The sequence below is a fragment of the Macaca fascicularis genome, chromosome 18, assembly GCF_037993035.2.
Source record: "Macaca fascicularis isolate 582-1 chromosome 18, T2T-MFA8v1.1".
In the NCBI taxonomy this organism is placed as follows: Eukaryota; Metazoa; Chordata; class Mammalia; order Primates; family Cercopithecidae; genus Macaca; species Macaca fascicularis.
The window spans coordinates 13,159,754-13,231,842 of NC_088392.1; the positions used below are offsets into that span (position 1 = coordinate 13,159,754).

Here is a 72,089-nt window from a genome sequence, read left to right on the forward strand (position 1 = left end):
GAATGTGAAAAAAAAAAAAAGAAATGATTATTTGGATCTGTTTTCAAATTCCCCTAAGCATTTTTTAAGTTATATATTTGACACATTTTTAATTCATAATTTTAAATTACTTTCTAACACAGAAAGGACAGTTTAAAGGACGACGGATAAGACTAACAAATTTTACCTTCATTTTAAGAACTGCCTTTTTTTTTCGGTCAAGAGGCACAGGAAGTCTGTAATTAATAGTATAATTCACAAGAAATGGTCCTCTGTTAGTGTAAAGTTCTTGCCACTTGGTAAGTGTTCTTTACTTTTCCACAAAAAATAAGAGAGGTTTTGTAAGTTGCCAAAAAGAGAACAACAAAAAGAGATACATAAAAAATAATTTCAAAATGTAGAATTCACATGTGACCTTTTGTTTCCTCTTGTGGACCACATGATCCAGAATTTCTCATCAGCAAGCACTGGAAGCTACTATCAGCATTGCCTGGGCATAATGTGAACCCTTAAGTCCTGGCAATGGCGTTAATGATAATTCACTGCAGGGAAAGGCGACCTGGTGACTTCCTTTTCACATGTAAACTTTGGTGGTCTTTGTATCTTTTTGGTTAAAACTGATATTTCCATCCCTTTTGACGGTATATGCAAAATATTTAAATGACATTAAGAACAGTATTAAAATTGATTTTAAGGGAACAATAAAAGCTAATCTACATGAGTTTGAGATCCATTTTTTAAAAGCAACTTTTTTTACTAAAGAAAAGCAGTTATTAAACCTATGTATCTTTTTAAAAAAAGAGTTGAATTAAATTTTTGATGTTTCAAATCTAATGATTAATATGTGCCACACTTATTATCAAAGATTTCTTTTAAAATTAATACGTAATATTTTCTACATTTATGGGGTATTTATTACATGCATAAAATGTTTAATGATTAAATCAGGGTAGTTGGAGTATCCATTACCTGAAGTACATGTCATTTCTGTGAACTAAGAACATTTCAAGTCCTCTCTTCTAGCCACTTTGAAATATATAATACATCATTGCTAACTACAGTCACTGTACTCTGCTATGAACATTGGAACTTATGTCTTCTATCTAACTGTAGTTTTGTACGAATTAACCAACCTTTCTTCTTGCCCACTTCCCAACCACACACCCTCTGGTATCTATCATTCTATACCACACCACTATGAGATCAACTTTTTTAGCTCCCATGTGAATGAGAACATGTGATATATGTCTTTCTGTGCCTGGCTTATTTCACCGAACTCAATGACTTCCAATTCCATCTGCACTGCTGCAGATGACAGGATTTCATTCTTTTTTTATGTCTGAATACTATTCTCTTGTGTGTGTACATGTTTTCTTTATTCATTTGTCCAATGATAAACACTTAACTTGATTGTGAATTATGCTACAATAAACATGTCAATGAAGGTATGCCTTTGATATACTAAATTCTTTTCCTTTGTATAAATACTCAGTAGTGGTATTGCTAGATCATGTGGCAGTTCTATTTTAGGTTTTTTGAGAAGGCTCCATACTGTTTTCCATAGTGGTTGTACTAATTTACATCCACACCAATAGTGTATAAGAGTTTTCTTTACATCTTCACTAGTATCTGTGATGTGTTGTCTTATTAATAATAGTCATTCTAACTAGGATAAGATAATATCCATTGTCATTTGGTTTGCATTTCCTTGATGATTAGCAATGTGGAGCATTTTTCATAAACCTGTTGGACATTTTTATGTCTTTTTAAGTAAATGTCTTTCCATGTCCTTTTTGATGGAGTAATTTGATTTTTTACTGTTGAGTTGTTTGAGTTTCTTGTACATTCTAGATATTAGTCCCTTTTCAGATGAATAATTGGCAAATAGTTTCTCTCATTCAACAGGTTGTTTTCTCATTCTGTTGCTTGTTTCCTTTGCTGTGCAGAAGCTTCTTCATTTAACATACTCCCATTTGTCTATTTTTGTTTTTGAGCTCTTGGGGTATTACCTATTCAACTCTATCACATTCTATCCCTCATGGTTTTCATTAGGGACCTCACCATGATTCCTCCTTACGGGTGAAATACTCCCACCCAATTCCTGCACAGTTCTGTGTGGGTGAACCTTTCACAGCCTCTCAGCTCCTTGAACACCACATTCCAATGAATTTATCCTCTACTCCACCCCTGGTCATGCTCTGACCTTTTCATCATGCAAAATTACTAATTTCTACACCCTGCTCAGGTTTTCCTGATGCCACTCTTTTTTCACCATAGCTTATTCTTCACTTAGTTGTCAGAGAAATATTTTTGAAATAATTCGTATCTTGCTGGTCCTCTGCTCAAAGCACTCTGGTAACTTCCTAACACACTGAGGACACAATTTAGTATCCTTACCAAGGGATGCAGGCTATGCATTACCTGGTCCTTAGTTACTTCTCCAAATCCTCAACCCCACATCCTCCAAATGCTTTCCAGGTGCACTGGCTTTCTTGCTGTTCCCTCAGTCTCACCAAGCACTTCTCTCTCCAGGCCTGTGTCTCAGCTGATGTATCAATTGAAATTCTCTCGCCTTATTCTGACATTTCTTTTGGTCCTGGCTCAAATATCACCCCCCAAGAAGGATCTCTAAATTAGCATTTCAGTGTCTCTTTTGGTTCTTAATTTGCTTTATTATCTTTCTGTTATTTGTTGCTATAAAATCTTATACTTTTGTATGTGTAGGTATTGTATGTATTGTATGTAGGTATTAGCTGTGCATGAAGGTAAGCCTCCTGGGCATCAAGGGATTTAGTGCTCTGGTTCACTGGTCTATTTTTAGCACTGAGTCTGACTAGAAATATAAAAATGTGAATGCAAGAAAAATAAGAAACAGAAAGAATCGTGACGTGATTAGGCTTCGAGTCCCCACTCAGATCTCATATTGAATTTAACCCCCGTAATCCCCATAATCTCCATGTGTCAAGGGAGAGACCAGGTGGAGGTGACTGAATCATGGTGTGGTTTCTCCCATGCTGTTCTCATGACAGGTGAGTTCTCATGAGATCTGAAGAAGGTGCCTTGTTTCCTCTTGGCCTTCTTCCATAACTGTAAGTTTCCTGATGCCTCCCCAGCCATGCCGAACTGTGAGTCAATTAAATCTCTTTCCTTTATGAATTATTCAGTCTCGGGCCGTTCTTTATAGCAGTATAAAAATGGACTAATACACTTGTTTTCTCAAAACACCTCCTCTTTCTGCAGCTTACTTGTACAGCTCTTTCTCTAAGACCATTTGTCAGCCGCATCCGAAATTCATTACAAAAGCTTGCCATATCCATAGTTCCTTCTGAATACAGCTAGATTCGTGGAACATCATTTCAGTAGCACTGCTGCAAATACCACAGTCTCCTTGTACTGTGTCCAAGGTGAAACCTAATCCTCAATTGACTTTATAATCTGCTTTCTCCATGATTATACCCACACAATTCATTGCTACTGCAGAAAATCAGAGAGTACAGCAAATACCACTCTTTTAAATATTTAGAGAAGAGGACTAGCAGAACTTCATGAAAGATAAACTATGAGATACTGGAAGCATAAAAGATTCTGGCATTCTGGCTATGTGACTAGATGTATGTGACACTTCTCAAAATACAAGGGAATGGAAATGGATCAGGTTTAGAGTAGGAGGAATTAGCAAATTTGAGTTTGGCCATTTGAGTTTTGGGGTTGATTTTTGAGACATTCCATTGGTATTACTAAAAAGACATTTGATTACCTGGATTTCGAGATATAAATGTAAAAAATTTATCTATGGTTGGCTGTTAAAGACATGGTCATATATAAGATTGTACAGTGAGAAGACAGAGTGAGAAGGGAAGACGGTCCAGGAGCCTTGAGGCTCTTTGAGGCTCCAACAGGTAAGGACTGCAAAGGAGGTAGAGGTGAAAATTAGGAAAGTTACTTTTCAGAGGCCAATGTAAATAACAGTTTCAAAGATGTACAGTGAACAACAATATCATGTGCTGATGAGAGGTCGAGTAAGATGAGAATTGGAATAGCCCTATTGAATTCAATGACATAGATGTCATTGATGTCCTCAGAAGAAGTCCTTTCAGGAAATGGTGAGCAGAGACACCAGAATGCTTTGGGTTAAAAGGATAGTGAGAAGTGATAAAATCTGGGAATCGAGTGCTGTGCAGAGATGAGAAGATAATTTCTAGGATCCAAATCAGAGGTAGATTTATTGACTTTAGGTAAAAAGAGAGGTACCTCCCATATAGTAATCTGAGAAGAAAAGAAGCTTTGTGCAGATGTAGGTAGACTTGCAGGCTTGATAGCTGGACAATGAGGGAATTCCTGTCTATTGATTTTAGTTTTCAAGGAAAAAGAACAATTTCTCCTCTAGAGATTAAGTAGAAATATGTCTGGATGTGCAAGTGGGGTCCTAGCTTTTAAGAGAATGTAAAGGGCATTTACTAGTCATGGAGAGTGTAACATCAGTTTCGGAGAGGTTCATGGAAGGACTACAGTGCAGAGTTGACAGTCCATTTCTCCAGCTAGGTCTCATCCATCCATCTTCACTGCCATCAATCTGATTCAAGCACCATATCTTGCCAGAACTACAGCAATAGACTAGTCTCTTTAGAAGTGCCCTGGTAATTTATTCTACGTAGTATAGCCAGGGAGATATGTGCAAAACACAAATCTGATATTCATGTTAATTTATATTTAAAATCCTTATCAGCTTCTTACTGTTAAGACAAAGACCAAAATCTTTAACATATATAACATGATTATAAAATGTATCATCCCCACCAAGAAATGTTTGAGATTGGCAGGAAGCACTACCAATACTTAAGATGGGAAACTTAATGTAACCCCATACTACCCTGGGCAAAATGGGATTGATTATAAACCTATGTATTAGATCTTACTTGGTTGAATATCTTAAGTCTTCCATCATGTCACATTATCCTAAGCTGCTTCTATCTAGATACAATGAGAAAGCTAATATAACCCCATATTATATAAACCTATGTATTAGTTCTTACATGGTTGAACATCTTTAGTCTTCCATCACATCACATTATCCTAAGCTTCCTTCTATCTAGATAACCAATTATTTTTGTTTTTCTTCTGAGCCTGCCTCCCTCCCACTACAGGCATTTGCCCTTCCTATTCCATCCACATGAACTTATACTTCTCTCCACCTCTTGCTGGGAAAACACACCACAGGTTCAATTTTTAAAAACCAAAAGTGTCTCAAGTAGAATAGTTGCACACTAGGACTAGGAACCATTGGTGGTCAAGGTCTGGACCACCACACTAAGTATCCCAACCCACAGAAAGAGAAATTTCCATCAACATGTGAGTACAACCAGAACTCTCTCCCATATTTTCCTTGTGTCCAGTAGGGAAGGTGGCAACCCATGACTCTCAGGAGGCAATAGTGTCATTCCACAAACTCACTGAGGGTGGGAGAAATGGACCTTGTGATTATAAGCTAGTAAATGTCAAACTAATTATTTTATAGAACTTCTGATAACATATATTGAAAGAGGCCACAATATTTGTCCAGCAAAATATTCACATTTTTAAAAAAGGCTATTAATGAGACAGGGGATTAAAATATTAACAATATTTAAAAGGATAACATTATTTGCCTGAGGTAGCAAAACATTCAGAATCACTTTGTAAGTTAACATTGCTTAACTTTTAGAAAATATGATATAAAGTTCAATGGATTACGGAAGGTCTGAGTTTTTTCAACCCCTTCCCACAGTTTAGCTCAAGGACCAATTGCCACTTTCTCCAACAAGCCTTCTCTAACTATTCCTCCACATTTCCTGTCTACTATAAAGTAGTATAATTTTTTTTTCATTTTAACACAGCTTTTATTTATATATATATTAGTGTCAATATGTCAATGGAACTTTTTCCTGCACTACGCCATAAACTCAATGAGAGCTGCAACCCTGTTCTTCTTTTTACTATTGTATACCCATTGCTTACCACTGAGATTGCCACATACTAGGAACTGTAATAAAACCTGTTGAATAAATGAATGAATAAATATAAAAATATGTTTAACTACATAATTTTGCATATTGTTTTATTACATGGCTGATTAATTAATTTATTTATTTTCAGATGAAATCTCACTCCATCGCCCAGGCTGGAGTGCAGTGGCATGATCTCAGCTCACTGCAACCTCCGCTTCCCAGGTTTAAGTGATTCTCCTTCCTCAACCTCCCAAGTAGCTGGGATTACAGGCACATGCCACCACACCCAGGTAGTTTTTGTATTTTTAATAGAGACAGGGTTTTGCCACGTTGGTCAGGCAGGCCTCAAATGCCTTACCTCATATGATCTGCCTTTCTTGGCCTCCCAAAATGCGGTGATTACAGGTGTGAGCCACTACACCCAGCCCGGTTTTATATAGTGATAATTGATTATGTTATTCTAGAATTTACCTAATGATCACATAGGAAATTAATGAAAAGAAATGACCTTTGTTTTCTTCAACCATGACTTTTTAATATCAAAAAATAATGAAACTGTAATGACCAAAATAAATAAAAAATAAATTGAATATTTTTTTCTTCCCTCCAATCAGCATTATCTGAATCCTAATCTGGAAGAAAATATCTTCGCCAACTCTTTTTTGAGAGAATAGTGCCCATCATGCTGGGGTGGCTTAACATATGTGTGCTGGACTAAATGTCTTGCTTCTGAGGAACAGAGTAATGTGGAAGTAAAAGGTTGTGACTTCCGAGACAAGGCCAGCAAAGGAATATAGCTTTCTCCTTGCTTTCTCTTTCAAAAGGCTAATTCTGGAGGACTTCAGGGGTCATACCATGAGGACACTCAAGCCGCCTTAGGGGGTGGTCCACGTGAAGAAGAACAGAGGCTTCATGCCTCCAGCCACTGGTTGAACCCTATAGAAAGCAGTTGCTTCAACCCCACTCAAGACCTAAGAAAACTAGGCCTGGCAAGCTGTGATATAGTTTTTAAAATGCTATCTGAACCATTTTGAGACCCTAGCTAGTGTCCTGTCAGTTGTTCTTGAGAGAGTAAGTCCAAATCCCAAACAACTCCCTTCTTTGGCTCTCACAATCTGGGCCACTATACCCCAACCCTAATCACTCAAGGCCAAGTACCAGGAAACCACTATACCCCAACCCTAATCACTCAGGGTCAAGTACCAGGAAATCAGGGACAGTCCCTCTGACCAGAGCCCGCTGAACATACTCAAGCCGGCTGATCGCAAGCCTGCTTACCCTGCCTTGCCTGCTCCCTCCTGCAGAAAGAACAATAAGGACTTTTGCCCACCAATCCCCTTTCTCCCTCTGCCTCATGACCAATGCCCAGTGCTTTCCGTGAACCGTATTGCATGACCTACTATTTCTCCCCAGTGAGCTGTGAGTATAGCACAACTGTAGGACTCCTTCCAGTTTCTCCCTCTGTCTTTCTAAATTATTATTATTATTATTATTATTATCATCATTTTTAGAGATTGTCTCACTCTGTTGGCCAGGCTGGAGTGCATTGACCTGATCATAGCTAACTATAGCCTCAACTTCTGGGCTCAAGGGATCTCCCCACCTCAGCTTCCTCAGTAGCTGGCGCTACAGGTGCACACTACCATGACCAGATAATTTTTTAAAAATGTTTCTTATGGATGAGGTTTCACTACGTTGTACAGGCTGGTCTTGAACTCCTGGGCTCATACAATCCTCCCACCTCAGCCTCCCAAAGTGTTCACGCCTGATCCATCATGCTCAGCCATTTCTCTTTTTCGATCTACATCTGACCTTGCCATACCCCACACAAGGTAATACAGTTAAAATACAGACATCTTGGCTATAACCCTCTGAGCCACCCAGATCAGAACCATTCAGTTAATTAAGCTGCTTTTATTGTCAATGATCAGAAATTGTGTCAAAAAATAAACTTTTGTTTCTTTTCAGCTGGCAAGTTTGGTGATAATTTGCTATGCAGCAATAGATGACTAGTATCCAAGATAACATTCTTCAAAATTGGCCTGAAAGCTGATTTTCTCCTCTCTCTATCTCTCTTTGTCTTTTATGTATAATACATATGTGAAGCAGGTATCAAATTTCACAAGTATCATATATACATATATTTGCCAGGCAGACAGATATATCTGACAGGATAATTAGGCTTGTAATTCAAAGTAAATTATAAATATTATATCTTTGAAAATGATTCCTCTATACATGTGCTTCATAGATTTTTATATAATTAAAACATTTGACCTTAATTTGATTCCACCACTGTTCAATTCAATGAGTTAACTGAGTGGAAAGTATGTCCCTAAAATTCTGGCTGGAACTGATGGGAAGAAAAAAAGAAGGACAGTGCCCAATTTCTGTCTCCAAGGACAGAATGGTTTAATTAGTTCATTCTTAATCTTGTATTGGTAAACCTGATAAAAATGCAAATTTTCGTGCCCCGATCAAAACTCTATTTCAGAAAGGATCTGTAATGGATATATAGATACTTGGCCTTTAAAAATGCTGCCAGAAAAATTTGGGGCCCTAGAAAATTCTTTGAAAAACTGCTCTAATATAAGCTGCATATAGAATTGTTACTTTATGAGGTTTTTGTTTGTTTATTTGTTTGTATGTTTTTTGGAGACACAGTCTCCCTCAGTCGCCCAGGCTAGAGTGCAGTGGTGCGATCCCGGCTCACTGCAACCTCTGCCTCTCGGATTCATGCCATTCTCCTGCCTCAGCCTCCCGAGTAGCTGGGACTACAGGCGCCCGCCACCATGCCCGGCTAATTTTGTGTGTGTGTATTTTTAGTAGAGACGGGGTTTCACCATGTTAGCCAGGATGGTCTCTATCTCCTGACCTCGTGATCCACCCGTCTTGGCCTCCCAAAGTGCTGGGATTACAGGCGTGAGCCACCACGCCCAGCCACTTTATGAGGTTTTTTTTAAGATCTAAAGAAACAACTTAATATATCACTGAATATGCTTAAAAACAAATAGCATCATCTACAATGTAGTGGCATGGCCGCAGATGGGTAGTAAAGAAACCTGTGTTCTGGTCCAGCAGGCCTTTTGTCGCTCTCACACATCGAGCTCAGATTCTTCACCAGTAAAGTGAAGGAACTGCACTACATGTTTCCTTCAAATATTCTCAGTCTTTAAAATTAGACAAGTTCAGAAAGCAAGTTGGTAGACATTGGAATACTATTTTTGTCACACTGTCTTAAGTTATGGTATTTTCTATTCCAAATTTCTCTTTCTCAGTTCTTTGGTACACAAAATTGAGTTAATCACATATCATTCACATGATTGTTAAAAAGACTAAATGAAATAAAGTATGTAAAATTGTTTTTAAAGTGTAACAATCCTTAAAGCTCTGTACTGAGAAACGTACCTGCCTGTTCTCATTTAAGCTTCTCAACTACCCTATACAGTTAGTTATATTGTAAATCCATTTTACAGAGGAGGGCATCTATATTCAGAAAAGGTAAGTAACTGGCCCAATACCTCCCAGAAACTTACAACATAATCTCAGAGCTTGGATCCAACCTCAGGATCATCTCACCCCAAAATCCAGCCTGTAACCATAAACCTATGAGAATTGACCAGAAGTAAGCCCAGGACAACACACAGTAGGTAACTTAGAGTAATGCCATTACAGGGAGGGAATCATCCTTTATCCTTCAACTTCAGTATTTCCTAAGCTTCTCTGCTGATATTAACTACTCAATGTACCTGCTAAGAACATCAAATTCTAGACTTGATCCCAGGCCAAGCAGTCTGCATTTCCAGCTCAGGAATTACTAAGATTTTGTGATTTTTAGCATCAGGACTTTGGAAAACATGGTTCTGTTCACTTCTTTTCCATGTATTATTCTTAAAATGGTTATCAAAGAGAGATGACTTTCATCTTGCATTTTGAGTTTGATTGAATCCCATGACAAAAAGCTTTGGCCCACATTGACGCATATACCAATGGTATGCCCTGTTATTTCATACTGATCCTTTTCAGTGGCCGGCTTTGCAGCCAGCTGCAGGAAAATGGCTCAGTCTCATCCCCAAGGGCTCCTAGAGAAATAGCCAACCTACTACATTCTTTGTTTTTGAATTTCCTCATTGTCTATAGGAAGTCTCTGGCTAGCTGTGCTGGAAACTCTGGAAACAGGTCAGCAAGAGAGGTTCCAGCATTCCTTTCTGCAGCAGTCAGCCAGCTCGCTTTGTGCCTGGCTGGACTCCAGGTATTAGAACAGAAAGAGCGCACCTCTGACAAAATGCAAACATCCTAGTGATTTCTTACAACATTTGGGTTTTTACCTGTTTTCCCAGCTTCTGAGTCATTACCAATCTTCCATCCTCATCAAATCAGACGTGCTCTGGAAAATAATGGAATCAGTATATAGATGAACCTTCAAAGCCCTTTAAATATGATGAAGTAATGATTAAAATACAGAAAAAAATTAAGTAATCATTCATGCCTTTTGTGCCTTTTCTATCCAAAGATTGTAAGTTCCATTTGGCGAAGGATATTTTTTCCCCTTGAGGTTTTTCAGCGTCTGGCACAGTGCATTATTGAGCACTCAGTGAATATTTATTGAATTAAGGAAATAAAACTTAATACACAACTGCAGGAATAAGTAAGATTGCTTGAATACATCAGCAGTCTTTGACTGCTCCAGACTGAGAGGAGTTATAGTAGTAGATAACTTAAAAGAAAGGACAGGAATTTTTTTCCCAGCATTAAAATGGGAAGTTGAATTCCTGGGGTGTTGAACTAGCATAAGCAAAATCAGGAAATGTATTTTCATGCATCCAGCTCACAATCAGAAGTCAAAACTTTGCAGTTTATGATTTGAATCCATTTTATTTGGCATTCACAGAGTTTTCAAAATAAGTTAAGCCATTATAAAAATCAGATAATTTCCCATACAAGTTCAGATTTCTTACTTTCTTTGCAAGATCAGGTTATCTCATGACATGGTTCCTTACATTCCACATGACAACAAGCACCTGGCTGGCTTCACCCACATAAATTACCTAGCGGGAAAGTGTGTGCTACCTCCCACCTCTATCAAACTTTACTCTTTGAATCTGAAACAAAATTATGTTCTATTTTAAGTAGGTAGCCAATTATTATTATTGTTATTATTGTTATTTTAATTGACAGGTAAGGCCAGGCACACTGGTTCACACCTGTAATCCCAGAACTTTGGGAGGCCGAGGCAGGCAGATTACCTGAGGTCAGGAGTTTGAGACCAGCCTGGCCAACATGACAAAATCCTGTCTCTATTAAAAATACAAAACTTAGCCAAGTGTGGTGGCATGTACCTATAGTCCCAGCTACTGGGGAAGCTGAGGCAGAGAATCACTGGAACCTGGGAGGCAGAGGTTGCAGTGAGCCGAGATCACGCCATTGCTCTCCAGCCCAGGCAACAGTGTGAGACTCCGTCTCAAAAAAATAAATAAATAAAATAGAAAAATAAAATAAAATAAATTGACAGGTAAAATTGTAAGCATCATGTAAAATACCATGTTTTGAAGTATATGTAGATTACAGTTTGACTAAATCTAATTAACCTATGCATCACATATAGTTATTATTTTTCTGATGATATCATGTCAAAGAGACACTGATATATGTCTCTGCACTGCCATGTTCATTACAGCTCTATTCACAATAGCCAAGCTATGGACTCAACCTAAGTGTCCATCAGTAGATGAGTGGATAAAGAAAATGTGGTGCATATACACAGTGGAATATTATTTAGCCATTTGCAACAATATCTATGAATTTGGAGGACATTATGTTAAGTGAAATAAGCCAGGTACAGAAAGACAGATACTGCATGAACTCACTCACATGTGGATATTTTAAAAATTGATCTCATACAACTAGAATGTGGTGGTGATCAGGGGCTCGGGTGTTGGTGGGGGCAGCAGGTTTAGGGAGGGAAACGTTGGTAGCTGGTAATATTTTAAAAGGTTATCTAATGGTGATTTGTTAATTTTGCAGGACCCTCATGGAATTTTTAAAATACAGGCTTCTTATATTTCCTTCCTCACTCTACCTTCCAGTAGGGTTTTGGATCTCATATTTCGTACTTTTAACAAGTAATTCTAGGTGCTTCTTCTAATTAGGTAAATTTAATACATTCTACAAAAGGAATAATTTTCAGGGGATAAGAAAGAGGAGTCAGCCTGTTTACATCAAGTGCGGGCATTTTTGAACCTTTCCTTCCACCAAACCTTTCACTATCCCACCATACCTCAACCTCCAACACCTCAACTACTCACCACCAAATACACTGCTTTTATATGCTTCCCCGGGGGTGCACGGCTCTCTGGTTTGTGTCATTTTATAACAGATATAAGGTATAAGCCAGCTCTCTCTCCCTAAGATGATTGATATCCCGACCCCACGAATGTCAGCCCGTGTAGCAATATTTGAACTGTACGACCCTGAACTGCTTTCCATTGCTGCTGGAGTCACGATGAAACTCTCGACTCTGCTATGAAAACATCTTTTCTGAGAATTTGGATTTGAGGTTCAAAAAGGACAATTAATTTCTGCCTGATGGTAGAGTCAAAGCGATATAAACTTGTGCTGAAGGATAGCCACGTTGTATCACCAGGAAGGAGCAGGTGAAATTGATTCTCAGAAAAAGAGAAGGAAGCAAATGCTCAGGAGCAGACGGAGAAGTCTCCCTGCCTCGGATGGATGGATGGAAAGAGGAATCTTTTAGTGGATTTCCAGAAAGGAAGCCTACTCAGGAAATATGATACGGGCTAGATCTGAGTAAGATACGGGTGCTGATGGAGGGTTAGTGGTCAACACTCTACAGAGGAACCTGCCACTTCTGCTCTACAGCTAAAGTCTCACTGTTTTCTGGGCAATAATCTCCTCTGCTAACTGCCATTTAATCAACTAGCCCCCAAAAATGCAACTTTCACTGTTTCTAGGTTGTATTCATTTTTTTCTCTTTTCTGTTTTATACATCTTATTTGCCTTTATTGCTTGACTCTAATATCTCACTTCCTCACACGTTAATAAATAATTTAAACATAAGACTATTAAACTAGCTACAAAATAGCTACATACATGTTTCTGAGTTATTCTGCAACACCAGTTCCTAACCCTAGTCAGTCCTTACGCTTCTGCCAGCCTGAGAATGTTTCTGTTACGTAGCCAAACAAGCCCTCAGATACAGGTGTGTGTGGCAAGGAGAAAAGAATGAGAATTATGTTCGAACAGTGACTCTTAAAATGTGTTAGGCACTTGAGGAACATTTTAAGGTACAGAATACCAGGTTACACACTAAGATTCTTAATTCATAAGGCTGAGACAGATTTGATAATTGACATTTTTAACGGCACCATGAACTTTCTGATACTGGTAGTCTAAGAATTGTAATTTGAAAAACACTGTTCCAGTGGAAATAAATCAGATAGTAAAGGTAATTGGGGTGCATGATATGTACAGGGATTTGGGGTAAAGGGACATTCTCTTATTAACATCAACATCAGAAGGGCATTTCTGATAACCCAAAAAAACACATCATTCCAAATATTATTTGGTAGTAATTAGTTTACTGCCAATTATGCCTGTAGGCACAGCTCAAGTTTTTATAAGAGGTGAGACAGCTGGGTTTAGAAGTGTCTTAGGTCAAATGAAGAAAAATGGACCCAGTACCTGGTAAACAACAAAAAGTCATCTGTGAATAAATTAGTAAGAGCTAGTATCTTAGTCTGTCCTTGCTGCTATCACAAAATACCATAGATAAAGTAATTTATACAGAGCAGAAATGTATTTCTCAGAGTTCTCAAGGCAGGAAATTCCAGGATCAAGGTGCCAGCAGATGCTGTGTCTGGGGAGGGCTTACTCTCTGCTTCCAAGATGATATGTCTTGCTGCATCCTCACACAGTGGAAGAGGAAATAAAGAAATGAACACTGTGTCCTCATGTGGAGGAAGAGATGGAGGGTGCGGTGGTCTCAATGTGTTCCCCAAAGTCCAAGTGCTGGAAATGTATCCCCAATGCAACAGTGTTGGGAGGTGTGGCCAAATGACAAAGCTGTTTAGTTCACGAAGAATGGATTAATGCTCCGTAAAAAGGGCTTTTGAGAGTCGGTTTTCTGCCATGTGAAGATATAATGTCCTTCCTCTCTGGAGGCTGCCGCATTCAGGTGCCATCTTTGCAGCAGAGAGACTGGGCCCTAATCTGCCAGCACCTTGACCTTGGCCTTCCCAGCCTCCAAAACTTTGAGGAAATAAATTTCCATTCATTATAAATTACCCAGGGTCAGGTACTGTTACGGGAGCACAAAATGGACTGAGACCAAAAGGCCAAAAAGAGACCAAAGCACTATCTTCAACCTCTTTTATAAGGCACTAATGTCATTCATGAGAAAAGGACTTCCCAAATGGCTCCACCTCTTAATACTACCACATTGGTTCCAACATATAAATTTTGGAGGGACACGTACATTTCAGTCATAACGGCTGGCTCTAGAACAAACTGCAAATAGGTAATTGGCAAGTCAGGTGGACAATTTAGAAATTGATTTGAACTACCAACAATTTGCACATAATCAATTTTTAGAGCCAGTGGGATGGGTCAGAGTTTCTCATTCTCAGCAACTGACTTTCTGGGTTGGATAATTCTTTGTTTTGTGAGACAAGAGGGGAGGGGAAGTTGTCCTGTGCATTGCAGGATTGTAGCATCCTGATGTCTATTCACTAGATTCCAGCAGTCCCTCCCACTATCCAAGACCAATATTGAAATTTCTCCAGATATTGCCAAATGTCCTGTTGAGAAACACTGGAGTAAGGACATCAGGCCAGGAGAAACGGAGGGTGGAAGAGCCCTGGAGAAACCATCGTATGATCCCTTTGCAAGTTTTACTTTGTTTAAAATGTTCTTTCATATCAAAAGCTAAACTGTATGTAAGCAAATATGGTAGCAATAAAGCTTCTCATTTATGAATTCAAGACTTTAGTAGACTTATGGGGAAACTTTTTTCCCCCGAATCTGGCTTTGGTATTTTTAAGTTTTAATAAATCTAGTTACTGTCATACTGACTCTTGTGCAGCTGGATAAACAAACTCAAGAAACACTCTCAGCCACATCTTCATTAGCAACTCTGCAGGCAAAATCCCTGTCATTTTGAGATGTTTTGTATTCAAAGCAATTGCGGGGAAAAAAGAAAAAAAAAAAAAAAAAAAAAGCGTATTTCCAGACTCTACTGCCTGCTTTAAATTTGTGGTTTTGTCTTTATTATTGGTGTGGCCTATTACTGCTGGCCAATTGGGCAATAAAATTCGCAGCTTAACTTTGGTATCTGTTTCTAAACAGTCACAGCTGCTATATCCCTAACCTCTGGGGCAGACACTAGTTCTAATATTGCTAGTGGATCGATATAATATACATCTGGCCCTGGTAAGTGGTTCGAGAAATCTGCATCTGAGCTTTCACGGCCAAAGCCATAGCAAAGAAGGGTTATGCCATGAGAAGAATAACAAAGCCATCTCCATATTCAAATGGCTATACTGCGTGAAAGCCCAGGTATTGGAGACCTGCGCATATGAGTTGCTGAATGCACAGCAACTAGTTCTTGAATGTCTTGGCCCCATTTATTTAAAAACCACCAGAATAACAGATCATGGACAAATGTGATTTTAGATCAGGGACTTTATGTAGTGTCTAGGCTTGTTTTATGGCTTGTACTTTATCGTTCTCAGGCCCAGAGCTTGAATTTGCCTATCTTGACATACACAATTAATGCAGAAATTCTCTTGAAAATGTATGACTTTCCAGTTTCATGTTTCACTTGAACTAAGTCACCTCAAGGCATAGCTCCAATTATGGGTTGTGCGGTAAGAGGCTTCTCAGCACAGTCAGGAGAAAGAGTGTGTGACTCTGCTTAGAATGTAGTAACCTACTTTAGACCTTCTTCTGTCATAAAATGGGGACGATAATTCATGTTTAACATTCACCAAACATTTAATAAAAAGTGCCAGGCTCTGGGATAGATGTTGGATAAGTAAAATTTTAAAAAGAAGAATTAAAAAAAAAAAAAAAAGAGAGAGAGAGAAAGGAAGGAAGAAAGGAGGGGAAGGAGCACGAGAAAGGCTTCTATTCTGGAGAATCTGTTCTAGAAAGCACTGTTTCTGTGTAAGATAGGTGGTTGCGGGTAGGTTGAAAGATAGGCAAATAAAGAAAACAGATTCTCATAAGTACTTTGAAATCACGGAGTAAAACCTCATGTAGATTTAAGATCCTTTTATATAGAAAGAAATCCCCAGAGCAATAGACTGCACTGTTCTTCACTTACATTAAAATAAGATACTGCTCTAGGATTCTGAATTTAGCAGCTGTTGGTACGTGTGTCTCTTGCCACACTCATAAAGGTTTTTAATGTACAATAACATAGCATATAGCTCATCCCTTCTATGGTCGGATGCATTATTTATAATTAACTAACTTTGTACCATCTTCATGTGTGGAAGGAGCAATAATTGCAGCTATCCATTTTTAGTTCACAGGAAACAAGACTCTCTTCATTTTTAATAGTGCCATTTACCTACCACCCTTTCTGTCAATGATTTGAATTGTTCAGCTGTGGCTCTTGTTTTATTTTAATGCATTCATATTTTACCACTATGAAAAGATGTCTGTTCAAAATGAATTTGTCTGAAAGTTCATCTGAGAACGCTGGGAGGCTAGCTGCATCCCCACTGCTTCAGCACAGATGCATGGGGCAGAGCTGAAAGGCCACAATGTCTGTACCTGAATTCATTCTTCTGTAAAGTGAAAATGATCATATTGATATTTCAAAATCTGAAAACAATATTGGAAGAATATTTGCCTGGCAGATGTTCGTGCATTAATTCTCTCTGACTCACCTTGCCCTTGCATCATGATATACTTTGGATCCATAGAAATAACCCTACCCACACACTTTGTTCTGAGAAATGTTCTGTACATCTACTAGCTGTGTTTACTAACCGTAAATTCTACGGTCCCCTCTGCAAATAGATAGGAATCTCTGGAGTCAGCTCCCCCTCTCCCCCAACTCTACTCTCTCATAAATGAGGTTGGAGGCCATGGGTCCTCTTCCTCTATCAGGGATCACGTAGAGGCACAATCCAGATTTTACAGGAAGTTGTGTCTGAAGAGGATCCTTGTTTGGGAATGAACCTCAGTGGAGGAGACGAGGCTCTGTATCAGCCCAATTGTTAAAGGTTCAACTCATTTCAAAGGAGATATAGTACTTACAAAGGGGACTTGAGTGCTACTCATGACTCGAAGGAGTTTTGAATAGGGTACAGGAGTCAACCAGTTGAAACAGAAAGCATAAAATATACAACCTAAAGGGCTGAATATTGGTACAAATGATATAGTTCTGGAGCAATACATTCTGGCTAGGGAAACTCAGGAGTTATTTACAGAAGAATGTAAACATCTGAATTGAGGCCAGGATGATCAGATAATTTCAAGAGTCAGAAAAATTGTAAGTAGTAAGTGGGGTGGTTGGGTAAAGGACACTGTGAGGGAAGGAATGGAATAAGCATAGTTACTGAAGCGCCCAAGCAAAAGCAAGCGTGGCCATTCGGACTGGGTTAGGGTTACTACGGGCCAAAGTAGAAGAGTGATGAGGAGTTAGAGGCCACATTTCACCTCAAAGTTAAATGATTTGAAATTTATTCTGCTAACAGTCGTCTACTGTTTGATTTTCACCAGTAAAGGATCCAAGCAAGACATTTATTTTTAAAATGTTAAAATAGATCTATTAAATATTACCAAAATAGTATGGGAAATGAAGAGACTGAACGAGTTACTAATCCCCAACTGGGAATGAAATTGTTCATTTGTGAAGCTTGATATTTCCCTGTATTTTTATTACTACTAAGCTATTATTTTTGACATTTGAGGTCAGACCTTAGGTTGGTTTATGCCAAAGTGTCATCTCAGCTATCTGTGAGAAGTTCCATATGTGGAGTACAACAGGAGTCCCAGCCTGCTCTAGGATTTCCACGCCCTGGCACTGCACTCACATGTCGCAGTAACCGGGGCACACTGCCTTCTCCTGTCTGCATGTAGGTCTTTACCGAATACCAGGTCCCATTTTTAAAAGAGGCTCCTTCTACTTGTTTGTTCCATGCTTCCCTTATTTATACTGCCTGAGGAATTGTTTTCCATCAGTAAACCTGATTAGTCTTTTCTGTTTTCCCTTGATCTTTGTTAGCATCTGGGCTACAGAAGTTGTTCTCCCATATTAATCTGAGTATTTTGGTTTTGCTTTTCCAAAGGACAGCAAGCTCAGCCAAGCTGCCTCTCAGTTCCAAGGGACTGCTCGTTCCCTCCCTCCCCAGCCCTTGCTCTTTCCAAAAGGATAATTTCTGTCGTCCCAGGGCTTATCCCCTCCCACTCCAGCTCCTCCCATCATTTGAGTCAATCCCACAGCCCCCACTATGGCTCTATTATACAGCTGTCCTCTTCCGATAACCAAAAGGTTTTAACGCCAACCTGGCAGCGTCTTTAGACTCTCGCACTCCTAAACTGTCCCCTCCTCCAGTTCGACTCCTCAGGGAGCGCGCGGCCACCGCTGCAAGACCAGAACGCAAACGCCCAGAGATTCCTCCGCTTAGAAACCCGCGGCGCTTGGCCCCGCCTCACCTGCTGTGGGCCCCGCCCCGCCCCGCCCCGCCCGCCCGCCCGCCGCCGCCCGCCCGCCGCCGCCCGCCCGCCGCCGCCCGCCCGCCGCCGCCCGCCCGCCGCCGCCCTGCTCACGGCTCCTCCCGTCCTCCCTGAAGCCCCGCCTCTGACCCCGCCCCGTCTTGTCTCCGTCCCGCCCCCCGCCCGCCAGCCCGCGTCTGTGTCTCTCGCCTTCCCTGAGGCCCCGCCTTCAGCCCCGCCCCGTCCTGTCTCCGCCCCGCCCCCGCCTGCCGGCCCGCGTCGCCGTCTCTCGCCCTCCCCGGGCCGCGCGGCCGGAGCTGGCACAGAGCATCGGCTGCCGCGGCGACACCACCGCCTGGGGACGCGGGCGCTGCGCTGGATACGGCGCCACCGAGAGCGCCCGCCGCCCGCTGGTCTCTGTCCTGCAATCCGGGGTTGCCCCCACGAGCGTCCAGCGTTTCCTGAGGGCGGGAGTGTCCGGGCGGTGCGGGGCGCGGGGACCGAGCGCGGCTGAGGAGACCGAGCTGGGGCAGCGCCTGTCGGAGCCCGGGGGACGGCGCGGGGGTCTCGCGGAGCCCCGCGGGAGCCTGGCCCTCCGTGCAGAGCAGTTTTCTGGAACTCTCCGCCTCCGCCTCCCTTGGGGCCCAGTGCGGCGCTGAGCCCCCGTCCGGATCTGCCTGAGGTAAGCGGACTTGGTGGCTCATGGGTCTCAGGCCCTCCTGCCTCAGCCCCAGAGCGGGGAGCGGAGCATGGGGGCCGCGGGGTCGGAGGACGCCAGTGAAAAAATGCAACAGGCGGGGCGGATCAGGAAACTCCTAGCCTGAATGTTTCCTACAGAGGGGAGACTTGTCCAAGACTGAAACTTGCTTAGATTCTTCCAGCCGCGGACGGGCACGGAGAGGCGTCTTCCGACACCGGGGTCCGAGCTCCCTCTGGCGGCTCCGCCTGAGGACAGGGACGCGGCCACAGGTGAGCGCCAGGCACGGAGCTACCGCCCCTAGGCCTGGCGCCTGGTCACGATTCGCGGTTCCCCCACCGAGAAAAGTGACTGGTCCGAGTAGTACTCATTAGGAAGATACCTTATGATCCCATGAAAGCTAAACCTTCCCCCGGAATTTAAAATAAAGGTCTTTTCAACTTTTAGTTTTTTGTCCCTCGGTCCTTGGGAACAAGGAATAACAAGGATAGTAGGACTCATCTTTCTGTAAACTGCATTTGAATAGAAACATTTAAGTGACTAAAGACACTTTAGTGGCGTTAAACTATAGATATTGTCGGGAGAATTCAATCTTGTATATTTTGTATTATTAGTTGCTTGTCATGTGCTGATGGTCATTGGGTTCCAAATAAGTGCATTTAAATGGATAAGAAAAAAATCCCTTGCCCTAGCTTAGGTTGCAGATAATATGAGATTTCACTGTGATTCTAAAATTTCTATCAAGTGATTGCAGAATGTTTAAGCTATCAGTTTATGTTCACTCTCAGCATACCTGGAGCCTCAGAGAATTTTTGTTTTGTCCCCCACCCCCAGAAAAGAGTGTCATGAAAAAAGAACCGAAGAGAGACCTCACTGTTGCTGAAAGGGGAATTTTCTTTCCCAGTTGGCGGTTACTTCATGATTGGACGAGAAGTATCTAGGTGGCTGAAGAGATTGCATTTTTATGGTTATACACATGAAGCTGATAAAAGAAGATATGAACATGGTTTCTCTTTGTCATAATAGGCTGATGAGTAAGTAAGCCTGAAAAATATTTGAAATGAAGGCAGGAATTTTGAATTTTTTAAAACCAACTAAGACTTTGATCACTTGTTGAGGATGTTTCTTTCTCATAAATGGAAGAAAAACATTCACAAGACAAGAAGTATAAAACGTTGAGAGGAATGACAACTGAGTCCACTCACTCGAAGAATGTCAGTACTTTATCATCTTCTTTGGGCAAACATACACAAATGCATCATATATGTGTGGTGAACTTATCACCAGTGATGGTTTTCTATGTTAGAAATGACTCTTAATTTGAATTTTGGAGTGCTTTTTCTCTTTTTTTAACGATGTGTGTTCCAAGTCTTTGTGTTAAATAGATTTAAGTAAAGGAAGTAAATGCTAAATTCATAGTGTTTTTTAACTGTACCACTTCCCTGTGTATTATGGAAAAATTAGAAATTTTAACGTTCTTCGAAGTTTTACTGGAAGCAAAACTGTGCCAGGGACAGAGATACACAATTTAAGTTTTCTCTTTCTGGCAACTGCACTTGCTTAGAATGTACTGAATGTCAGCTGGATTTCACAGCATATCAGATTTACAGTCTTTGTTTTATCAAGGCCTTTACTGTATGTTTTATACTAACCAGATGGGAAACACATTCAGCATCATATCTGACATGTATGCCTAAGGGAGGAGCTCCCCCATGGATCATGGCGTTAATGTTTACAGGACATTTACTATTCTTAGTATTATTGATGTTTGCTTTATCTACTTTTGAGGAATCTGTGAGCAATTACTCTGAATGGGCAGTTTTCGCAGATGATATAGATCAGTTTAAAACACAGAAAGTGCAAGATTTCAGACCCAACCAAAAGCTGAAGAAAAGTATGCTTCATCCAAGTTTATATTTTGATGCTGGAGAAATCCAAGCAATGAGACAAAAGTCTCGCACAAGCCATTTGCATCTTTTTAGAGCTATCAGAAGTGCAGTGACAGTTATGCTGTCCAACCCAACGTACTACCTACCTCCACCAAAGCATGCTGATTTTGCTGCCAAGTGGAATGAAATTTATGGTAACAATCTTCCTCCTTTAGCATTGTACTGTTTGTTATGCCCAGAAGACAAAGTTGCCTTTGAATTTGTCTTAGAATATATGGACAGGATGGTTGGCTACAAAGACTGGCTAGTAGAGAATGCACCAGGAGATGAGGTTCCAATTGGCCATTCCTTAACAGGTTTTGCCACTGCCTTTGACTTTTTATGTAACTTATTAGATAATCATCGAAGACAAAAATACCTGGAAAAAATATGGGTTATTACTGAGGAAATGTATGAATATTCCAAGGTCCGCTCATGGGGCAAACAGCTTCTCCATAACCACCAAGCCACTAATATGATAGCATTACTCACAGGGGCCTTGGTAACTGGAGTAGATAAAGGATCTAAAGCAAATATATGGAAACAGGCTGTAGTGGATGTAATGGAAAAGACAATGTTTCTATTAAATCATATTGTTGATGGTTCTTTGGATGAAGGTGTGGCCTATGGAAGCTACACAGCTAAATCCATCACACAGTATGTTTTTCTGGCCCAGCGCCATTTTAATATCAACAACTTGGATAATAACTGGTTAAAGATGCACTTTTGGTTCTATTATGCCACCCTTTTACCTGGCTTCCAAAGAACTGTGGGTATAGCAGATTCCAATTATAATTGGTTTTATGGTCCAGAGAGCCAGCTAGTTTTCTTGGACAAGTTCATCTTAAAGAATGGAGCTGGAAATTGGTTAGCTCAGCAAATTAGAAAGCACCGACCTAAAGATGGACCGATGGTTCCTTCAACTGCCCAAAGGTGGAGTACTCTTCACACCGAATACATCTGGTATGATCCCCAGCTCACACCACAGCCGCCTGCTGAATATGGTACTGCAAAAATACACACATTTCCTAACTGGGGTGTGGTTACTTATGGGGCTGGGTTGCCAAACACACAGACCAATACCTTTGTGTCTTTTAAATCTGGGAAGTTGGGAGGACGAGCTGTGTATGACATAGTTCATTTTCAGCCATATTCCTGGATTGATGGGTGGAGAAGCTTTAACCCAGGACATGAGCATCCAGATCAGAACTCATTTACTTTTGCCCCCAATGGACAAGTATTTGTTTCTGAAGCTCTCTATGGACCCAAGTTGAGCCACCTTAACAATGTATTGGTGTTTGCTCCATCACCCTCAAGCCAGTGTAATAAGCCCTGGGAAGGTCAACTGGGAGAATGTGCACAGTGGCTTAAGTGGACTGGTGAGGAGGTTGGTGATGCAGCTGGGGAAATTATCACTGCCTCTCAACATGGGGAAATGATATTTGTGAGTGGGGAAGCCGTGTCTGCTTATTCTTCAGCGATGAGACTGAAAAGTGTATATCGTGCTTTGCTCCTCTTAAATTCCCAAACTCTGCTAGTTGTTGATCATATTGAGAGGCAAGAAGATTCCCCAATAAATTCTGTCAGTGCCTTCTTTCATAATTTGGATATTGATTTTAAATATATCCCATATAAGTTTATGAATAGGTATAATGGTGCCATGATGGATGTGTGGGATGCACACTACAAAATGTTTTGGTTTGATCATCATGGCAATAGTCCCATGGCCAGTATACAGGAAGCAGAGCAAGCCGCTGAATTTAAAAAACGGTGGACTCAATTTGTTAATGTTACTTTTCAGATGGAATCCACAATCACAAGAATTGCATATGTCTTTTATGGGCCATATATCAATGTTTCCAGCTGCAGATTTATTGAGAGTTCCGATTCTGGACTTCAGATTTCTCTCAATGTCAATAATACCGAACATGTTGTTTCTATTGTAACTGATTACCATAACCTGAAGACAAGATTCAATTATCTGGGATTCGGTGGCTTTGCCAGTGTGGCTGATCAAGGCCAAATAACCCGATTTGGTGTGGGCACTCAAGCAATAGTAAAGCCTGTAAGACATGATAGGATTATTTTCCCCTTTGGATTTAAATTTAATATAGCAGTTGGATTAATTTTGTGCATTAGCTTGGTGATTTTAACTTTCCAATGGCGTTTTTACCTTTCTTTTAGAAAACTAATGAGATGGATACTAATTCTGGTTATTGCCTTGTGGTTTATTGAGCTTCTGGATGTGTGGAGCACTTGTAGTCAGCCCATTTGTGCAAAATGGACAAGGACAGAGGCCGAGGGAAGCAAGAAGTCTTTGTCTTCTGAAGGGCACCACGTGGATCTTCCTGATGTTGTCATTACCTCACTTCCTGGTTCAGGAGCTGAAATTCTCAAACAGCTTTTTTTCAACAGTAGTGATTTTCTCTACATCAGGGTTCCTACGGCCTACATTGATATTCCTGAAACTGAGTTTGAAATCGACTCATTTGTAGATGCTTGTGAATGGAAGGTGTCAGATATCCGCAGTGGGCATTTTCGTTTACTCCGAGGCTGGTTGCAGTCTTTAGTCCAGGACACAAAATTACATTTGCAAAACATCCATCTGCATGAACCCAATAGGGGTAAACTGGCCCAATATATTGCAGTGAATAAGGACAAAAAAAGAAAATTTAAAAGGAGAGAGTCTTTGCCAGAACAAAGAAGTCAAATGAAAGGCGCCTTTGATAGAGATGCTGAATATATTAGGGCTTTGAGGAGACACCTGGTTTACTACCCAAGTGCACGTCCTGTGCTCAGTTTAAGCAGTGGGAGCTGGACGTTAAAGCTTCATTTTTTTCAAGAAGTTTTAGGAGCTTCGATGAGGGCATTGTACATAGTAAGAGACCCTCGGGCATGGATTTATTCAATGTTATACAATAGTAAACCAAGTCTTTATTCTTTGAAGAATGTACCAGAGCATTTAGCAAAATTGTTTAAAATAGAGGGAGGTAAAGGCAAATGTAACTTAAATTCGGGTTATGCTTTCGAGTATGAACCATTGAGGAAAGAATTATCAAAATCCAAATCAAATGCAGTGTCCCTGTTGTCTCACTTGTGGCTGGCAAATACAGCAGCAGCCTTGAGAATAAATACAGATTTGCTGCCTACTAGCTACCAGCTGGTCAAGTTTGAAGATATTGTGCATTTTCCTCAGAAAACTACTGAAAGGATTTTTGCCTTTCTTGGAATTCCTTTGTCTCCTGCTAGTTTAAACCAAATATTGTTTGCCACCTCTACAAACCTTTTTTACCTTCCCTATGAAGGGGAAATATCACCAACTAATACTAATGTTTGGAAACAGAACTTGCCTAGAGATGAAATTAAACTAATTGAAAACATCTGCTGGACACTAATGGATCGCCTAGGATATCCAAAGTTTATGGACTAAATGCTGCAGGTCAGCAGAAATTTGCACTAATAATACTTCCCAACCCACTTTGTGGATATGAATCAGAAGAGTTTGTTTATTCTTGTGTGTGTATGCGTGTGTGTGTGTTCAGTGTTATTTGCACAGAGAGATTGTTTTAAAAAATGGCACCATATTTGGCCTAGCAGGATTTATTTTTATGCCATCACCTCCCTTGCCTTTGTTTCTGAAAATTTTGTCTGCTAAAAAGTTTCTGCTACAGAGTGGTAGATGAAGTTATATCATGGGGATCAGGGGAGATGGGGAACATTTTAAAGGTTTTTGTCTAACTCTCCTTCATCTGTAACTGTGCTAATATATCTAGAGACCTCAACACTGCTAAAGGCCTTGCAATTGCTGCTTTACCACGCATCTCTTGCTTTCAAGATGGACTACAAAAGTTCCTTATCCTTTTGAAAAGGTCTTCTGACACACTTACCTTGCACAAAAAGAAAAGAATTTCTTTTACTGTGTATAATGTGCAGTGATATCACTGAGGAAATGGTGAAAGCTCCTATCAGAACTGTAGGATTTCTTCTGGGAAATACAGATGGAAATACAGAATGAATATGTTTTTCTGAGGTCAGAAACTGACTTTAAAAGCCTCCTTAAAGTTTTTTACTTAGAAATAATAAGGAAAAATCTGGGTGCCAAGGGCTGGTAGATCATTTTAGACATGGTTGTATGTTTAAAACTCTTCTTTCACTTTTTGTCCTCCCTGAAGCTACAGCTGTTCACCATCACATCTCTCCTACCCTATCCTTTCTGTCACTGTCAAGCAAAACAATCAGTAGTTACTAATTGCTAAACTCCCAATATTGTGGGGCATTTTCCTCCCAGATGATTAATTTTGCAGTAAAGACTGACACAGACTTAGAATCAAATTTATTTTTCTGGAATTAACACTCTGTGACTCAAAGTGTTGCCACCGCAGTGTCTTTTTAAACTGGAAACAGAATTGGAAAACTGCCTGACTTATCTTGCATCCCTTTGAATGAGTTTACAGACTGCCAGTGTCTGCAAAAGTTGAAAGCAAATGGGAGATGATGTCAGAGGCATCTGTTTCCTTTACCATCTGCATCTTATTATAAATGTAGTCGTCATAAAGTGTGGTTTATTTTATTTTGGTAGGATCTGAAATCAAAATGCTTTGCCATTATAAGCCAGTGGAGTAATTACAATGTATTGGATGAAAACGTAAGGCAGTGTCGAGACTTGATGAAAATCTCTGTACAGATTGCAGTCTTCTTCCTGATGTTTCAAACCGTAGTTCCCTCAAGCTCTCTAACACTTGGGAGTGTGTCATTCTGACCTAGATAAAAGTGGTTCTTCCTCAGTAGTTTGTTATTATGGCAAAATGTGCCTCCAGAGTGATAAAGCTGTGGATATGTTACATTCCAGCTAAACCTAACTGGGCTGTCATTTTTCTTCCATTATAGTGTGAATGGAGGCTGCCCCCCCTCCCCCACATCTTCCTTCCCATATCTCTCATGATCATCCCTCTGTAATGTCAAAATGAGTGAAATTCATGTGAATGTAGGTTGAGAGGGCACCGAAGACCTGAATCTACACTATTATTCTCAAGAAAGGTTGTTCTTTCTATCTGAGAGTTACCAGCAAGCATATAAAATGCTACTTGGATGATATCTACATGAATATTGCATGCTACATGGGTGATAACACTATTTTCATTATTGGTCAGAGTCTCAGTGTTTACATTCAATTCCTAGGATATGTGATCTTGAATCAGATCACATATAAAAAGTCTGGATTGTTAGCAGTATTAGATCTGATCAAGGTAGGAATTACAATTGTGTGCAGGTAGCAAACAAGAAAGCAGAAACTACTGCTTCCTTTATTTTAACATTGTACAGACAATACAAAAGTGTACCTGTAGGCAGGAGAAGGCCAAATGGAGTATGTAGAGTAATAGGGGAAGAAGAGTAACAAAAAATGAAAAAAAATGAGTTACATTGAGAATGAATATGGGAACATGCCATTGAGAGCAAAATAAAGGTACAGGCTTACCAAAACGATCTTTACAATGTATCCTAGCTTTCACTCCCACATGGCAATGCAGTTGTATTTGCCTGTTTCTGTATTCACCTACTCCCACCCCAAGGGAAAATTTTAGACATGAACCCTACTATTTAGTTAATTCTAAAATAGAAAGTTTGCTGGAGAAAGCGTCTACTCACAGATTGTCCTGTAAGGAATGTTATGTATGGGTGAGCGGGTGACACATCCATTGGATATGTATGCATGTGATGGTGCCTGAGATCCCTGCCTTAGAAACTGAATTCCCCAGGGGATTGACTCTCCCAGCACATTCCCAGGTCCTGCACTCTTAGGGTGATCTAGGAAAATTTTAAGTAGCTTCTACTCTTATTTTTGTTCTTATCTTTAAAGTAATTAAAAGAGGGATTATCACTATCTGACACTTCTGAAAGAAATAATTATAAAATTTCTCATCTGTAAAATCCATCTTTTTCTACATTAACTTCCCCATACATAGGCCTAATTGGGATAAATGCTTTTATTAAAATAATAGGATTGACATTTTAAAATTTTGAAAGGACTTAATAATTTTGCTGACAATAATAACAAATATAATGGTAATTGGCTTTTTAAATTTTCAGACAACATAGATTTACTCAGGATGAAATGAAAAGGCCATATTCAGAGTTTAATTTACTCTAATGAAAATTCAGAGGGAATAGGAAATAGGAAAATCTGCTCAGGAGAAAGCAGCTAAATCTGCATAAATTTAATTTGTAGAATTTAATTTAAAATTTAAATTTTAACAAAGAGATGATGCAAGAATATGTATGTTTAGGTGTAAACATAACTAATAAATGCCTGACAAGAATGGGACAATCCTTCCTTGTATCAGAATTCCCAGGTCTTGCTATATTGCCCTCTGCAAATGTATTCAAAGAAGAACCTCCTCCACCACTTAGTTTTGGTTGGCATCATTGTTCAGCAGTGATTTCTGTACATCACCAAATATCCTAGGCATTCTTGGTATACAAAGTATATCACAATTATAAGTGAGTAAATATTAATGATAATTTTTGAATTGCTTCATTTGGCTTGATTAACTTTGATCAGAAATAAAAAAAGTTTTCATGTATTAATTTAGGAAAAAACATAAACAGAAGGCAGTATAACACCACTTCCAAAGGTAAGGGCACCGAACTTTTTTTTTTTTTTTTTTGGGAGACGGAGTCTTACTCTGTCGCCCAGGCTGGAGTGCAGTGGTGCGATCTCGGCTCACTGCAACCTCTGCCTTCCGGGTTCAAGCGATTCTCCTACTTCAAACTCCTGAATAGCTGGGATTACAGGTGCACGCCACCATGCTTGGCTCATTTTTATATTTTCAGTAGAGACAGGGTTTCACCACATTGGTCAGGCTGGTCTCGAACTCCTGACCTCGTGATCTGCCTGCCGGGGCCTCCCAAAGTGCTGGGATTACAGGTGTGAGCCACCACACCTGGCAAGGGTACCTGACATTCTAAGATATCAAGACACTTAATATGTGGGCTATTAGCCGCTTATTTAAATGTCGACCAAATTGTCTAATATTTCTGATTAATCATGATTTCACTTCATTTTGGAAGAAAAATTATCCATGTAATTTTTAAAGATCCAGATGACTTTGGATTTTTGCATAGACAACGATAGACACTTTAAACAATAGATTCTAACATTCTCTGAAACACTTGAGATGTTTGAGCTACCATTTATATGGGTTATTTGTATGTAGTCCAAGTAACGCATACATGTTTAATTGATTCTGTTTTCATGGATAGATTCAGCTAAGTCTTCCAAGCAATTAGTTTTTTTGTTCGTCGTTGTTTTTCCTTCACACATTATCCAGTTATGCAGCACTGGAAACAGAGTGAAGATCGTAAACCGGTTTTATCAGACCTATGTATAATAAGACTCCTGTTAATACAAAAATAAAAAGCTAAAAGCAACTTGTCTATGATTGGGATAATTTTATCATAACCCTTTTCCTTAGGTCTTTGAGTAACGCTGTTAAGAGTTTGTATGGAGCTGAGGAACCAGCAGTTGGAAAATGCAGGGCAGACTGAATACTGATACCCAAATCCACAATTTTAGCAACTGAACTTGGTCCTTCTCCACCTCCCCAACCCCTGACTCTTGTGTCTCTGTTCCCCTAACTTAATTCCAGGCCCTGACTGCAACTTTCTAAATGGTAATGATATACCTGTATCAAGCATCTGTATTCTACATCTGCCCCTCCTGCCACTGGTAAGATCTTCATTCAGGCATGATATCACTAAAAGAAGAAACTTCTTGCAAGTTACTTGAGGTATACATCACTAAAGTGATGCACAAGGTTAGCACATTGAAGATGCCTTTTTTTTTTTTTTTTAAATAGAAGAGATTTAACACTACTTCCAGAGGTAAGGTTCCCTAACATTCTAAGATATCAAGACAGTTAACATGTGGACTGTTAACTGCCTGTTTAAATGTTGACTGAATTGTCAATAATTGGTTTACTCTGGATAAGGATCTATCATGAATTGATCACTTAATATGTGCTGCATATTGAATCATAAGGTTTTTGTGTATCATTACAATCCTCACAACAACTCTCTCAAGTAGTTGTTTTACATATATGTTTGAAACTCATGTCAAGTGATTTGTCCAAAGTAAATCAGCTGTTAAGTGGTTTGACCAAGATTTAGGCATATGTTTTTTCAATTCAAAAGTTTTTTGAAGGAATTTTGAATGGATTTATAATTCATTATTAATTTGACTGTTCACCATACTTTTGTTACTTTTGAATGAATGGATACTTTTGAATAAAAGGACCAATCAGTGTATCTACTGTCAAGGTACTGATTAGCATAAAGGAAGAACATAAAAGTCAATTGACTATGAATCTGCTCATTGAGGAACTGGCAGTCTCTCTAGAGACTTTGAAAGTCTTAGGAATTCATCAGAAAGAGAAGGAGCGAGAGGAGGGGTATGCAAGGTAGTGATTACCACCCAAGGAAAAACCCCAGGAAGTGGTACCTGTTCTATAATAGACATGGCTTATTTATTTCTGAAACAGCGTGGTTATAAGGAAAAAGAAGAAACTTCTTGCAAGTTGCTTGAGGTATACGTCACTAAAGTAATGCACAAGGTTAGCACGTTGAAGATTTTTTTTTTTTTTAATAGAAGGAAATATAACACTACTTCCAGAGGTAAGATTCCCTAACATTCTAAGATATCAATTAATTAGGGGGAATTATGATAAGTAAATTTGAGTAGAGATCACCACTAGGTTTTGAGTATATACTTCTCATGGCACATCCCATCAATCTTCTAAAAGAGATTCTGTGTTATCCATAAGTGCAAATAGAATAAAACCACTGAAACTCACTCTTGCAACTTCCACTCACTCAACTACCCCAAGTTTGGTCTGTATTTGAATATCAAGGAATGCCGTGGAGAGAGAGAGAGAAAGAGAGAGAAAGAGAAAGCCTGAGTGTGGTCTGACTGGCCTGTGTATAGACCATTGCTAGTAATGACGGTAAGATGGACAACTCAGTGTATTTGACTCAGGCTCTGTCAGGCTTTTCTTTTCCTTCTCTCCCCCTCCCTAAGAACCTCCAGATCCACAGTGCCAGGCACAGTTCTGAATCCTGGGAATGCAGTGGTGAACAAAGTATACATGGGCTGTACCTCCATGGAGCTGACAGTTAAGAGGGAACTAAAAAGAAACATTCCTTTTCCACTTTTCACAAATTTCCCAGCATAAAGGAGCCCACACCAAGTAGAAGTGAATGCTGTGAATTCTGTGACTAACAGTTGATCAAATATATTCAAATAGAGTTTGTTTTAGAGAAAAAACAACAATCTGTTATTCTTTTCCCTGTCTTATAAATAATCACAGAAGAAAGGAAACAAAGGAGGGAGGGAAGGCGTGAAATGGGAAGAAAGGAGAAACCCTAAATCTGAACACAGAAAATAAAGTACTCAAGGAGAATCATTCCAATAACAATGGTGTGTTAATTATTGTATAAACTATTTAAAAGACTGAAATATTAGGGAAGATGATACTTGGTAGAACAGAAAGACAAGTTATAATCTAAGCCGATACTGTTTCACGGTACGTGGCAATTGCTCTTTCTATTTTATACTATTTCTTTAAATGATTTCTGTATTGCTGACTCTTGAATGTAATTTTTCTTTCAACTGTATTAACACTGATGTTGAATTTCACCTAATGTCTCAGGTTTTCAGATGTCCTAGATAAGCCAGTGTCCTCTAATATATTGTGTTCTGCTCTATTTTTGACCTCGGGATACATACATTATTCTTTACAGTTTAAAAAGGGAAATATTCATGGTCATGCAACATCTTTAATGCTCCTTGTTTCTCTTTTTGGAAGTCAGTTTGGCCCCTATTACTGTCACTTTTCTCATTTGCTAAATGAGAAACATAAACTATTCAATCCTTGCATTAAAATCTGACACCCCTCAATGAACAATAAGTATTTTTACCTTGTTCATTGCATGATGTGAATAATGCTCCAAACCCTTGTACTATACTGAAAAATTACTGCCAAGTTTTATTGATTTTTGTTTGTTGTTTTTTGTTTGTTTGTTTGTTGTTTTAATGGTATGTTCATTCCGGCACTCTGTTCCAAAAGATTAGGTTTTCTCTAGATTTGTTTACATTGCTTGCAGCTTTAAAATATGGTTATTTTAACTTTATGAACCATTTAAATTTGATGCTTCAATGCAATATTTCACTTAACATTGAAGGGAGATTTATATGTATAAAAACACAATACAACCAAGAAATGATGAAATTGCTTTGAGGAAATACTCATTAAAATAGAAGTTCATATAAAGGATATAGCTAATAAAAGTTAACCCCACATCAACAAAATGTAAAGTTTTTACTGTTTTTTTAAGCATTAGTTTGAGCACCCTGGCTAGTTCAATGCTAACTGGAGCATAATAGGCTTACAGTTGGCTTATGTACACCAACTAACTTCTGATTATCTCTCTAGATTTACCGAAGTAAACTGAAATGTACACATATCCAGTTGTTATTTTGACCTTTTCCTAACAGTAATTATAAAACCATCTAAAATATCCTGTTGTTGAACACATGAATAAAAAGATACATACTTGTATACACACACACAAACTTAAAATTTCATTACCTTAAGAGGCATAAGGTTTTCTCTTTACAATCAGCAGGTTGTACTGGTGGGTTTTTCACAAGCTTTGTTTTTATCTTTCCCCCATTTCCATCCTAATTTGAAGGGGGACATTACCATTGAAAATGTAATATATACAAGTTTATATTTAATGTGATCTTTGGAATTAGAAATAAGTACAAATACCCTACTAACTCTGAGGTGTTAGGCATGTTTTTTAATTTTAAATCTTCATTTTTCTAGCAGTAAACTCCCTCAAAGTTGAAGCAAGAATTTTCAAAAAGTATGTAAATTAATTATAGTAATTATTTCCTCTTTGTGACCATCTCCAATATTCTTGTCTTACTGATGAGAGAGAGAGAGAGGCAGTAGAGGTATATTTACTTTTATTCTCTTATAGTATATGCCCAAAGAGAAGAAACAATATAAAATGTGATGCATCTGTTTTTAAGTGAGAAAATATTAAAAATATTTTCAAATAATTTGGGCATATATAGTTAAGATATGTAGATATCTATACTAATCAGGCACCTATTTTGATAATTACTGTATTAATTGAGTTGCATAAACTTGTAAAATAAAAATTACTCAATATGTTGATTTAGAAATACTGTCTTTTTAATGTTCATATTTCAGTAAACAATTTTATTCAGCCTTTCACTTCACCTTCAATGTCTTCATTTTCAGAGCCTTATTTTGTCTTTTTCCAAAGTATATTTACTTCTGAGATATATTGAGATATAAACATTTCTGAATTCAAGTCTGATGCTGTCATTCAGTTTTATTCCACGTCACAAGTCTTTTTTTTTTTCAAAGACAGTCCCGCTCTGTCACCCAGGCTGGAGGAGTGCAGTGGCGTGATATCAGCTCACTGCAACCTCCACCTCCCAGGTTCAAGCGATTCTTGTGCCTCAGCCTCTGGAGTAGCTGGGATTACAGGCAGCCACCACCACATCCAGCTAATTTTTTTGTATTAGTAGAGATGGGGTTTTGCCTGTTGGCCAGGCTGGTCTCAAACTCCTGAATTCAGGTAAACCACCCCCTCATCCTTCCAAAGTGCTGGGATTATAGGCATGAGCCACCCTGCCCGGCCATAGGTGCCATTTGCATAACATTAAGCATAACTGCATTCATACCTTCTTTTGATAGACATGTATTTGTGATTGTCTGCATTATTGTATTTTTCCATTTCAATTTTTTCCACTTAAGTATACATAAAGCTCAACATGTTTTAGAACATTACATTTACTCCACTGACTGTGATAGAATAAACTGAAACCAGTTGGAGGAAGTATATTCAAATGACATATCAATGTATATGTATATATTACTTTAACACCATACATAACAGAGGATTGTATCAATATAAAACTATTACATCTACGTAGAATGAACTTTTCTGTTAAGTCACAGGCTAGTCACACATATTTTTGGGGTTGCGGTAAAATTCTACAGTATCTCATCTTTTGGTTGGTGCTTTGTAAGTTTGAATGCTTGCTTTTTCGTGGCTTGTACGTTGGGACCAAGGAGCAAATTCCAGAGCCTCCAGTCAGAAACTCAACCTTTCAGTGAGGAGAGTGGGAGAGTGCACCTCTGAAGTAGGGCTGAGTGTCATAGTACTATGCTAATGGGGCACATACCCTCAATAGAGAGTCAGTCCTTGTGTGTGATTTTTATTATTGGATATTGCTGCCACATCCTTGCATTACTTGTCTCTAGGCAGTTATATACCACTATTGTGTTGATTCTTTTATATATGAGATTTATTGCCCCTCTCTGTTGAACTGTAGGCATTTGGATATGCAAAATAGATTGCACTAATATGTTGACAATGAAAAAAATGCATTGACCCTAGCTGGGAATTTGGAAGCCCTCCCTTATGATATTGATACGTTGTTGTGGCCAGAACTGGGATTTAGATTTAGAATTCATATACTCACACATTCTACAAAATGTTATGAAACATATGTAATATGAAAGATAGTAGTAAAATGAACATGAGTATACACACCAACCACTCTAAGAAATACATAGTTAATATTAGTAGTTAAGCCCTCCATCTGACTTGCCATTTTCACATCGTCTGCTCCCACCAACCATCCCAGAGGTAACTTCTGTCCTGGATTTTGTATTTATCATTTCCTTGTTCTTCTTTATAGCTCCACCATATGTAGCTCTATCTTCATCAACATACTGTATGATTTTGCATGTTTGTAAACTTTATTTTAATACTAACTCTATTCGTCAGGGTTCTCCAGAGGGACAAAACCAATAAGACAAGTTTGTTAGGGAGAATTGGCTTATAGGATTACAAGGGGAAGTTCCACAGTAGGTCATCTGCCAGCTGGGGAAAGAGAAGCTGGTAGCATTGCTCAGTCCAATTCCAAAAGCCTCGAAACCACGGAAGTCAACAGTGCAGCACTCAGTCTGAGACTGAAGGCCTGAGAACCCTTGACATGCTGCTGGTTCAAGTCCAAATGCTGAAGAACCTGGAGTCTGATATCCAAGGCCAGGAGGAGAGGAAGCTGAGTATGTGACATGGCAGGGAAAGAAAGAGAGCAAGCCAACTCAGCTAGCAACCTGTCTATCCCAGTTCTTCTGCCTGCTTTGTTCTAGCCTTGCTGGCAGCCTATTAGATGGTGTCCACCCCCACACTGAAGGTGGGTTTTCCTCTCCCAGTCCACTGCCTCAAATGCCAATCTCCTCTAGCAGCACCTTCACAGACACACCCAGGAAAAATGCTTCATCAGCCGTCTAGGAATCCCTCAGTCTAGTCAAGTTGACACCTAATACTAACCATCACAGTAACACATTGTACCTTTTAGTATCCAACTTGCTTTTATTTTTTCTCAAAATTTTGTCTAATACATGTGATGTTTGTAGGTGGAGATCACATATTTTCACCATGGTAGTGATTCATTACATGAATATGCCATTGTGGGAACATGCCATACCTTATTTATCTTTTAGCTGCTTGATAGATTTTAGGTATACTTCTAATTTTTGCAAATTCAAGTAATTTTTTGTTAAAATTCTTAAGTATGTTCCATAATGTACATGCACAGGAATTTAGTATTTTTGTTTGTTTGTACTAAGAACCTTCCCTCCCACACCCAATGTTCCTTTTCAGCATATATATCTAGAGCTGAAAGGTTCTGGATTAATATGATATGTACATCCTCAACTATTATAGACAATGCCAAATTATTTTTTAGATTGTCTGTATAAATTAACACTCTAGTTTCTGTGCTAGATTCTCTTCTGCACTTGACATTTACAGAATTTTTAATATTTTCCTGTCTAGTGGGATAAAAGAATGTTACATTATGGTTTTCATTTACATTCCTCTGATCAGTAATGACTTAGAACATACACACAAGTGTGTGTGCACATGTACACATATACACCCACCCATCCAAACCCACACCCACCCAAATTCGCACATATAGTCTTTACTTTTACCATGTGTGTTTCTTCTCTGGAGTGAAATTGAGGTCATTTCTTTTACCCCTTTTTCTATTCAGTTATTTTTTATTAACTTGCTGAAGTTTACTATATATTATGAATACTAATCCTATTTTGGTTATATGTATTGTCAATAACTTTTTGGCTTATATTTTCTTGATTTTTGTATAGTGACCATTGTGATAGCTTTAGATATAATTTGAAAGTAATCAAATATGTCAGTGTTTTCCTTTGTTATGTATACTGTTACCATATCTTACTAAAAATTTTTCCTCAAGAGATTTGGCCCTAAAAATGTTCTCCTATGTTTTCTCGTAAGCATTTTTTAAAATTATGTATTGCTGCCTAACAATATTACCAGAAACCTAGTGGCTTGAAACAATGTACATTGATTATCCCACAGTTTCTGTAGGTCAACTCATGACTTAGTTGAGTACTCTGCTTTAGGGTCTTTCACAAGGCTGCAATTAAGTTGCTGGCTAGGGCTGCAATCTCATCTGAGACTCAACTGGGGAAGCATATGCTTCCAAGCTCACTGATTGTTGGCAGGATCCAGTACCTTGTAGATTGTTGGACCTAAAGCTTCAGTACTTTTCTGATTGTTGCCTGGGGTCCACCTTTAGTAGCTTCCATGTGGACCTCTCCATATAGGAGCTTGCTTCATTAAAGCTAGGAAGAGAATCAATAGAGAAACTCTGCCAACAATGTAGCATAAATTATGAAAGTGGCAACCATCATAGTTGCTGCATTCTAATGGTTGAAAGAAAGTCATAGGTCCCATCTGTACTCAGAAGGAGGGGGCTACACAAGGGCATAAGTACCAGGAGATGGGGATAATTTGGGGGGCATATTACAGTCCGTCTGCCACATATTTTGTCTTTCATTTATAAGTATTTAATCTACTTTATATTAATTGTTGTGTCTATTCTGACTTTTTTTTTTTTGGTAAGAATAACCTGTTGCCCTAAACTAAAAAGATTGAATAATCGTTTTTCCCCCCACTAACCTTCAATGCCATCTCTACCAAATATCAAGTCTCTGTATTTTGTAGGAGTCTACTTTGGACTTTCTCTTCTATCCCACTGGCAAATTTGTTTACGTCGATGACAATACCACACTTCTTTATTATTACAGTCTTATTGTTAGCCTTGAAATCTGGCAAGATGAATCTTTATTTTCCTTCTCATTGTTGTCTTGGATTTTCTTAAGCCTTTCTTCTTACATATGCATTTTAGAATTAGTTTGCACATTTACTCAAAACAAACAAAGAACAATGCATTTTAATTTTAAATTCATTATATCAGTTTTGGGAGAGTTGACCTCTTTACAGTGATTAGTCACTATTCATGGGCATGGTATTCGTCTCCTTTTATTTAATACTTGGTAATCCTTTGGTAGATTTAAGTCAGAGCACTTTATATATTGTTACTACTGTGGATTATATTTATTGTTAATTATATGTTCTAACTCTTGCTAGTATGTAGAAAATGCAGTTTATTTTTGTGTATTTATATTTATCGGGGACCTTATTAAATCTTACTAATTCAACAATTTGCCTGTAAACTCTTTGGAGATATTTATGTATACGGTTTGGTAACATGTAATTACTGAGAGTTATATTTTCTTTCTAATTTTATAACTTTTTAATATTCTTACTGCATTTGTTAGGACCCCCTGTGAAATACTGAATAGATACAGTAATAGCTGTAATGGGTATTGTGCTATTTATAATGTTAATGGAGTGCTTCTAATATTTCACTACTTTCCAAAATGGATATTGTGTGTATTTCATAGGTTCATCTTATCAGGATGTGATATTCTCTTCTATTCCTAGTTTGATAAGTGACATCTTATGAATGCATGATGAATTTATTGAATGTTTTCCCTCCATCTTCTGAAGATTCTCATGGGTTTCTTGCCTTTATCTGTTAATGTAATGCATTATGTGAAAATCTTTTCTTATTTGAGATTAAATCCAACTTTGTTTGCTATGATAAAATGAGCCTGGGAGTGATTCATTATATTTATATAGTTTGCTGAATATTCTTTGTTAATGATTAGTTTAAGATATTTATAGCCACAATTGTAATTGTGATTTGCCTATAATTGTCTTTTCTCATATTGTACTTGCCTAATTTTGAAGTCAACATGATATTTGTCACATAAAATAAGTTGGAAATCTTTCATTTTTATATTCTTTAGAAGAGTTTGCATAAGATTGAAATGATTTAATACTAGAATGTTCGTTAGAACCTATCTGTAAAGCCGTCTGACCATTGTATTTTGTTTGTGGGAAGCTTTTTAACAAAGTGTAAAATTGTATTTTGTGCTTATAGGCTTATTCTATTTAGCTCACATAGTTATTTTGTAAGTCTGTTTTGGCAAGTTGTAGTTTTAAGAATTTGTCTTTTTGGTCTCATTCTGTTACATAGGCTACATTGCGTGGGGTGACCTTGACCTCCTGGGCGCAAGCGTTCCCCCACTTCACCCTCCCAAATAACTGGAACTACTGCTGAACACCACCACACCTGGCTAGATTTTTTTTTTTTAATTATTTTTGTAGAGATGGGGTCTTACTCTATTTACCAGTCTGTCCTTTTCCACATTTATTGACCTAAATTTACTCAAAATGCATATTTGTTGCCTCTCTATTCACCCCTACATATTGTTTTCTATCCTTAATATTGAACATGTGTGCCTTATTTCCTTTTATTATTTAATTGGAGTTTCCCTTTAATAATATAAGTCTTTTCGAAGTTAACTTTTAGTTTTACTTTGTTTCTAACTTCTATTTTGTGTACATTTGCTGTTGCATTAACTTTGGCTTCTGTTTTTGTGTACATTTGCTGTTGCATTAACTCTGACGTCTGATTTTACCTATTTCATTCTATTTTATTTTTTTCTAATTTGCTTTTGATGTTGTGTTTTGTATCTTCTTTAGTTAGATAATTAGATATATGATCCTTTTTTTTTTTTTTTTTTTGTCAGTGTCCTCCTGTGAAAACCCACCAGGAATAAGCTGGATTTATTGCTTCTTGTAGTGAGAGATATTTAAGAAGTGTGGCGTTTCTCTGGATTAGCTACTCTCAGGAAGTGGGGGTAGTACTATGATTGGGTATATGAATAAATCTTATGTAGAAGGAGACATGAGTACAGAGAGGCTAAAGCTGTAATTGATGAAAAAGTAGCCATTGCTTATATTAACCGGGAGACAGGAATGTGCACTATTTTGTGGTTTAGAAAATGTTTATACTTTTTCTGTATTCAAACATGATTATGGCGTAGTTTTGTTTTTGTCTTGATCACTGTGGTGACAGAGTGGCTTTGTTCTGTGAAATGTTCATGTTTAACAAGAGGATATTGGGGCCTGGCTGATGGTAACAGGCCAGCTCCTCAATGTCAGGAGCTATTTTTTTTTATTCTCATTTTAAAATTATTATTATTTTTTACTATACAAATTTAAGGCTATTAATTTACCTTTTAAATCATATTGCTTATCTTCCACACATTTTGATATGTAGTTTCTCCATTAAACCTTCTAAGTGTTTTCTGAATTCCAGTGAAACTCATGGTTGAGTTATTCTTAAATTTATATAGTACTATTTATCTCTTGTTATTACTTTTTATCTTCAGTATGTTGGGACTTTGTTTAGTATTGGTTTGAGATGTAATTTTTCATTTTGATATTATCAAACATTTTGTGGCCTGATGTTTTTAATATACATACTGTAAATAGAAGATAGCTGGATTTTTACTGACATTCTAATCATTGTCTTTTATCTGGAGTGTTTATTGATATGCATGGATTTATTTATAATTAGTATGCACTTTCTGTCTATACTTCTTTTAACTATTAATATATTCTTTTTCAGTTTACTTCTTTTTTGAATTATTTTGAGATGATTAATGCCTCCCTTCCTTTTATTAAAAGCAATGCATCCTGTATCTATTATTTCAGGGCTTATTATAGAAAAATGAAAAGTGATTATTACTCTTTTATATATCCAGTATTTGTATATTTATTCGTATGTTTATGTTTTTCTTTCTGTACCATCACACTGCTCAAGCCTTTATTCTGTGCTCATTTTTTTCTGCCTTAAATGCATCTTTAATATTTTCTCAATTTTTGTTGGCCTAAAATGTGTCTTTTTACGACATTCATTCTTGCAAGGTAAGTTGGCTGTACCTACAGTCCAAGGTTTACAGCATTTTGAATATATTATTCTACTTATCTCTTTTTACTACTTCTGTTTCCTCAATGAAATAGGAAGCAGAATCAATAGATGAGAAAAAAGATGGGGGAAGAGGTCTTGGAGGCTAGAGAAGAGAAAACGAAGTATAAAATAGTCATCTAGGAGAGTAAGAGAGTAAAAGGTATGGAGAGGGGAAATTTTGTACCATTGTCAGACAGTTCTAATGGCCTTCTTGAAAGTAATGGCTGTTCACTTAATGTAAGAAAACTGCTTTACCCCAGCTCTGTTCAGCTGCACACATGCAAGTGTAGAAAAACGGAAAGCTAGATTAGCCAGATTGTGTTTTCCCTAGGAGTGAGTAAGATGACAGAAGAAAAAAAAAAAAAAAAGATAAGGTTGCATGCAAGGGACTGATTATAGAGGGTAAAGTGGCTATGAGAATATGAGGCTTAGGAAACACTGTAAAAGGGATTTTACATCGTGGCATCCAACATTGTTGGAATTGAGGTACTAGCTGGTAAGATAAATTAAATAAACTAGTTTTTGTCATTTTCAAGATTGCCTCATGAGCAAGGAAGGCTAGTAGAGCTGAAATCATCACTGCTGCATTCCAGGAAGCTGGAAGGAAGGAGAGAAGAGCAACATCCCAGATGATGTTCTCTTCTGAAAAGAGCCTTTCAATCAACAACTTCCATTTTCTTGAGGTATAATTTTGTAGAAAAGAAAAATTTCTGGAATTACTTGAGATTTCAAAACCATCAAAGCAGAGACCTCCACAGATTCAGATTTCCGTGGCTTGGGGGTGGCGGGGGTAAAATGGGTAACCAGCATCTGCATTTTTTAAATGCTCAATCCAGGGGATTCCACTGTGTAGTGGAGGGGAATCCACTACATTAGGCAGGTAGTAGTCCAATCGCAGTTGTTTCTTGTTTTCTGCAGTACTTATGTCATATTGTTGCAAACACTGAATTAGTGAACATTGCTCCTGGGGAAGTACAGGGTTAGGGTCCTGGAAGCCTTTGATCACTAAATTTTTATCAATCAGTCAATAAGCTTGGTTCATGAGTGTTTCTGTTTAAAGACACCTTATATAATAAATATTGTTGATTGATTTTTGACATTGAACTCACAGCCTACAGCACTGTAACTCATACCTGAATGAAGCTTATCTAACACTTGTATTTTCTTTGTAAGGCATATCATAGCCTTCTTTAGCCTAGGAACGCTAGACAGCCCTGCAACACTACACTTTGGGGCCAATTCAAACGGCAAACTCACCAAAAAAATCACACAAAAAAGTGTGAAAAATGTGGCATTAAATAAACCGTTAAAAGTGCACTTGTTTATAGCATGAAAGTGGAAACAAACAGGAAAAGCACTACCTTGTTCAACCTCAGCTGGGAATGTGCTCTCTCTCCAGGTAACAAATTTTTTGCCACTCTGCATATATCTGCAAATGACCAGTGACAGTGATTATTGATTTTTGAAGTAACATACATTGTAGCAAGAAGACAAACTTACAAATGCAAATCTGCACACAATGAGGATCAACTGCTTCTGAAGTTCTTTGCTTTCCATATGTAGCTCTGGTTTTTCAGAGATCTCTGCTTGAACAACAGCTCCCACAACAGCTCCCACGGGTGCATTTCTGTGCACTTGTGCTCTCTCTGTCCCACTTTAACAACAAGAATTTTTCTGCCTCTTTCAACCATTTGCAAAAAGTTTTGTTTTAATCTTACCCTTTTACTCATTTTCAGCATTTTTTAAAGTGATATTCTTTGTTCTCATTATAGTACAGTATTGTGGAAGGAGAAAGTTTAGAAAAGTCCTTTTTTTGTATTAAAAAAGGTATGTTTTGAAGAATGTCTTTAAAAATACAGAGAAATATGAGGGGCACCCCAAAAGCCCTCTCTGAGAAATATCTACCAGCATTTTTCTTAATGTTCTTTCACCTTTAGGTTTAGAAAGGTACATGAATAGATAAGTGATCTGAATTGAGATTAAAAGTATAATCTACTTTTCAATAATAAGGTAAATGTAGATCCAATAATATTAATTCTCACAACTATTGAGCTAATTTCTAATTTACTTGGATATATTTCAAGTTTATTCTTAATAGCTTTCTAAAATACCTTATAGTATCTCCAATGCAATAATTAATGAGTGAAACATACACATTAAGAACTAATCTTATTTTTCTCACATACCCTAAAATATATTTCAAGTGGATTTATGGCATAAATGTAATCACAGACATTTCAAATTACTATGAGGAAATAATTGCTTGTATGATATTGAGGGTAAAAGAGGTAGGACTAACTAATCATTAGACCAAAGCCAGGAACCATGTAAGAAAATATTGAAATGTTTATATACATATTTTTATGTCTTCCCTATATCCGAAAAACAAAAACAGTAATAGTAATGACATTAAAAAAAGAGCACCAAATTAGAAAACACGATTGTACCATAAACTGGTAAAGATTTAATATTTTCGGCTGGGCGCAGTGGCTCACACCTGTAATCCCAGCACTTTGGGAGGCCAAGGTGGGTGGATCACGAGGTCAGGAGATTGAGACCATCCTGGCTAACATGGTGAAACCCCATCTCTACTAAAAATAAAAAAAAATTGGCCACACTTGGTGGCGGGAGCCGAAAGTCCCAGCTACTGGGGAGGCTGAGGCAGGAGAATGGCGTGAACCCTGAAGGCAGAGCTTGCAGTGAGCCGAGATCGAGCCACTGCACTCTAGCCTGGGCGACGGAGGGAGACTCCGCCTGAAAAAAAAAAAAAAGATTTAATATTTTTAACATAGAAAAAGGTTTATATATCTTTAAGTAAAAAAGATACTTTTCAACCTAAAAAGAGAGAAATCAAAGTGATAAAATATATTTAAAACAATCTGTTTTACCAGTTCAGGTATGTGTACTGTTACTTATCTTCCATTTTATAATTATTTCTACTTAAGGTCTTCCTCATGCTATGACGTAAATGGGGGAGAAAGACATACAGGAAAAAAAAGGTCTAAAATTTCTTGGAATTTAATCAAAAGTTTTCAGGATGAATTCCAAACACAAAATGAAAAACAGCCTAAAATCCCATGTGGCCAAAACTTTCACTGCTTCTCACTGGTGTAAAGTATCACTATAGAGGACAGGTTCTGCTTACCTAAACAAATGACAATTGTGTGAGGGCCAAAATTGCATGCTTATACCATTTTGTGCAGTTGACATTGGTGGTCCTGCCAAAAGACCAGTTCATTTTAGTTCATCTTTTTGCTTAGTTTGTTGTTTTTTAAAAGACAACCTACTGGATCACTGTTACTAGATCTAGAAGAGCTGCCTACATTAGGTATACATTACACAGAAATCAGCCATCGTCCCATACCCCTAACCCCTTAAAAACCATTAGGAACTTCTATTGAACTTAAATTACCAGCCTCAAATTTCCTCTCAAGATAATTTTATTTCAGGCATTTTCCTGTTCTTTCCTACACACTGAATTGCTTTGAGGTCATGCTTTCCAACTTTCAAGGCCTCTCTACATTCAACTTTTGAGAAAAAAAAAAAGGTGGAGGGGGATTGGTTAAAAGTCACTTCAGTTTCAAAAATGGCCTGGGCTCCTTCAGTGATCAGTGGTCATTACAGTGACCAGCTTGGCATCTCAAGCCATAAATGAGAGATTCATTTTTCTCAACCCTCAAAACATTTCTTGTCTAAAACCAAAAGGCACCAACTTATGTTAAAACTAAGGTTACATTAAAGCTGTGTTTCTTTTATTTGTCTCTTGATTTAGACAGTAGGGGAGAAGTAACATGGCCAGAGAATAGCTAGACCTAGCGCCTGGCCAAACTAAAAGTCAAAAATAAGCACTTAACGTCAAACTTAGAAAAAGCACTGTTGTTTGTTTCTATGTTTGATTTTAAGGTATTATGAATGAAAAAGTGTAGTATATCAAAATGTAGGTTATCAGCTATTGTCATTCTTGATTTCATATTTTATGTTTTGGATAGAATTATTCTACTATCCTAGCTTTCCATTTAGGATGATGGCAATGACCATGAAAATGATGGGAGTGAATACTCTTCAAGTATATCCTGTTTACTTCTGAGTGCTCTGTTTCAGATGCTTTTAACAAGGGTACACTGTGACAGACCTACACATGGCTAGTGCCGACCGCTCTTAGCCTCTTACATTTTCTGTTTTCTTCAGGAGCTAAAGCAGGCCCACATGCCTAGTTCCTTGAATAGTTCACCAGAAGAGGGACATTCTCATTGTGATGTTTACTTTAAAGCTGGCTCAGTAGAAGTGATGGTGTTTAGGATTTGGATTTCAAAACCCTAAGAAAGTTTCCTTAACTTTCTAATAGATCTGCCTGAGGTCATAAAGTGAGGAACCAAGAAAAAATCCAAAAGTAGTTGTTTCACAACGCATTCCTTGTTTTCTTCATTTTACACTTCCATTTACCTCTAAATTAAAGAAAGGGTAAAGAGAGAAAGAATAAAATGGACACATTCTCAGCCAGCTTCTGGGTTGTTAGTAAATCGGCCTCATTAGAAAATCCAAGTGTTTTACGGTCAGAAATAGAAATAGTATTAGGAAATCATTAGTATGTAGCTGATGGGTTAAACTAGTACTGGAATGCTATCACTCAAGAAGAATAGGTAGCATGGAAAAAATTATAAATAAGATATATATATTTAAGGGGAAGTCAGAAGTTTAAAAAGGTGACTGAAGAGAAGCAATGCTGTAATTGCATCCTGTAAGTTTTAATATATGATATTTTCACTGTTCAGATTATTTTCTATTTTTATTGTTATTTTTATGCATGCTTTAAATTTATCACTCTTAATTTCCAGATAATAGAGATTAGTAATTATGTTTATTTGATAGCACATTGATAAAATATTGTGTATTATTTTAATACTTGGAGATTTTTTGAAACTCACTTTGTGGTTCTGCATATGGTCAATAATTGGAAATTATTAATGTGTCCTTGAAAACAAAGTACATTCTGAAATGTTTGGACATAGTGTTTTCTATATGTCCACTAATAGGTGACATTGTTTAAATTGTGTAAGTCGTCAACAAGACATGTGTGAGTGTGCACACACACTTTTTTCTAACTCTGAGAGATGCTTTAAAATCTAAGATGGCTTTGTCTATTTCCTAGTTTTATCAATTTTTGTTCTATGTATATATCTGCTATTAAATTTACTTCTCTCATTCATATAGGGTAAATACCTATGAGTAGAATGTCAGGGTTGTGTGTTACGTGTGTGTTGGATTTTTAACATCCATCTTCATTAATTTAAACCTAAAAGCGCACATTACGGTGTTGTTAATTAGAGGTAGATCTTATCATATATGTCACTGTAGGTAATAAGTATGCTCCTCCCTTTGCCTTAGTCCTTACCCTTCGAACAATGTGATAAGAAGTAGGCCAATTGTCCTATACAAGTGTCTGGACAGCCCAATAGCTAGAATAAAGAAAAAAATAATTTTTCTCTGCTTATAAAGGGAGAGGAGGCAGTCGTATCCAACCCTTCTTGAAAGGGACTCCTTACTCCAGCCTTTCAGCATGCATGTATATGAAATCTCTCTCACAGCCAGCTATCCCCTTGTGACCCAGTTTTTATGGAGATATGTCCAGGTTCCTGGAGCTGATTTACCTTTGATATGTAAATACCTAGGAAAGTAGCTGCTATTATATTTTCTTGCACCTTGGAGTCTTAACCCAGAACCTAGTACAACTGTAACCATTTTACATAGAAGTTTGACTATCTCATTGGGTCAGAACAATTAAGAAGACAAATGGCTACAGATCTACTTAAGATCTCTAATGGTTTGTGAAAATATTTCTAGGAGGAAAGGGCTTTTCACAGAAACAGTGAAAAATCTCGGCAGGTTTTATTTCCATCTATGTAGTATGTTTAACTTCTTAAGAAACTGAAAAGCAGTTTTCAAAAGTTTTTATACAATTTTACATTTCTACCAGCAGTGTATGAGAGTTCTAGTTTCTCCAAATCCTTCCTGGTAATTGATGGCAATCATACTTTGCGAATACAGGAATTTTCACATTAAATTTGTTTTTAAGTACTGACTTGGCTTTACCTCACAAATTTTTATGTATCTCATTTTTATTTCTTCAATTGAATATATATTTGTATCTACCTTATGATATATTATTCAACCATAGGATATGTGCAACTGCATGTTGTTTTAAAATATTTCGAGTTTTATCTCCTATCCTTCTATTAATTTTTTAGTTTATCATGGCTAAGAAGATGCTTTGTGTGATTTCAATTACTGAGCATTCTTTGGTGCACAGAATATGGTCTATAAATGTACTATACCATGATAAATGTACACAAACACTTAGAAAGAATGTATATACTGATATTTTTGTGTGTAGCGCTTTATAATTTTCATTTAGGCAAGCCAGGTGACAATGTGTATATCGTTATTAATTTTCCTTCAACTAATAAATTTTCTTTAAAATTTCTGTAGTGCAGGTCTGCTGACAAGACATTATTTCCCTCTCACACAAATAGATGCACTCTCTAGGAAGCATTTAGAATGCATATACTGATATTTTTATGTGTAGCACTTTATAATTTTCGATTAAGTCAAGCTAGTTGACAATGTGTATATCATTATTAATTTTCCTTCAACTAGAAGATTTTCTTTAAAATTTCTGTAGTACAGATCTGCTAAGACATTATTTCCCTCTCACACTAATAGACACACTCTCTCATTGGAAAATATTTTCATTTTACTTTAAATTTTTGAAAGATGTTTTCACTGGAAATGGAAATCTTAAGTTGAAAATGTTCTAAGCTTTTGAAATATTATTACATTGTCTTCTGGTTTTTATTGTTTCTGATGAAAGTCAGCAGACATTAATATTATTCCTCCCATGTATGTAAAGTGTTCTTTTTGTATTTCTACTTTGAAGACTTTCTTTTAAGGTTTGAATCAACGATTTGATTATGATGTGTCTAGGTGTGATTTTCTTTGTATTTATTCTGCTGTTGTTAGAACCCCCAAATTTGGGTTTGAATATCCAGTGCGGAGTAAGCCAAACAATGTCACATCAGTGCATAGGAGCAGAGAAAGATTTATTTGATTTGGCCAAAGCGTTAGAGTGGGAGAGACAAACTCTGAAGTTCCACCTACTTTTGAACCTAACTGGGTGATTTCATGAATAAGAAAGGTGTATGTGAGGTAAGAACCTTCCATGATCAAAGTTGTTTGCCTCCCTCCTCAGATTGAACTTCTAGATGCCATCAAAGAGCTCTGTATGACCTAAGGATTATTGTTCTTTAAAAGAAAAACAAGTTTATTAATCTTTCAGGCAACCCCCGTTGGGTTAGAATATGAAGTTAATCAATTATTAGTGACTATTGTCTCCTGAGATAATTACATGCAATCAATCATGCATGGAGGAAGAAAAAGACAAAGAAAAGTTAAACACCTTATGATTTTTATAATATAGTATCAGTTACACTAATTAAGATTGATGATCTTAAATTTGTAAACTTATGCCTTTCATCAACTTGGGGAAATTTTTGTCCATTAATTCTTCAAATATATTTCTGCTCCATATATTCCCTCCTTTTCTTCTAGAATGGTATTTATATGATGTTTAACCTTTTGTTTTAGAAGTTTAGCATGGCTAAACACAAACTGCAAACGGAGTCCCCTATTGTTGACAGCAGCTGAGATGTTTTCAGATCTTTTAGCTTTGTAAGTAGTGCTTGGAATCTGTTGCATGCAAGTCCAGTTCCTGGATCTGCCAGAGATTGAGTCAGAGTTTATATGCAGAATTTGTATGGCTGCCCTTGTATGGTTTTCTTTTTTCTATGCTTTCCCCCCTTTTTGAATTTTGTAACTTCAGTGGTAGTCCTGACATCTGTCTTCTCATTCTTTAAGAGAGTAAGATTACAGGTTTCTGACTATTTTACCTGCTCCATGTTAAGCCAACTTGCTGAGAAGCCCACAAAAGTTTTCAAAGATAAAATATTTCTTAAGTCACATGATGAGGACACACTCTCTGAGTGTTGATTTTCCATTTATATTTTTTGTGTGTATTTATTTGTATATGTTTACACTAAGGACTTTTTAATTTATTAGACAATAGTAGATAGCAGACAATCTTCAAGAAGAAAGAACTTTTGTCATCACCTAGTCTGGATATGCAGAATATTATACCTAGATAACATAAGTGACCTTTCTTATTGGCACATTGTTAATGACAAAATTAGTATGGGAAAATCTCCTGAAAGTTACTTCAAAGCTTACTGTTAAACAAAGACATGAATATCTTAAATGGTCTTGGATTTATTTTATATTACATTATTCTATTTTAGACAACAATTTTGTGTTTAAAGTTTAGGTATTTCTTGAACATAAGAGCTTAGTACTGCAAAATGATAGGCATTCATTGTGAAGTGGAATATTGGAAATGTACAATTTATAGTCAAACGTAGAAAAAGAAGTTGACTATTCTGTCAAAATTTATTCTCACTAGCAACAGACTCGAAAAAATGTTTCTTTATCATTGTTTCTCAAGTTTCTTGAAACGACGGGGTTGTCCTACTAGCAGTGCCCCCTGGATATTATTCATCAGTTTTTCATTTGACTGTACTCCTGTGATACTTCAATAACCTTGAAATAAAACTCAGATCCCAAGATACACTTCTTACCAACTGCTTCCAAACAGAGAAAACCTGCAGATAAAAGAAAATAAAAACTCCCAAAGACACTTTGGAAGGCTTTTGATATGCTAATGTAACTATTCACAGCTTTTAGAGACCATTCAGCATAGAGACTCATACCCATTCAGACTCCAGTTAAACAAGCATCCTTGAAATTACTGTCACTATCAGTAAATAACTGGAACACTTAATGTAAAAGAGGAGGATGGATTGCAGTTCTCATCATTAACTTTGCCCTTGTTTTCTCGTTCTTTTTTATCTTTCATAGAAATATAAAAGGTAATGCTCAAACTGAGTACCAGAGGCTTCATGATGTGTGCATTTGCTCCTCAGCATAGGTCATTGTTGATCAAATCATATTTTGTTTGAATTGTCCATGTAAATAAAGCTTGGTTACTTGCTATTGGTGATTTTAATATCTCTTATGGTCACTGAAACAATCATTTTTATAAGGCATGGTAGTTATGCAGTTTACTTTTCAGATAGCGATATAAGAGACTATTAAAACCAGATTGACCTTTTGCAACAAGTGGCAAAAATACTCGCTTTTTCTTATGAAATAAAATTGATTTTGTACTAAAAGTTAAGAATTTTTGGAAAAATGAATATTTGAGAACTCATTAGGGTAAACCTTTTCTAGTTAGAATTATCTAATTACTTTGGAAACTTGTCCTCAACATGGGTATAGGATAAGGCTTTCTAACTTTGACAAAATTTACATGCTTGGGTTTCACTCCTAGTAAGGGACAAGTTAGCTTCCATTGAATCAACTTCCCACAGATAGTAGCTATAAACTCTAGAGAAAATACAAAAATGAACAGCCACTGGAAGTCACTGAGGAATGATCAAAATGTAGCAGAAACTGGCAAGTAAACCACCATTGGCAAAAAGGAATTGCAGGAGTGATTTTCTCATTTTCATTGCTTCTAGCCTGAGGCCAGCCCTTGTCTGCACCACACATGGAAGCAAAAATACATAAAAATTTTAAAAAATATTAAATCTTCACTGGGAAGTGAAAGAAGAAACAAGAAAAGGAGAGTACCTGGGACTGGAGGCACAAATTATCTGCATTTACTCTGCCTGGCTGTCAGGCTGACCACAAATGCTAAAGACAAGAGTCTTAATAGGCAACATAAGGATAGAATAACTCAACTAAGATTTGGCCTGCTACTTAAGACCATAATTGCAATTGGAGAAAAACCCAATAAAAGAAATCTTGACACATTTGACTGCATAAACCTTTAAGAAGAGAGTAATTGAATAGGAAAAAGACACCAAAATGAAGTCAAGAGGCAAATGGAAAATGGGAGAATATATACCACTGTATCACTGATCAAGGACTGATACCTTAATAATAAGAAACTCATAATTATGAGAGAAAAAGTCACAAAGGCTCATGACAATGGATTAAAAAAACAATCTATCGAAAACGTATGTAAAATCTCTGAGCATATGGAAAGATGTTTAGCCTCTCTGATAATCAAGAGACGCACATAAAAGCCATCATATTATCAGAATTATCAGAATGGCAAAAATTAAGATGCATAATAATACACTCTAACAAGAGTATATAATATACTCTCCTTGCAAGAGTATGTAGAAACAATAACTTTCTTACATATTTAGTAGGAATGCAAACTGGTAAAATCCTTCATGAGGGAATTTGGAAATACCTCAAAAAAAAAACAAAACTAGATATATGTTAACCTTTTCATTTATAGTCCAAATTCTAGGAATTTACTCTGAAGATCCAACTCATTCAGTACAACAGTATGTATATATTTTATAAACATTTCACACATTGATGTCTTATTTAATATCAAATATTTCATAAATATTTCATTTTCTATATTTTCTTATTTAAAAATAAAATCGAACAAACAAATACCTATGCATAAATTTGAGGATAGACTTAAGTGAAGGAAAATAGCCCTAAAAAATAAACTTCTAATTGTGATTCTGTCTTCTCTTTATAACATGACCAGCATTTATTTTTTTCAACAGAATGATCACACTATGAATTATTTCCTATTGAGAAATTTCTTTTTCTAAAACTTCGTTTGAACACCGTTGTCTCTACATACTTCTCTTTGTTTTCATGCAACTCTTCTTTGGAGGCAATGTGGACTTTAGGTCTCCAGGAAAGGGCATACCGAAGGATTTTACTGGCCTTTGTGACAGATAAGTGTTGTCAGAATATTTGGTGGCTGTGTGTCAGGGGCTTGGTCCTCTCTGTTATGAAAGTGTGTCGCTCTGAGGCTCTCTACTTGAGGGAATGCTTGTTTACATTTTTAATCAACCTGGAAGAAGGCGAATCCTGCCTCTCTCTCAAAGGGTTATAGAAAATACTTCCTAGGCCTGTTGGGCCGTGGAGTGCTTCTGAAGATGTCTGCACATTCCTTAAGCAGCTGGCTCTGAGAAAGGTCTCAGCTTTAAGATACTGAGGCTGGTTTCCCTTTCTTTTCCCACAGACCTTCAGTATAGTCTTGTTAAAGTTCTGTCCAGGGTACCATTGCGCTTTGAGGAACGAAGGGGGCCTGCCCCTGTTCCAGATGGAGTAGTTGTGTGCTCTGCCTGAAGATGAAGCAGGGGCATCTCAGTGGTCAGCATGCCGCAGACAGTGTCCCTAGCACATCGGCAATGTTCCTAAAGTGGTCAGCAGGGGATGCAACACTGAGGCATTCTGGTGAAGACGCAGGCGAGGAAGGGGGTGAGGGATGAGTAAGGAGAACACATGAAACCACCGTCAGGAATTTGAGGAATTTACTGGGACTAATTTAGGGCACTTTGGCCACCATATCCAAATAAAGCCAATAATATGGATATAAAATGGAGTGCAATATTACTGTTATTTTCATTTTAGAAATCTGGAAATGGGGGCATGAGGCACATTACTTGGAGGTGCCTACTACATACTCCAAATTTCTTTAAAACCTCATTGTAAAATGAAGTAAACGTCATACACTATTCCATAATATAGACAGCTGCATTTTAATAGTAAGCTATTATGATTAATATGAACATTGTCATTATACAATTTCTCCTCAAACATTTTTAGTTAAACTTGAGAGGCTGAAAAATGAAGGCTGCTTCTTGTGTGGCTTTCTATGCTGCCCGCTTCCCTTTCAAACATAGACTCAAACTGCTGCCTACCTACGTGGAAAGGGTTTTGTTTTGCTTTGTTTTGTTTCTTCAAAGAAAAGGGAAGGCAAAAGGAAAAGAGAAAAGGGAAAAAAAAAATCCAGAGAAAAGAATGGGGGGACTTAGCTTCTCAGGAGTAATGACAGACAGACTTCAATCCCAACACCAGGGAGAGTAGGGGAAACCAACTTGGCCCAGAGTTGTCACTCTCGCTCTCCTCTTGCTTGAACAGCTGCCAGTACCCAGAATCAGCCTGTCCTGTTGCCCACTGAGCTTCATGCTTGCAGAGAAACACTCACAACTGTGCCAAAAACCTTTTGCCCAGCTCTGACACTTCCGCTTTGAATCCCATGGCTCTTCTTGATTGTACCACTGAAGGTCCAGGACACAAAAAGCCTCAGGTCATTTGATTTAGGATTTGAACAATGGAGAGATGATCATGATCAGAAGAAAAATTCTTTATACTTGACAAAGGCAGAAATAAAAATCCAGTTTGAAATTGACTTTTGAGCCTGGAGAATAATGGGATACTTCACCCATGTTAACTTGTCTTTTGCAAACAAACTGTCTTTCTGTGTTAGAATTTTCAGGAGCCTCATCCCACTAATCATAAAGTGTTTGCACATGCAATCAAAATTTCTGAATTTTTCTTTTTAAGGAACTACTCCAAAAAGCTTTCCTTTTTTTTTTGAAAGTATACCACTGAGTTTTGTAAAGTACCAGACTTTTGCTTGAGTTCCATAAAATGTTGTCTGAGTTTCTATGCAGTATGACAGATGGTCAAAACCACTTTTTCTCTTGATTTTGTGTCTGTTGAGTTAGTTATCACTCCTAGCTTGCTGCCATCTACAAATCTTAAAAACATGTCCTTTATCTCTTTTCCTCCTGGTTATTAATTAAAATTTTAACAAGACAGGGCTAAGAGCCAGCCCACTGTAGGGCTTTAGTAAAGACTACAGCACTTTGCAGTTTGATGTTTATTAACATTCTTTGGGCACCTCACTACAATATAACCCAATTTTCTGTGAAAAACTATTAATCATTCTATTTTTCCTTATTATGAGATAAATTTTATAGCACTATTTCTCATACCATTTATTGTGAGGTACAGTTTTGCTTTTTAATTTCTAATTGTCAGAGACCTATGCTTTTGTAAAATACAATTAAAAACAAACATAAAAATAAAAGAGAAATGAAATAAGAATGATTTTATTATTAGATTTACCAGATCAAATATTATTCCAATACTCAGATCAATGTGCAATAAGATAGGGTTGCAAAAAATGCACACTTTTTTATTAAAATCATTTACATAGGTACTTTGTATAAAAATACTATTACAGTTGCAACTTTCTGTTGTTTCTCAACTATGGCCAAACAAAGGTTACAAGTGAAGTAGCAGTCCCAACACTAAACTGCTATGTGTGCATTTTGAATCAATCACGTGTATGCCAATGAAGTTTTTAATGTGATAAGTTTGCATTTTGGTTGTTAATTTATATAATCTAGGTTGGATAAATGACAATGCCACTCATAGGGGATAGTGTTGATCTTAAATGTTAGTGTGTTGATTTCATAACACTCAGTGGAGAAGCCAGTCTCAGAGAGGCGTGGTGCTAGACTGGAAGAAAAGAATTTGCAATGATTACAGTAAGCTGACGGAATTCACTTTTATCTATTTTTATAAAGCAAGTGATTTTGTATTTTTAAAATTTCTCTTCAATTCTACATCAATAGCTACTTTTAATCATTAACTTTATAAATTTAATTATATTTCAATTATATTTTAATAGAAAGAATGGATTTCATGTTTTTCTGTTGTTGATCTTTGATAAGAAAATAAAATTAAAAATATTCTGTTAAATTTGGAGGTGTCATGATAATTTTTCACAGATGTATAATATCAAGATCCATTGTAGTGTGTGTGTGTGTGTATGTGCATGTGTGTGTTTGTGTGTGTGTGTCTGTCTTCCAGGCATGAAAGTATTAAAATAATTTACTAAAGACATTAGACTTCCTGTTTATTTTATGTATTTTTAAGTTAGGATCAAATCAGTTTTTTATATTACAGAAAGTTCTTGCAGAGTGGTTCATTCAGGAATTCAAACATTGTCAATAGAACTTATTTTAAAACTAGAATATATACTGCATTTCAGCATACCATAAGAGTTGTTTATGAAGAACTTCCATATTAAAACATAATGAGAATAATATAGGAAGAATAATACATATTACTTTTTATGTAGTATCGAAGTTTTACAATGTCACCAAATAAACTGTTTAGTTCAACTGATTTTATTTTTTCATTCGTAGTATGTGTTTCTGATGAGTGAAGCAGTGATTAACAATCTGATATGATACAAACTTCTTTATCTGTGTAACATTTCCAGAATGTTTTCTTGTCTTTAAAATCATGCCATCAGAACACATTCCTAAAAAATTTAAAATTCAAAACACAAATACAGACTTCGTGATGAAAACACAAACTTTCATAGTTTTATACAATTTAGAGCTAGTTGTATTTTTTACAGTAATGAAGCTGTACACACAAATTATTTCTTTATAACATCATTTTCACATAACAACATGTAAGCAAATAGTGGCATTATTAGCAATAACTAATAACTAATACCTAATACAAAAACTGCATTTGTGAAGTTCCAAGAAAAACTACTTAGCTAAATGTGTATGTACTATGAGCTGGTCTTTAGTATTATCTCCATTTCCTGAGTAGAGTGAGCTCTGCTGTCTTTGGCCATTTGTATTTAATCTACTTATTTTGTTTCTTATATACTGCAAGAAAAAAAGTATACTATTAATACACATATATGTTTGTTTTAGTAACCTAAGGTGCTAGATTATAAGGTGCAAGCAAACCACTAGTGCTCACATGTCAAAACTGAGTATTTGTTACTGTTGGATTTTAATTTACTATACATTTTATCAATTATTTACTTTATTATTTGCAGTCAGTATTATTGAAATATAACATACTGTTAAACTTGCACTTTATAGTGTCTAGTTCTATAAGTCTTAAATTCATACAATTTTGTAAATAGTTTTACTGTCCACATATAGAACAATTTCATTGTCCTTCAGAATTTCCTTTTTTTTCTTTTGTAGTCAATGTCCCTACCCCCTCCATTTCTCAGGTGCCAGCAAATACTGATGTGTTTTCCAAGCCTATAATATTGTCTTTTTCAGAAATCCATGTAAATTGAACAATTCAGTATATAGCCTTTTGAATTTGCTTTTCTCACTTACCATAATGATTTGAAATTCATTCATGTTGTTTGCATCAATACTTCTTTTTACAGCTCACTAATACTCCATGGTATGGAAGAACCACCATTTTACTGGTTGTAGGACACTTGGATTGTTTTTGGGTTCAGTGATTGTGAATTGAAAATTATAAACCTTCATCCACAGAACTTCCTGTGATTAAGAAAGTTCATTTTTCTTGTATAAATACCTGGAACTGAGATTTCTTGATCATATGATAAATGTATGTTTAATAATTGTGAAAATATTCTTCAAAGGAAATGTACAGTTTTGTTTTCCCACTACCAGTGTATGAGCATCTCTGTTGCTCTCTATCCTTGTCAACACTTAGTATTGCCAGTTTTATTTTTAATTTTAGTATTGCCATTCTAATACCTGTATAATGGAATCTTACTGAGGATTGTATTTGCATTTCTCTAATAACTAATGATCTTGAGCATAGATTCATGTGTGATTTGCCGTTTATGTATCTTCTTTGGCAAATGTTGTTTGAAATATTTTGCTTTTGTTTAGCTGATTTCTTAAAGTTTTGATAGTTCTTTAAGTATTATGGTTATAATTCTGTGCTCAAATATGTGTTTTGAGAATACTGTGTTCTAGACTGTGGCTTTACTTTCTATTCTCTTTTGTCTTTAAAAAAGTAGAGGTTCTTAGTTTAGATAATATATAATTTCTCTGTTTTTTTTTCTGTTTAAGGTTTTACATTTAGGTATATGTTCTGTTTTGTGTTAAGTTCTGTATATGATATGAGGTTTGGATTGAGGTATACATGTATATGTGTGTGTATATATATATGAGTGTCTCATATTCCAATACTGTGTGTTGGAGATTGTTTTTTCTCCATTGAATTAACTTTGCACTTTGTCAGAAATGATTCACCATAAGCATATGGGCTTATTTCTGCACTCTCTATTCTGTTATATTGATTTACATTTCTGCTTTCATTGATGCAACACTGTCTTGATTATCGTAGCTTTAGAGTTAGTATTAAAATTATATAGTTTTAATCCTTCAAATTTTTACTTTTTTGAGATTTAGTTTCTTTGCCTTTCCAAATGAATTTTAAAGTTCATGTGAATTTCTCCAAAAAGTCCTGTTGTGATTTAAAAAGTCCTGTTGTGATTTAGTTAAAATTGCGTCATATTTTCAGATCAATTTAGGGAGAAATGACAATAACATTCCACTGTAAACGGAAATAACTCCATTTACTTAGGTGTTCTCTGATATCTTTCATTAGTGTTTTATAATTTTCAGCATTCTGACCCTCTACATTTCTTTTAGATTTACACTTAATAACTTAATGATGTTTGATATTGTAAATGGTACTTTTAATATAATTTTTTTTTTTTTGAGACGGTGTCTCGCTTTGTTGCCCAGGCTGGATTGCAGTGGCACGATCTGGGCTTACTGCAAGCTCACACCATTCCCTGGCTTCAGCCTCCTTAGTAGCTGGGACCACAGGTGCCTGCCACCACACCCGGCTAATTTTTTTTTTTTTTTTTTTTTGGATTTTTGGTAAAGACGGGGTTTCACCATGTTAGCCAGGATGGTCTCGATCTTCTGACCTCGTGATCCGCCCACCTCGGCCTCCCAAAGTGCTAGGATTACAGGCGTGAGCCACCACGTCTGGCCTAATATAAATTTTTAATCAGCTTTGCTGTTATGTAAAAATGGAGTTGAATATTTGTAGTAGCCTTGTATCATGTGATTTTGCTAAAATCAATTTTAGTTACAGTGCCTTTTTGTGGATTTTGTGGAAATTTCTACATAGCTAATTATGTCACCTGTGAATAGTGAAATGCACTTCTTTCCTTCCAAACACTATAAATTTTATTTCCTCCATTATCGTGTGTGTACTATAGATAGGTTTGAAATGATTTTTCTTAAGGTGTATTTTTCTCATAAAATCTTTATTTCTCCTTTGTTCTTGATATTTTTTCTGGGTATACTATTTTCAAGACACGATGAGATGCATTGAATAAAGAAGGGTGAATGTTCTGTGGTTCTAATAGAAATACTTCAATTGAGGATAATTCAAGAAATGAAATTATCTGCTATGATAACACAGTATAACATAATATAGTATCTCGTAAAGGCAATGAGAATAAAAGCTATGGGACCACAATGGAGAGATGGATTTAAATGGCTAATCTGAGATTTCGTAAATGAAAAATCATTTATTTGGAACTAGATCAAAAAGATGAATAAGTTATTGCCTAGTAGAAAAAGTGAGGAAGAGTCTTTAATACTCAGAAAACTATGTTTGTTACAGAAAAAAAGACAAAGAAAACAACTTATTCTTTTGAGGAAACGCACTGAGCAATGTAGCTTGAGTGTAGGGTACATGTGGGGGTTGATGGGAGATTAGGACCAGATTGCTGTACTTCTGCCAAATTGTGGAGTTTGGTTTTTAGTCTATATAAAAGGGAAATGATTTAAGGTTTCTAATATGGGAAAAGACATAGTCAAATATGAATCAAATGAATAAATACAGCAGCAGCATGTATAAAAACAAGGCATGTGCAATGATTAATTTTATCTGCTTGACTGGGTGCCCAGATATTTGGTCAAACATTATTACAGATGTGTCTGTGAAGGGTTTTGGGTAAGATTAATATTTGAATTGGTAGATGGAATAACACAGATTGTCCTCCATAATATGAATGGCCCTCATCCAATCAGTTGAAGGCCTGAACAGAACAAAAAATCTGAGTAAGCAGGAACTGCCACTGTCTGACTGGTTTGAGCTGGGACTTTGATCTTTTCCTGCTTTGGGACATGAACTAAAACATCGGCTCTTGGGTTTTTGCCCTGCCAGCTTTTGGACTCGAATGTTCACCATGGACTTCCCTGGTTCTCAGAACTTTGGACTTAGACTGGAATTGCATGATCATCAGCTCCGATGGGTCTCCAGCATGCCGAATGCAGATATTGGGACTTTGCAGCCTCCACAATCATGTGAGCAAATTTTGTATATACACACGTACTGTTGATTCTGTTTCTCTGAATGTTCCTGACTAATACAGAGATTTTGGATTGATAGATCCTGTAGGTAGGTATCCACTGGAATATTACTAGCAGGAAATAGTGCTGATCTGAATGCGAGTGATAGCATATATATGTCATTTTTTTGTTTTCCCCTCTTCCCTAGTAGCAAAAACTATCCTAAGAAGGTGGTTTTCTTTTGACAATTAAAAAAATAAACTTTAGCGTCATTGAAACATTAGAAAACATGTCTGCACAAATGAATAACTTAAAAATATATTATTACTGAAATGGAGATAAACACTGTAACATCTTGGCCTGTGTACTTCTAGAATTTTATCTGAGTAATTACCATACCTCCCCACAAAAGACTACGCATTAGGTTATATAAAATTATTTTTTGTAATCTATGTATTTCACATAACAATGTATAATGAACATCTTCTTCTGATACTAAAATATCTACTTCAGCATTTAAATATGCAGAAGTAGTTTTTATTCTTCAAGTCCTTGGTACTAAATAACTACTATTCACTCAGTTTCCCCTTCATAGCTTACCGAGAAAGGATTGTAGCAAGTCATACCTTTCAGTAGGTACAGAACATAGAAAAACATTTTTGAATTGCATAATTATACTAAGATAGAAGTTACAAATCTTGGACATTGATAGACATTTACTCATATTAACTTGGCCTGTGTACTTATATAAGCAAAGTAAGATAATACCTGTCAACACATTTCAGGCAAATTTCTACGTTATCAATAAATCCAAAATGTGATCACCATTAGTACCATGACTTCAAACTATGCAAAGGAGTGATTGTAAACTTATGATATTTAGATACTATTTTAGCCAAAGATGTTATATTTGGTTTTATGTTTTGAATAGTGGTCAGTTCTGTCACATGCTGATCTGTCACTGGTCCATAGAAAACCTTTGTGCAATCGAGGAAAAGATGTCCTTTCTGGATGGATAAAGCCCTGCAAAGTGCCTGACTTGACAAGTTAACACTCTTTCCTCCATATGGGGCAGGTATAGCCCCATGCCAGTCCCAGTTTAGTAAGTGGACCTCAGGCTGAATTTCTGCTCCTACTTTCCTGTCAAAACTCTATGTGGTGCCCTGAAAGATGGAAATACTAATGAGAGATTCAAAATAAAATTAGTATTCCCTACTATATTGTCTTAACAAATGCAAAAATATGACTCTGCTAAGAAACATTATTTCAGTATTTCATATGCAGACATTTAAGCTGATTCTCAAACAAACATATCATTACTGTTTTTCAGTCTGTCTCTGCACTTTGAAGAGATAATCTCCAGGGTGCAAGCTGTCACAGGACTGAGTCACTAATGCAATTTGACTTTACGCTAGGAGAAACCACTTTACATCTGGTATTAAAAAGTGTTCATTTCTTGCTTCTTGTGACAGTTCTTGGCAGAGTTTGTTAAATCATAATGTTTGTTTAAGCATGTTTTAAAAGATGTACCCAAATTGCTTTTATGTCCTTGCAGTTTAATCATAACATTATGTGCCACTAAAGACCAGAAGATACATGATTTACACACATTACCCATATATAAATTGTTGGTTGGATGCGATGGCTCACACCTGTAATCCCAGCACTTTGAGGGGCCAAGACAGGAGGATTACTTGAGGCCAGGAGTTTGAGACTAGCCTGGGAAAGATAACGAGACCCTATCTTTACAAAAAAAAAAAAAAGAAAAAGAGAAAGAGAAAGAAACTGAGCCAAATGTGGTGGTGCATGCCTGTGGTCCCAAATACTCAGGAGGTTGAGGTGGGAAGATTGTTTGATCCCACTAGGTCGAGGCTGCAGTGAGCTGTGATCCTGTCACGGCACTCCAACCTGGGTAACATAGTGAGACACTGTTTCAAAAATACATAAAAATATACATACATTATTGCCACTTGAATCTAAATCCTTCAACATATGATGTGCAATGAGGCTTATATTTGTAGAACTCTCGATAAAATCATACCTAAAAATGATAGAAAATTTCTACTCATGAATAACTTCAATTCAGGCCAGTGTTCACCTGCATCAAAGCAGAGCTCTCCCTTCTATGCTTTTGTAAAATTCTGATCATCCATGTATGTAAAAGGTTATCAAGTTACCATAAACAGTAGCTGATAACAACAGAAATTTATTATTTTACATTTATGGAAATCACAAGTCTGAATGGGTATCATTAGGCTAAAATAAAGGTGTTGTTAGGTCTGTGTTTCTTTCTGCATTCTTTTGCTAAGTCCTCACATTGATTGCCCCATCTCTGTGGGAGAGTTTAGATTGTGTCACAGTTTTGAGGAGGGCAGGATTGCACTTCTACTTCCCTACTTACATTATGATCCTGTCGAGGTAACAAAGGATCAGAGATTGAACTGTAAGCTCTATTCGTGAGAAAGCCCAGGCTGGAAGAATGTGACAAAGATGAACTCCCTAATACTTAAGACTGGGTTTCAGCAAAGTTTCCCACCCAGCCCCAGGTGGTGCTGGAAACCGCACATGGAAATCTGTCCTTACAGTACTCTTAACCTGGAGGCATGGATTAGAACACTTAATCTCACTCTCAGGTCAGGCTGATTCCCAAGAAACATCAGGACTGGAGTCTAGACTCTTTGGCAGTTCGCCTCTAGATTTATCAGCAGGTAACTTTGCCCCTGTGGAAAGAGGTAAGAGGAGAACAAGTAAAAACCCCTCCTCAAGGAAACCACAGCAGTGAGTTGGAAACATTCCTCTCTGCTGTCCAACAGACTAGTCATTTTAATAAACATCCAAATCAGCCAATTTATTAAAAATACCAAAACCAGCTGTGGATAGGATAGACAAAATATTTATCTTTGAAAAAATACAAATTTTTAGAAGTTTATTAAAGTCAATTATAAGACCTGGTAACATTATACAGTAGTTTAGCTGTCTCAAAATAAAAATCCCTCCTCATGGAAACCATAGCAATGAGTTGGAAACATTTCAAAGTATGTTAGGAAATAGATGGAGCATACGCCAGTAAATTGAATTGTAGGAAGTAATGATCCAAATAATCTGACCCACCATTTCTTCAAATTTAAATTTCAAACTATTTATTTTCATACAAGATGCCTTACATATTTTGGAATAAATAAAATCTTGTTTTAAACTATGCAAAATGCTTAAGGGAAGAATAAAAATAATTATCTGAATATAAATATGTTAATAGCATCATTTTTCTTTATACTAAGATCTATAAATTGCTAAGTATGTTTCCACAGAAACATGTTATCTATGTTTCAGGTGAGTTTTAGAGAGCCTTTTTACTTTAGAATTTACTTTAGAATTATGTACACTTCGACATCAGGGATGGAACTGTGCTAACCATTGTAAAATATATCACCATGCATTCCTTGGGAGTTCTGCAAAGGTTTGTTGAGGTAAAGAAAGATAAGCAGGAAATTATTTCCAGTTGGTTGGAGCCAAACTTCCTATGTTCAAATCCTGCCACTACAATGTACTAACACTGCATGACTTCAGGCAGTTACTTAGTATTTTTGCGCTTCATTCCCTTCAAGATGTAAAAGGATTCTAATAACAGAACCTTCCATAGGGTTGTTATAAAAGTTAAGTTTAATTTGTAAAGCCCATGGAATAGCAGCTGGCAGATTATAAGCTATTATAATAAGTGTTCATAGTAAAAGAAATGGAGACTCAGAGACTTGTCTCATGTCACAGGATTAGAAAAATCCAGGACTTCAGCCCAGTATTCTGATTATTCTGGTTCTGTATTTAATATGCCAAAATTGTCTTCATGATATATATTCATGGGATTCAAACATTCCAATTTTAGAGCTAGATGTTCGGGCATGCAGGAAGAGGTTTCTATATTGAAATTCTTATGATATCCAGCACTTTGGGGTTATACATTTTTAAAATGCAAACACATAATTTGATTTCTGATGCCCTATAACACCTGAGATTTCAGAATTTCTTTGATTTTCTAGGATTCTCACAGGTTTCCACTGGGATTCTTATCTGTTTTTCAGGTTGCAATGTGGCCTGTCGCCTGCCTTCACTTTATCGCTATTGCTAATTTTTCTTGTACATTGCATCCTGATACTTTCCCTCTGCATGATTTGTTTCAAACTTGGACAAAATCTTCTCTCAGTTCTCCAAAGAACCATTAATAAAAGATCATGATGGGATATAATCTTTTCCTAAGTCTCCGAGTGTATTTCAGGAGAATTTTAGAATGCTACAGGTAACAATTTAAAATTGAATTGTTGGCCCCATCCTGCTGTCTCCTCACAGAAAACTTATTCCCATCTTTTCTCTCCCTGATGTGTCAGGAAGCTCAACATTCTGGTTTCTTTTGCTTGCCAAACAGGGAGCAAAATTAGGTAACCTCAAAACTACCACTTTTCACCATATATCAGTAAAGAAAATAATTATTAATGTCGTAAATTCAATTTGCTATTGAAACCATAAGCATAATCATGATAGACAGACTCTTCCCTCTCAAAAATTAATTTTAAAATTTATATTTTTATTGTATATGGATTTTTGTAGTTATTGACCATTTATCTATATAGTTGCAGAATAATATGAAGCCATTTTAATATGAGATAGCCAAATCTTGATAGTGTAGTATGACAAATAGATTGAAGAAAACTAAGATTTATCAAATGGTATTTTACAAGGGTGAATTTTTTTTAATCTGAAAGAAATGTTTATATACAGAAAAGACTATGTAGAGATGAGAGTGAAACTACCATTGTTTTTTGACACATCATAAAAATGCCTCAATTTATGTTTAAACTCAACTAAAAATATCATTAGTCTATTTATTTTACTTGTAACTTAATAATTATATGCCTTCATACATTTTAAATTGTACTTTCAAATATAATCAATTTTATTTTTAAATAGTTTAAATTATAAAAAACTAAGTATAGTAAGTCTTATTAGTTCATTTAAACATTCCAACAATCATTAAAATTTTGTCAAGTTGCTGTGATGCCAAATTGCTGCCACAGCTTAAGGTCATTTACTTAATTAGACATTTTAAAATAGAAATCTTAAGTCTGATCTTTCAAAATCTCTACAATGAAAACATTTATTAAATATTGTTGGCCTTTCAATGTCAAATAGATGCAGATTGTTCTAGTGTTTAAAACCATATTGTGACAGGATATGATCTTTTCCTAAGTCTCTGAGTGAATTTCAGGAGAATTTTAGAATGGTGCAGGTAACAATTTAAAATTGAATATAGGACTCTTTCATTGGCCCCAGCCTGCTGTCTCCTCATAGAAAACTTATTCCCATCTTTTCTCTCCCTGATGTGCCAGGAAAGCTCAACTTAAGGTCATTTACTTAATTAGACATTTTAAAATTGAAATCTTAAGTCTGATCTTCCAAAATCTCTACAATGATAACGTTTATTAAACATTGTTGGCCTTTCAGTGCCAAATAGATGCAGATTGCTCTAGTGTTTAAAACCATATCCCTTACTTTATCATCAGATAATTAAATCAGTGAGTTTATTTGCTTCTGTTATCTTTTTCCTTAATTATAAATCTTTCTAGGGTTGAAAGACAAGTTCAGTAAATAATTTTTATCTTCTCTAGCAAGTTGAAGACAGTTATATGTCAGAACTTAAGGCTAGAAGGTTAAACCTGACAGCAGTGTATTCAGGGTGATTTGATTTGCATTATAGATAAACTGCTGTCTAATAAGTGAGTGTGAATATGAGACTGTAAGTTAAAACTATACTTACAAAGTTTATAAAGTACACTATGGTGTACGTCTGTATTATCTACCATAAACTTAACAGGTTCAAGTTGTACTTTTATTCAATTATTTTCTCTCCATGGGTTGGAGAATTTCCACACCCTTCTGTCCCTGGTGTGTGCACATGCACAGACACACACACAAACACACACACTGCGGGTAACTTGCTTCTCTAATCTCCTTATTATAATTGAATTGTATATTAATAGAATATTATTTGGATCTAGCCAGACAAAAATTCATGTAGATATTTTTACACAATCTGAATGGTTCTGCCTGTTTCAGGTCTTTTTCTGGCTGTGCAGGTCTCATGGCACTAAAGTCATGTTCATGGAACGTTTATGTGAATAACGTCTTGCTTACATTAAATGATTTAAACTTCCTAAATTCAGCGAGGCATTCTGTTTTCAAAAATTAGGACAGTGCCTCAGAAAATCTAAATAACTTACACTAAGTCATAAAGCTGGTGAGTGGCAGGCTCAAGCTGATCTCATACCACAGTCAAGTTTCTATTCACTACAATATGGGGCCTTATTTTTTTAAATAACCATCATTACAATATTTATTGAAATTCTATATACCAGGCATAGATTTCAGGGAAGACCCAAGGGATTCATAGTCTGGTGGGAAGTGTTGTGGGTAAACTGGGAGTTATTATACAATAATATATATGAGAGCAGAAAGATTGTGATTAACATGGAAGAGCTGTGCAATTTGTGTTACTATGGGTAATTTTAGAGAACTGTGTAGAGGAAATACACAGTATTAAAATTTAGAAATATCTGACTCCTAAGACCCACAGTTGGGCCTATTTGTAGTGTGACTTGGGACAAGTAACTTAACCATTCTGAGTCATAGTTTCTTCATCTGTAAAATGGCAATACTAATATCTATCTTGTATTTTTATTATAAATATGGCTGATACAAAGAATACATTAAATAGTGCTTTTCAATGTGTTGGAAAAATTATTTACAATTTATTTCAATGAAGTTCACTAATAAATTATTTCTTTTTCTATATGCACTTTAATGTATAGTTTAATAAAGCAATAGCTATTAATATACACATTGAAAATAATTTCACCAATACTACTTTTTTTACAATGACAGGTTTTCTTACAATGACAGATTTTCTTAAAATGACAGGATTCCTATACATGTATTTGGAGAAATTATTGAACAATGCCAATCTAAATTACTTAGAAAGTTAAAAATAGAAATATGTAAATTAAGCTTAATGATATTACTCTCAAATACTTAAAACTTTGAAAAATTCAGTGTCTATTCTACGACCAAGTCACTTTCTCACATCCAATAAACCTATTCTGTCTCTCTCTTCTGTAAATATTTCTCTGATACTTTCATTAGTCCTTTCCTTTTCTGAACTTTTAAAACTTTAGTGTAGCTAGTATTCTACTTCTCAATCAAATGCATGTTACACATCAAGGTACTATAAGGTACTGGTGGGTTTTTTTTATGTGTTTTCTTTGTCCAAGGCAGGTCTTCAAAAGCATGAAATTTTCATCAAGGATAACTATGATCCTGGATGTAAACCTTGTGGTTTTCTTGGGTCCTCCAAAATCTCCTTTTATCAAGAGCAGGGTGGTTCTGACAGAAACACAGAAAATCACTTCTCTCAGGCCAATTGTCTTTATGCAAATGTGCTTTAGAGGAATCTACAGTTCATTTTTTCCAGCTTAATCCACTCAGTAGTTGTGCATGTCCTCCAAAAGTTTCTTTTCTCAATAGAGTAGCACCATGTGGTACCACACAACAGTGAGATCGAAGTACACAGAGCACATGCAAGGATGCATGCCCCTCATCCCCACATATTCACACCTGCTTTCCTCTGATGTCTGAAGGAATATTGTGAAGGGAAAAGTGATAATCTTAGCAGTAATTTGAACTAGGTTAAGCAATTTTGATGTCTGATGAAGTTCTGTAATGAGGATTTTACATCACCAGTATAATCAGTGTTTGCTTATGTTAAAATTGTATGTCCTAAATGTTGAATTTGAATAGTTCTTAAAAATTCTTAATAGGTTTTACTAACTCAGTAAGTGCCTCTTATTTATTGGTGGCAGTAAGTTAAATTTTGGCTTATTAGGGATTGTATTGTATCACATTCTGAAGAAGCTAAGTCTCAGCTAATGGAATTTTTTAGTGTCATTAAAATGCTCTTTGGCACAGTTAGTCACATACATAATTATCCAGTATGTAACTATATTTTAATGTGATAGCCTTCGTAACAATGAAATAAATATATTTCAATTCTCTTTATTTAACTTATATCAAGTAACCGCCAAAATGGTTATAATATTTCTCTTGAACTTTTAGCTATCATTTGTCCAGGTTAATTCTTAGTTTTTGCACATTTTTGGTTGAGCAACTGAGATAAATTCAAATGTATTAGTAACTATTTATTAATTTAATTTTATTTTTTTCTTTCATACGGAGTCTCGCTCTGTCACCCAGGCCGGAGTACAATAGTGCGATCTCGGCTCACTGCAACCTCTGCCTCCCGGGTTCAAGCGATTCTCCTGCCTCAGCCTCTTGAGTAGCTGGGATTACAGGTGCGTGCCACCACTCCTGGCTAATTTTTGTATTTTTAGTGGAGATGGGGTTTCACCACGTTGGTCAGGCTGGTCTTGAATTCCTGACCTTGTGATCCGCTCACCTCATCCTCCCAAGTGCTGGGATTGCATGCGTGAACCAACATGCCCAGCCCTAAAAATTTATTATGAATGAAAGATTAGACTTTTAGTTAAAGTATATTCTTGAGACTCTAAGGCAATGGAATTTCTCGAGTTGAAGGGTTGCATAGCTGTGCATCTGCATATGTTCTAGAGATGTTGAGTTCTTATTGGTAATAGCTTGATGCCAGTTTATTTATATGGAGAGGGAAACATAGAAAGAGAGAGAGAGAATAGGACCATGTAGCAAGGATTCTAGCCAGAAAGCTAGGCATGAGACTTGCTATTAGTTTAGTTATGTGATATTGGTCTAGCCACCTAACTTTCATGAATCTCATTTCATTATCCTAAAATGGAAATAACAATTATATTTACCTTTGAAAATGTAAAAAAGATAAATATGTAAAATGGCTCTAAATACTGGGTCAGATCTAAGAACTGGATATACTTCTAGGCAGAGGTTAGTGATATTTCTCTAATATCTAACGAAAATGAGGAATGGACTCCCAGTAGGTCATGAAATACAGGTTTAACACTCTTCACAACTAGGGCAGCAACATGGCAGGCATGTTTCAACACCTAAGCATGGGGTGGGGTTAGTGAAGAGACAAAGTTGCTGATGGAAGGTACATTACAAGAAGATAATGGGGCCCCAAAAGGAGAATCATCATGGTTATGGTGTGTCTGATACAGGAAGGAAGAAACGGTGGTTATAAGAATAATTTATAAAACTAAAACTATAATAAAACTTACTTTTTCCAAGCTGTCTATGGTTACCTTCCCAGTTTTAAGATTTAAAAGGGCTATTAACAACTGCATCTTTAAGGCCCAACATTTCTAGTATGGGTTTTTCTCCATAGAATAGTTGAGTATGAGAAAGGGAAAACGTTTCCTATTAACTTGAAAAGGAACGAAATACCTGAAATATGCAGGCTGGGAGTTTGAGCAAAACATCAATGACAATTAGAGACAATGGTGGAAAAACAAGCACGTTCACCAATGGGCTTTCAAAATTAAAGAAGGACAAAATAACAACATGTTGGACTTCAGCAGAGGGCTTTTGGCCTATGAGGCTCATGGGGTAATAAACTGATGAGAATGGCAATGGAGAATTGCCAAGGTAAACAGGGAGAGCAGCTCTTGAGTTCAGAAAACGCTGGAGGTTTAGGATGCATTGGAAAGCATCTCTCTGTAAATCCCCCGTTTGGGACTCCCAGTGACACCTCAGAATGGAAGAATAGCACAGGCCCTCACAGTTGTTTTAGGCAATCATCAATAAAAACAAATTTAAGATAAACTTGCAATTAGTTTGCTTAGGATCCAAGCTGATGAGCACTTAGGGGTTTTTGTTTTCATGTTTCTAACATTTTAAGGTTTCAACATTAAATAGAACTTGCAAAATATTTGCTATGTTTTAGAAATATCTTCATCATAAACGAATTAAATTTTAATAATTTCACTTATTGTGACCTAAATGTTCAATGCTCCAGAATTTAGATGATTCTGATATTCAGAATCACCATTGTTATATGCATACATAGGAAAATCAAAAGGACATTTCTCTTCATTTTATGTAAAATGTTTCTTTTAAATTCATACTGATTATTTCATAAATTTCCTTAGCCCATGCCAATTCTTATTCCCATAACCAATGGCAGAACCAAAGGAATAACTTGGAATATTTCAGCTTTGCTTTCTCAGCAAGAAATAAACTTTCTAGCAGCCAGAAATACTTCTAGCCTCAGGTAATAGAAATCTCAAGCAATAATTTTAACAAATACAATTTTTGTTTTTGTTTTTGTTTTTTGGGTTTTTTTGTTTTTTTTCTCCCTGAGACCATAAAAAGTCTCGAGGAAGGAAGCTGCTAGTATTGGTTCAGTGGTTTGCTGATATCAGAGGTGGATGCTCTGACATTCTCATGGTAACAAAATAACTGTCAGTATTAACACATTACATCCTCTGTCAAGATTGAAGGAATAGGTGATGGCAACAGATGCTTAAATCTCTTTACCAGGAAAAGAGAATCTTCCCCAGATAATTCTAGTAGAAAAATCATTATGTCTCATTAGGTGAAACTGTAATACGTGACCACCTTTAGCTTTGAGAGTGTACATAAATATGCGAATTTAACATTTCTGTTTCTTTCGGGAGGTAGGCAAGAGGAAAAGGATTAGGAAAAGATATCTGATTAGCAAGCCAAAGATGTTTGCCCTAGTACCCACCCCTACTTCAAGACACACTAAAATTGTTTTTGAAAGTATGTTTGTTGAATAAACACAGTGTGAACGTGAAACTTTTGGCATCTCTTTTCATTTGTCTTGCATATTTTAAGCCCTTCCATATGAATTATTGAACCATAAATGTTCGTATTCCATTTCCTTCGCTGTCAAAATCACTCTATTGCTGTGTGTGTGTGTGAAAGGGAGAGAGAAAGAGAGAGACAGAGAGAAAGAGAGAGAAGTTGATTGACTTTAGACTGTAGCCAAAGTTAAACATATAGTCATATTTCTAATGTCCTAATTTACTTAAATTTATCCCATTCTACCTTTAAGTTGTACCAACTATTTCCAGGTTGCTTGCTTGCCTGCATTTTCTTCTTGAATTTTTATTTATTTATTTATTTATTTTTAAAGATGCCTGAGTGCTTTTTCCCCTCTTTTACCACCTGGAGATTTCCTAATTATCCCTGGAGTCACAGAGTAACTGCAATCTTCTGCATGAAGCATTTCTGATTCCTGATTTTCTCTTGGCAGTGCTGTTCGCCCTCTCCATTGTGCTGTGAAAACAAATTGCACATGCCTTCTCAGCATGTGATACTTACTTATGTAACTTATGCCTGCCTTTCAGCCGAAAGTGTCTCCATGTGTCCCTGAGAATATACAAAGAAGTAAATTTATTGGTTCAACATGTATAAAATGAATATATTACACATTTTTCAATGTGAATACAAGTATTTGCTGCCCAGAATAAGGAATAGAATAGAGCAATGCAGCACGTTAGAAACCCCATTACACCACGACTCCCCTGCGCCCTCATACCAGCCATGAAGATGGAACCCTTATCTTGACTTGTGTTAAACTTTCCTTCTATTTTTTATTTTTATTTTTATTTTTTTGAGACAGGGTCTCTCTCTGTCACCCAGGCTGGAGTGCAGCAGTGTGATCATGGCTCACTGCAGCCTTAACCTTCCAGGCTCAAGTGATCCTCCCACCTCAGCCTCCTGAGTAGCTGTGGCTACAGGTATGAGTCACCATGGTCGGATAATTTTTTTAATTGCTTATAGTGATGATATCTCCCTAAGTGACCCAGGCTGGTCTCAAACTCCTAGCCTCAAGCTATCCTCCTGCCTTAGCCTCCCAAAGTGTTGGGATTACAGGCGTGAGCCGCTATGTCCGGCCCAAATTTTACTTTTATTTTATTTTTGCATTTTTTCAGCTATGCATATGTGCTTATTAATAATGGTAAATATATCATTTCCTATTTCATAAGATTATTTTGAAGACTAATTGAATTTTATGATACACTTAAAATTAACTTCTACATGGAGAAGCACAAGTGTTATTTATGGTTTTGTTGAAATTGATGCTTTATTACTGTTATTTAACGTGTCTACTGTATACTTGATAGAGTTTCTCTAGCACTTATACATAGGTGTGTAATAGGTTGGACTTTAGAATATGCAAACATATTCAACTGTACCAACGAATACCAAACTGTTTTCCCAAATTGCGTGCTGCAATTTATAGTTTTACAAGGAATACATGAGAAAATGCCATGTTCCATTTCTTTATAATGCTTGCTATTATCAGATATTTTATTAGACTGGTATTAGAAAGGGTTTAAAAAGCATTTTGCTGTGTATTTAATTTTGTTTCTCTAGATGGTGATGTTTAAGTGTCTTTTCATATATTTAGGTTGTTTGGGTTTACTATTTTGTCAAAAGTTCCTTTTAAGACTTTGGCCAGTTCTTACGTTCCCTTGTTTGTCTGATTATTATTGATGTATGAATAATAATTTTATATATGAATCTTTTGTCAGTTTAAGGATTGAAAATAACCATAGTTAGACTTTTCATACTTTTTATGCTAACATTTCACAAATATTAAATTCTTAATTTCAGTTCAGCTGAATTTCTCAGTCTTTGTTGTACATTTTGGGTTTTGTGTAAAACGTTGTTCAGTAAGCTATTCTTCCATATAGGTTTTCAAAAGTTTTAGAGTTTTATCTTTAGATGTAGGCTTTTACAACTGACTGACTCTTGTGTGTGGCGTAAGATGAGAATTCAGTTTCGTACCCCCCACTTCATGGGATGGTTCTGAGGATTAAACAAGTTAATATATCAATATTCTTAGAGGATTTCTTAGCCTAATGTAAGTACTCAATATTTGTTAACTCTTATTATTATTTATTTCTATCTTGCTTTTCTGGGCCTTTTTGTTTTCCAAATTGGTAGAATATTAGACTTTTACCTCCTTTCCCACTTCGTCCTATTTTACACCAGGTTTTTAGGGCTGTCTACCATATTCATGTAACTTGTTGTAGCAGCCAAAGTCTAGTCTGCACTTGGATCCATGAAACACAACACAAAATATAAACTAGAGGGTTTTTGTTTGTTTTTGTTGTTGTTTCTTTGTGTCCCCACCACCACCCGCCGTCCCCAAAGATGGTGGTTTAGAAGAGGCTTTCAGTGTACCTCAGCCACTTGGAAACAGCAAGATAGTGCATAAAGATTAACTCTGCGAGCTTTAATTCCAGAAGGAAAACTGGAACCCACCTAAATCATGAGGGACACACCAGATCCCGAGGAGGAGAACGCAGGCAAACAGCCCTTGTGATGGTATTTGGCTGACAAAAGTGAGTGAAGCCCCAGCGTGAGAGAGACAGACAGCCTCCCTCTGTGACTCACTTTTTCACTGGGGATCTGAGCAGCCTAAGCCAGGGGAGAACCCTTTGTTTCCCCCAAACCCTGGAGCTAATTTGGGGAGAAGATTGGAGGCACCCAGAGGGAAAGACGTCAGGAAAAGCTACGGGCATTTTCCCAGACCCATGAGTAAGTAGGATGCTATTTTTGATAAGGGTGCATACAAAGTCATTATTTGGTGACCTTGCAGCATGGTTCCTCAGACATTTAGTCTCAGGTTGAAGATTGGAATGCCTTCTCAGAAGCAGGATAGAGGCTTCCACAACAAAAATTGTGGACAACGCCCCAGCAGAATTGTGCTCTCCCCCATCACAGGCGTGGGGTGGGAAGAGAGATGCAACAGCTGTGGTTTATCCTGGTTGATGAGACTTGCAGCCAGGGCCAATGTGGCTATGTGGAACCAGCATGTGTGTGTCCTTGCTAGATGCTCCAGCCAGCTCCCTGAGATTGTGGTGCAGTGGAGTCCTCTCTGCTGAGCCTCCAGTCAGAAATCCAGGCATTCAGAGTGCCTGCTTGCCTGGCCCAGCAGCCCAAACTGTCCCACCCTTCCTGTGCAGAGACTGTGGTACAGGAGGCCCTCTCCACTTCCCACCTAAACAGGTCTTCAGCCATTTGGAGCACCCACTTGCCTGGATCAGCAACCTGAGCTCCCTTGGCAGTAGTGTTTGTGCCTGCTATCACAGTGCCTGTAGGTAGGCCTACCAGTCCAGCCCTGTCCATCTTTCCACCACACCCCTGGATCAGCAGCCTGAGCTCCCTTGGCAGTAGTGTTTGTGCCTGCCATCACAGTGCCTGTAGGTAGGCCTACCCAGTCCAGCCCTGTCCATCTTTCCACCACACCCCTAGGACTAAGCAGGGAGCTCAGACCACTGTGCACCTCAAAGATAAGCCCACTGCCTGAGGCAACAGAGAGCTCTTTCCAGTAAGCAAAGATCAAGTATATACCCACCACACTGGCCACAAACACCTTTACTACAAGCTCCGTCTACTGGCTTGTAG

At 37.0% G+C, this 72,089-nt stretch overlaps 1 protein-coding gene across 2 annotated transcripts; it reads left to right on the forward strand.

Moving 5' to 3' along the window:
* Window positions 1–18,897: 18,897 nt before the first annotated feature.
* DSEL (dermatan sulfate epimerase like) lies at window positions 18,898–39,889 on the forward strand. Of its 2 annotated transcripts, XM_045378289.3 has the most exons (3): window positions 18,898–19,332; window positions 20,182–24,714; window positions 28,922–39,889. In XM_045378289.3, exon 2 carries the CDS (start codon window positions 21,037–21,039, stop codon window positions 24,703–24,705), a length of 3,669 nt encoding a protein of 1,222 aa, XP_045234224.2. In that variant the 5' UTR covers window positions 18,898–19,332; window positions 20,182–21,036; the 3' UTR covers window positions 24,706–24,714; window positions 28,922–39,889. The 2 variants fall into 2 exon arrangements, with proteins under 2 accessions (XP_045234224.2, XP_005586549.3); XM_005586492.4 differs by having other exon boundaries at window positions 20,182–32,523.
* The last annotated feature ends 32,200 nt before the right edge of the window (window positions 39,890–72,089 follow it).

Coding starts and splice junctions, on each gene's coding strand:
- DSEL (XM_045378289.3), top strand. CDS start 21,037: ATGCCTAAGGGAGGAGCTCCCCCATGGATCATGGCGTTAATGTTTACA.